This window comes from Eulemur rufifrons, chromosome 18 (assembly GCF_041146395.1).
Source record: "Eulemur rufifrons isolate Redbay chromosome 18, OSU_ERuf_1, whole genome shotgun sequence".
NCBI lineage: Eukaryota > Metazoa > Chordata > Mammalia > Primates > Lemuridae > Eulemur > Eulemur rufifrons.
In genome coordinates this window covers 9,765,325-9,837,413 of record NC_091000.1, presented here as the reverse complement: position 1 = coordinate 9,837,413, position 72,089 = coordinate 9,765,325, and positions in this window count along the sequence as shown.

The window sequence follows — 72,089 nt, the reverse complement described above, 5'->3', positions numbered from 1 at the left end:
TGTCATTGCTTTTAAGCTCAAATATGCCTCAAGTAAAACTTACCATCTTTTCCCTTAAAACAATCTCCCTCTCCATAGCATTAACCAAAAATTAAATATGTAAACCCTTTGGAGGCAAGAAATGATATCTCTTTGATAATCAATATCTAGCAAAGTATAGTATATGCTATAAAGTGAATATCTGTGATAAGTAAAATCTTATTTTAGAGGAGGATATTTCTGGTAGTAGGCTTATGAGTTTCTGAAATCATTCTTTTTACAAAATTCTTTCATTCTCTTGTCAAGATTATATTAACCAGGTTTCATACATCTAATGGGTAGAAATTCAGGTAGGTTCTTTTTTATTCTTCAGAACTTATACACAAGGAAACAACATAGGAATATTATACTATGTAGCTGAATATGGCTGGACTGTTTGTTTTATGTAGAAATACCCAGGAAATATGAGCTAACAAAAAAATCAGCCATCTAACAGATAAAATTATACTTTCAGATACCTCATAAGAGAATTTTGACCCTATTAATTTTTTTTTTTTTTTCAGAACTTGTTAGATACAGAAGATGATATAAATGAGTTGGCTCAGGGTACATCTTCACAGACTAAGGATAAAGACAGTCAGGCAAGTTGAGCCTAAAAATACATATTGATGAAAAGAGCAACTTTTAGCATAAACTAGGTAACTACCTTTCATCTGGTCATTTGCTATTATTGAGAGCCTCAAAAAATAATAAGGATAATTTAGCAAACAAACTGGATATATATATTAATAAAATACATATATATTTAATATATGATATATACATATAATATATATTTTTAATGAATATTCAAAATTTATAGTGATAAGATCTAATATCCTATAAGCAAATATATTTTGAAAAAAATTTTGTACTGTATTCATTAAAAGTAATATTATTTATACTTTAGAAAGAAGTTAAAACCTTTACACATAGCATTTCATTTCAAATATCATAAGGATTGTATGAAAAATATCTTTGTTGTATTAGCTGCTGGAGATGACAGAGAACTCACTACTTCCTGAGTATATGCATTCCAGTTTTATATAGTTGAAATTATTAGATTTACTCTTCAGTGTACTCTTCCTAAATCTGTCTACCTATACTATACCAATTTTGTTCTCTGTCCTGTGCTCCAGTGAAATGGTATTTTCTTAAGTTATAACCCATCACGTATTTTACCTGCCTTACTGGGTCATCCCAAAGCCTTCTGTTTTTGGTAAACGTTATGAGAGTCTTGATAGATTTAGATCTCTCACCATTCTGTTCACCCTCCACCACACACATTGTCATTCTGAACATTTCTTTGAAAAGATTGATCTAGGAAAGTAACATAATCCAGATAGTTCTAGCCAATTGAGTAAATGGAACCATTACTTCCTTTGTTTTGTTTTAATCCCAAAAGTGATAAAGACAAATGGTTCACTAAAAGCTTAAAATACATAAAAATCACAACATAAATCCCCCATATCATCAAGGAAAATGCTTTTTACTTAATCGGTTTAGGAAAAATGCCCTTCTAGAAAAATTTTAGCTGTTTATTTAAAATATTATACTAGCTCAATGGTTTGTAATTAAAGACATTTTACTTTGTACTGGGGTTTAAAAAGATGGTGTTTTGTGAAAAATGTTTCTTCCTCTTTTTCTTCCTTCTTATTAATTCATCTCAATACTGCTAGAAACACAGTTGCTGCCTCTGTCTTTGTCTTGATTTGTTTTTTTTTTGATTCTTAGATATCAAATTGAATTACTATCTCTAAACAAAGGGAGATAAAGGATGAATGTAGTTATTAAAAATTGGAAAAGAAATGCACCTTGACTATTGACCATATTTATTATTCTTGAACACTCTTACTCTTCTTAGCAAGGACAGATCTTTAAAAATATAAATAATTTGAACTTTTCTGTATAGGACAGATAGTTTGCCAACATCTATGCACTTTGGCCAGTCATAACATTTTTTTTCTTGTGATGGAAAGAAAAAAAAAATTAATAACATTAAAAAAGGAATGTTCCTCCGAGACTTCATTGTTAGGAAGTAGTACTGAATTTGCCATTTCAAATAGAAAATTTTGAATAAAGCATTTGCGTCCTCAGGATAATGAAATTCAATTCTGCAGAGGAAAGGAAAGCAGCTTTAAACAACAATAGTGCAGATATCAGAAATAAACCAATCCTTCCCTTCTCTTTAATCAATCTCAATACGATGATTAGATGAAGAAAATTGCCTTATAAAATATTCATACAATACAATTTAGAGGCAGCTTAATGAGGTACCTACAATTATGGCTGGGAAGAGTGACGAGAAATTCCCTTAAACTGCAAATAGAGAGTTGAATGGGGTGGGGCTGTATTACAGTTTTGCACAACAAACTTCTTCCTTCTTTTGACATTCCGCTGATTATTCCACACAAATACCAATTTTGTATTAACTCCACTCTCAGCTTTCTTTGATTCTATTCTTGGTCTGCCAAACTCTTTTGGAAAAACATAAATCGCCACACAACCCTAACCCATTGTAGATTTATTCCGCCCTGGGTGTTGCTCAGGAATCTCCACCAAACCGCCTTTGCTCCCCTAGAACTCCCTCCTGAGCAATAATTCTCCTAAGTCAGCATGCTCCTTACATGACTGCACTAGAGCAGTTCAGTTCAAGGACGCTTTATGGAGAACCAACACCAGACCAAGTGCTCAGTCCTGAATAAAGCAACGACTAAAAAGCACAATCCTCGTCTGTGAAGTGATTGCAGACTCACTGAGTGAACAAACGAAATGGTTTCATAAGTCATGAGTGTGTTCTTCCTCTCATCTTCACTTATCTTCATGTCAACAACCGTACCTATTTTCTCACGTGACAGTGCTGGGGAAGCGGAGAGGGCTACCTGTGAACAAACTGGAGACTCTCTGACTAATTGCCCCATGGAAATCAGTGAGGAAGACTTTCATTTGTGGGTATGTCTTTGTATTGTATAAATTTAACGTCTGTTCCAATCAATCAATTCATACAATAAGACAACTTAAAAATAAATTCTTTTGATACCTGTTTTTGCTTTTCCTTTGTAGCTTTTGTCTAATTTCTTCTGTTTTCATTGTCAGCTCAACTTTCCAAACAAGCAGCGATGCAGTGTGCTGATGCTCTTCTTTGTTATTTATCGGGGTAAAGCCATTACTCTTTCAGCTTTCTTCTAAGCTGGATATTTTTCTGTCACTCTGACTCCTCTGTTCCTCTTCTCTGAAATTGAATTTACTCTCCTCTTCCACTTCATTTCCTTTGCCACTGCCTGAGCCAGGACCTTATTACGCTCACACATGTTACTTAACATACACTGGTTGATAATCTTGCTTTCATGAAGTTCATTTTATAAGCACCCAACTGTGAGACTTTGCATATTAAAAAACTACTTTGGGCACATTACTCCACTGTCATCTTCTCTATGATACTTTTCCACTTCATCAAATCTAAATTTCATAATTAAAGATTTCTGTAACGATACCCCAGCAAACTGTCTTCTTATTCTCACTGTCTCCAAATACTGCCTTTTCCTAAGGTCATACTCATTTATTTACATTCTCTGAATCTAACATTCTAACTGCTGGCAGACATTAATGTTTTCATCAATGTCTGAAAATCCTCCCATCTATATAACATACTTCTCTCCACTCTGCAGATATCCAACAGTTACTTACAGGCCTGTTTACAGCTCCATTTCCTAGTATCTTTTTGATGACCCCAATATCCATCTCTTTTTGGTGCTTATTTCATATATTTATGTATATATGTCTATACACACACACACACACACACACACACCTGATTATACAATTATTATAATCAATAGTAACAATAGCAATGTAATAGTACCAATAATATTTTGCAGTATTTAAGATTTCCAAGTCACTGTTTCAAAAACCTTCCACATTTGACAAGTATAAGGATAAATAAAAATTTAAAATAAGTGGTTCATTCTATTGAAAATAAGGAAAGAATCTCCCCCTCAAGCTCTGTGCTTGTCTTCTTGTAGAGCATTTATTTTAGAAAACTTGTAAGTTTGCTCTCTGTCTCATTGCAATGTATGTAGATCTTTTATAGATAAATAAGCCTTATTCCAAATTTAGGATCCAGAATGCCATTTTCAAGGACTGGGGAACCATCTCTTTGAAATGTATTTATCAAGGAAGATAGCACCCCTATCTCCCAGTTTCTGTGGTAGGGCAGGAGCCTAACTTCAGTTGCAAAACTACTCCTTGTCATACAAATAAGAAGTTCATTTTTTCTTTAGAGAAAGCCAAATAACTAACACAGATGGTCATCACAATTACCAGGTAAAGTTAGGATGAGCTATGGTGTGACAAATGGTGCTGCCAAGTCCTTTTACTTGAGGATTAGGTATTATTCACCTTGAGAACATGTAAATAACAAATTATATCCACATGGGTATATAAAAGGGTAAAATTTCCATTCTTCTTTTCAATCTCTTTAACAGATTTCCTGTGATGCACATCACATCCTTTTTAAATGCTTATTTAATAATGAAACCTTTTCTTTGTTTTCTATCTTTGTGGAGATGATTTCTGATTGGCAGATTTTTAAAAATTGGATTTCCCGACAGAAGCTGTGATTATTATTATCCCCATTTTACAGATGATAAAACTGATAAGAGAGATATACTGCTACTAAGTGATAGAGCAAGAAATTAAATCCAGACAGCCTGGTTCTTGAGGCCCTCATCTTAGGTCCCTTGCTATCTAATGACATATGTCCTCTTATGTGTACAACCCTCTTGAACTTCCTGTGAACCAGCATCATACTTTAAACCCACCCTTTAAATTCCACATTGCTAGGGCAGTGCTGGTCCTATTGTGGGCATATAATGGCAAATTGATTATTAACTCATTTCTTTCTTTCATACAAAGTATTCAGTCTAGTAGGGTTTATGGTAAGAATGTGTTTCTTTTCACTAGCAGTACAACTCTATTCCAATTGCTCCATTTTTTCTCAAAAGAGTTTCTACTCATTTTCATTCGAAACTTTACACACATTCCTATCTGTGCCAAAGTTAAAATAAAGCAGCTGTGCTTATTCAGTGTCTATTCAAATCCAGTTGAAGGGAAACCCATCCTTCTACAAAGAAACAATAAATATGTCAAATCAAAATTCAAAGAAAACTAAACTTCACTTTTCTTCATTCTTACAATATTCAACTGTCATTGTCAGAGATAAATTCTGCCTACCATTTTTGTCATTAAGTCTTTCTGCACATTGAACTCTTGCATTCTTTCATTAGAGTCTGTTAAATTACAGTGTAGAAGTTAAAATATGGGCTCTGAAATACAAGAGATCTTAGTTCCAAGTTCCAACTCACTTCTTACCAACTCTATGATTTGGGGAGAGACCTTTAACCTCACTGCTGTTATTTCTAATATGAGTAGGGTTGTGACATTTTAGCAAATAAAAATACAGCCTTAAATATGAGGCTATGCACAGTTGAATGATGCATGTAAAGCATCTGTAGAATGCCAGGCACCTCGTAACCACTAGTAAACACTGACTATTATCATTACTATGTAATCTGAACACCCTTCTCATTATCTAAGCCAGGGCTTCTTCAAGTTTTCCTCCATTGCACTTGTGCAACTTGAGGTCCAGCATTAACAAAGAATTATATGGAATTAACTATGCAATCACAAAAATGTTCCTAAATCTTGACAGTTATAAAATGCATTATTTTAAATCATCTTTCAATAAATTCATGTTTAAGAATCTAAATAATAGGCTTCAAATACCTGTGCTAAACTTACGCAAGTCTGAAATAATATAAAAAATAAAGAAATGTTACAAACTATTCATATCTCACTGTTTGTATTTTTAAGTCTATTTGAAAGGGGTATTTTGCTTAGCAAATGCTTCACATCTGGTATTTGAACTAGACCAGCATTGTGTTTTCTGTGACATTTTCCATCTAAGCAGCACTGAAATTTTCAGGCTCAATTATGGTGAGTCAAGACTGTACAATTTTCCCCTATTTTCCAGAGGAAATTTTATTTTCCAATCTGGAATAAAAGCAAATGGGGCACAGGAATGACACGGCAATGACGACAGACCTCCTTACTTGTATTCTAAAAGTAACTCTTTTGTAAAAACTGTTCTCTTTGTTTTTCAGCTTATTCATGTTAATTCACTTTCCCCTCAGTTTATTTCCTTAATTATGTGCTCATTTTCTTGTCCCTCCTTGCCCTAAAAGACAGAGAGCTCCTTCTGTGGAGTCTTCGGCCAGGAATCCCCTTCAGTTGCAACCCAGGGTCACAAAGAGAGGGAAGTGAGTCTTGCACTTGCTTTCCCCCGGCTGAAGCCACTCTGTGGGGAATAAGGAACAAGTGTCCAACACACATGGTGCCATGTGAGAGAAGGAAAAAGCCTGGCAATGGAGCTCTTACCTAAAGGATAAATATCTATGAGCAGCATCTTTACTTTATCAAGTGGTCCTGTTGCTTAAGACAACTGTGATGCGAATGCTATGGACAGAAGGTGGATTTCGCTAAAGAAACCCTCTCCATGAAGTCTATAATTTCCTCATATGCCAGATATAGCTTATTAATTTTGTTCAAGCCAAAATCTGACAGTTTGGACTTTCATTTGGCTTTACAAGTTTTCATAATTGTTAACTATTTTATTCCCTCTGTGAATGACTAGTTTTCATTTTATTTTACTTTAAAATGACAAGTAAGCATATCTAAGAATAAAAATATCTTCATATTTCTCCATTTCCCCAATTCTCTCTGATGATTTATTTATCTCTTTTGATGCATATTTTATTTTTCTCAAGACCATGATCTACATTTGAGAGAGAAGGAGACAGAGTGCAGATGTGTGGGGAGGTTTTCTCCAAGAACGGTAAAATTCAGATTCTCTGGGAACTTTATCATTGATTCCTTAGGTCTGAGAATTACCTTCCACTATTTCATGTTCTATGTAAACAGTGCACCCCAAATACCTTTTTATTAATCCACTATGTTTCTGTCCCCATGAATATATTTAATTGCTTTTGGACATAATCTGACCAGAGTGTTCACTTCTTCCTACACACTACTTTTGGAAGAACCTTCCAAAAGCATCTCTTTCACCCTACCTCTGGCAGAACCTTTCCTAGATTTTTCATTGCCACTAAAAGAAAATACTTCTTCAATCTGCCTTTCAAATCATTTCACAGCATGAACAAAGCAGAGGACTATGAAGTCAGCAAATTCAGGTCTGTGCTTACTGGGTGTGTGTGTGTGTGTGTGTGTGTGTGTGTGTGTTTGAGCTATCCACCAACTCCTGGGGTACTAAATTTCTCATCTGGAAATTAGGTGATTCGAAGCAATGATTTCAAGAGCCCTTCCCTCTCGGCTATTCCAACTTCCAACTACCTACTTCCAGGGGGACCTGGTACTTACCAGCCCTGGCTACTCTTTACTCCACCAAATGTTGTCTGATCACTCTGCCCAAATTTAGTCTTTTCTACTTATTTATAGCCGACTCACATTTGAAATACCACCTTGAATATCACTCCCTCCAAAGAGCTCCTCCTCACTTCTCTAATAGGCAGGAATATTTCCCTCTTTTGAATTCCCATATTTGTATCTTAGGGCACTTCACCTATTCCCTCTTTATATTACAATCTCCTATAAATTGTCCAATCCAATTTACCAAATTTTGTGCTTCCTGACAAGCAGAATTGTTCTTCATTTACAAAGATAGATTTTATATATTGCAAACAGGTTACATGCATTATATTTCCAAATTCAAATTACATCTTCAGATTTTTAACTATGAACACATTTTAAGAGTTTTATTATAAAAACGAAAAATGTTCTAGAAAATATAATATGGAATATAGATTTGGGAGGCCAAATATGGTGGCTCACTCCTGTAATCCTAGCGCTTTGGGATGTCATGGAAAGAGGACTGTCTGAGGTCAGGAGTTTGAGACCAGCCTGGGCATCATAGCAAGACCTTATCTCTCTACAAAAAAATTTAAAAATCAGCTGGGTGTGGTGGCATCCATTTGTAGTCCTAGCTACTCGGAAGGCTGATATAGGAGGGTCAGTTGGGCCCAGGAGCTCAAGGCTACAATGAGCTATGATAGCCCCACTGCACTCCAGCCTGGGGGACAGAGAAAGACCCCTGTTTCAAAAAAGAAAAAAATATATGTATATATAGATTTGGGATATAGTTTGATATTTTCCTCTATTTCTTTTCTCCTTCTCATTTTATAACAGATTCTCCAAATTCAAGTTTTAAAAGAAGTTTGTAATTCTTTCATTTTTCTCAGGCTAGGTCATATCAATACTATGATTCATTCTATTTCAATGGGTATTGGCATTTTGATGACTGTCCACAACCATAAATACTGTCTCATTTAAGTTTGGTCTTCCCCAATAGAACAAAAATACATAATAAAAATTTTTCCATACAGGCTAGATCTAGTTTTATTATAAAGCATGTGCTACTTTCTATCATTTCTGACCAAAATTTAAGTATTAGAAGGGCACATGACTACTCAATCAGAATAATAGAGCCTTGTAAATGTAGGACGTTCCTTCGATGTTGTACCTCAAAAAATCTTAAAACTCTCCCTGAAGATCTCCTTTGTCACAGTGCCTTTTTAAAGAAGTTGGTTGAAAGACAAATAATCTGCTTATGTCATTTTCTGACTCAAAATCAAAACCATGATGTTAATTAAAGTAAAAGGCAAATCACCTTCTGTCCATTTCTCAAAACATATTCCTAAGTGTAACAGGAAAATGTCAAATTTGAAATTTTTTGTGTTCTACTACTTGATGAACCATTTTTAAAGGCTCAAGAGGTCCTTGGAATAAGATTTATGCTCGTCTTATTTAAGAACTTCAGAGAGTCAAGTCTATTTTCTGAAATTGAAGAAGCAAAACGAATGATTTTACTTTTCAGCTGTGTTGAAGTGTTCAAAGTTTAACTCTGAGTTAGCTCTGAGTTAGCACTTCCCTGTTGGGTTGAAATAACCTCTGTACTTTCCAGTAGCATACTCTGGCATTTAGCAGAGAAACTACATTCCCAACTGAAGCATATTTTTAAAGTATAGGAGATTAAGTAAAGCAAACCCTTTAAAACATTAAAGAAAAGAAAAGGTCTCAATATGGAATTTGCATTTTTTGAGTTTCGCTAAAATTAAAAAGATTTAACATGTTCTTACACTACAGAGTACAGTAAGTAAGTAAAATACTATAAAGTATAGTGTTTATAATGAGGACACGTTAATATGGCAAAAGCTTGCTGCAAGGCATATGCTCATATGTTGGGTTGGAATTTTGCCACCACCATGGTGGCTGTGGGCTTCTCTCTTTTTGGCCTCACATTTTACACACCCAGTACATGGCACATTCCCAACACAACACACAAACCCTGTTGTCTCTTACTGCTTAATTACGGCTCATATTCCCAGCATATGTTTCATATTGTCAACAAAAGAAAAAGCCTACTTCTATTTGGACCAAATGCAATGTCTTTAAAATATTCAAATACACTGTTTTATAGTAATATATGGCCATGGACAACGGTTTTCATTTTTTTCCTAATAGTATCCCTCTTAAGGGATAAATCATATATTCCAAGATTAAATTAAATGGGTCCTGCTGTTAGAGAAAAATGTTTTTGTGCTTCTGCTTGGCTTTCTATATTAGTGTTTATTAAATCTTTAAGAACTTAACCCTATGATAAAATTCAAGAATATGAAAAATTGCATGTGTTTATATTATAATGGATTTCAGTATGTTAAATAGTAACATTAAACCAAATAATTTAATAAACTAGAATAACAGGGCTAGGCTTTAGGTGATATCATATGGTGCACAATTGCATTATCAAAGTTCTTGGATTTGAAGTCACTTCCTGAATCCTTTTCCGTCCCCTTTTCTATCCTACCGGAAGACTAAGCTTGCTCATATGCATGCATGCAATCCTCTGAATAATGAAGAAAAACCATCTTTCTACTCTCTTATGTTACAACATTGTACATTTATATTTCATTTTCAATTTTTTAAAGCCCTTCCACAACTATGACCCCATAGCAATCTTGCAACAAGCTTCAGAGAGAAGTTGACCAGGTGTTATCATATGTTGTGGTTCTTGGTCTCTCTGTACTTAAAGTTTCCAATTGATACCTTCTGGAAATACAGAGTCTAAAATAGATTCACCCTTTTCATTCTCTCTCATGGCAGCAAGTTTATTTCCTTCGGGGCACCAATGGCAACTTGTAATGATATTATTTAAATATTCATATATGTATTTATTTTCCATCCCCCTTCACTAGAATGTAAGATCTATGAGGCCACTGTGTCCTCAGCTGTAGTCCCTGGCTGTATACATGAATGAATGCAGATAATATTCTTATCTTGTCCAAGGTCATGCAATGGACTCATCTTAAATAACAATGGGAAAAAGCAACCCTGTGGACTCCTGTCTGGCATATTCTTCTACCATGCCTTTTGTCTACATTAGCCTGAGAACAACTAAGAATTATCCAGCAGCTCCTAGGAGCTTACTGCCATACTAAAGACCACCTATAGAAAAATCATCTCAGGTGTAGTAATGATTTGCCAAAGACAGAATTAAAAATATCTTACTGTTTTATATAAAAACTTTCAAATATATGAACCTTTGCAACAGACGTGTTCTTTTTGTTTCACAATGATTCCTGTATGTTTCCACTGGCTTGCCACTTCATATTATAGTAAGTAGGAAACAAGAGTTGGAAGCTACCTTGAGAAGTCATTGTATCCTTTCCCTGCCCTATTATTAGTGTCCTGCTGTGCTGAAAAAGAACAAATTGGAAACAAACATTACATACTAGTCTATCTTTCTGCATATTTAAACATGAATTTCATCTCAATGCTATAGAATACATCATATACTATTTATGAAAAATTACTCTCTGCAGCAATTATGCCCTAAAGAATATCCTAGGGACTGAAGGAACAAAGATAACATCCTGAGCAAACATCTTACTTTTATATATTATCTTCCTTAGATAGTAAGGGAAGACTCTTGGAAGTCTTATACAATTTGCTTTAAAAATGCTAAATAATAGGTTGGCAGAAATGAAGTATTATCTATCTGTTTATTGTCAATGTTCCGTTTTATTTCAAATAAAATGATTTGCTATATTAATTGGATGGATAGTGGAATAATTATTATATTGCATGAATGTTTAAAGATTATATAAATTGGTGTTTTAATAGGATTATCTTGTAAATAAATGAAATCGAATCAAATTGCTCATTTTGAGAAACATCTTTTATGATTATTTAAAAAAATGATTTATATAATTAAACTCGCGTCATCAAAAAACAACTGTAATACCTAACAATACAGTAAAAGTTTTCTTTAATAATAAACATAAAATGCATCCCCTCCTTAAATAACTTATCCTCAATCTTCAAAGCCTCTGGTTAGAGGATAAATATGAATGTCATCTCTAAAAGTCAATTTTTTTTTCCCACGGAATCCAGATCAGTCCCCATCCTGTGCCTCCACCCCCACCCCTTCTGCTCCCAGACAGACAATTCCACTTCTTGTGGGTGAAGCCCATGAGAGGCAAGTGGGGGACAAAGCAGAAGTACAAAATGGGCATTATGGAATCCATTAAAGGTCTCACGTTCGTTTGTCACAAAGAATGAAATGTAAATCCTAAAGTGCTGGTGACCTCTGAGTACTGAGGACAACAGGATATGGGCTCTAATGCTTGGAAAATTATAGTCTCTGTGCATTTAGAGCCCTGGGATCCTGTCTGTTTGGCTAATAATTGCCATATTTCTCAACTACCGAAGCACAGAATGAGCAATGGGTAGCATCGTAAAGATGTTAAAAAAAATCCATTACGACCTGGCATTTGCTGACCCTGCTACTTGAGCTAACAGGACTATTTTTTCTTACTGTACTGTTCCCTTCTACTAAAAAGGGAAGGGAAAGATTTATGAGGACATTTCGCAAATAGTTTAAAGAAAAATGGCATTTAAACTAATTGATTTATGTAAAACTGTAGCTGTCACTTATACACAAGTTTGTGTGAAGTAAATAAACCTCACAAGCTCAGATGTCACTCTTGAGAAAGTCCTTCACTGTGTCTCTACCTTTTATGGCAAGGGAAGTATGGAACTTTAGTAAATTGTCCTTTCAGGCAGAAATCCCACTGATTTGCTACATACTCAAATGAAAAGAAACCTCTCCACTCTCGATTAAATACTTGAGTCTTAGCCTTACAGCTACTGTACCATTGATAAGCTTCCATGGTATCCAAGCTTACTTCTTACCTCCAGTTCATAGTTTTGCAATTACCAAGAATAATATTCCTGTAGCTCACTGTTACCTTTGATCTGAGAAAAAAGCTTCTGAAGAATTTATCAATGACTTTTCCACCCGGGGATTAGAAGAGCAAAGGCCTGAGATATTGCTAAACTCTTCATCTAATTGTATTGCCTCTAGCGACCCTATTTATTAGTTTGGGGTAAAGCAGCTCCTATTTACAGAGTACTTTGTGATGTTTAAAGCACAGATAACACAATCTGAATATCTGTTTCAAAAAATGCATGCCTTCAGTTTCTCTCTTAAGAGTACATGAATAAATTTTAGTGCTAAAAACAAGTAGCAATAGACCCCCGCCCCAACCACTCATATGTTCCTTTCTGTTCAGAGCACATACTGGGAGTCATATTTCTACTCTAGTAGCATTTCCAGAGCTTTGCAAAGCAGAAAGCGTCCCCTATGTTCCTTTCTACCCATACACCACTCCACTGGTGAACTTCTTTTCCTGCTATCTTCTGCCTTCTCCTTTAACGGCTTCCCTTCCCATGGCACTGGCTATATATCCCAAGTAACAACCAACCTACTGACTTAAACACAGATCCTTTTATGGGTGCTGATACTGATTAGAATTTCACAATATGGATATTTCCATTTTTTCACTTATTGTAAAGGAATAAGTAGAGTTGAGAGCCCTAAAGTAAAGAGATAAAAAGCTTAAGTTTTGGGATTTGACTGGATTTGAGTCCTGGTCCCCATGCATTACCAGCTATATGATTTTGGAAAAGTTCCTTCCTCAGGCAGTTTTAGCAATGATAATACTAGGAATAAATATGACTTTCATGCAGAGTGCTTGGCACCTACTTCATACATAGTAAGTACTTAATAAATATTAGCATTGTATTGTAAAATATATTTCATTAACGTGTAACCACCCAGGAGCAGTCCTATAACTAGCAAGTTCTGTAAACTTGAGAACTGAGTTGTTATTTTTTTCTCAGAGCTGAGATGCCCTTATTTCTAGCTGAAGATGATATAGAATGGAAAAAGATTGAATAATCTTTAAGATATCATCAATCTTCATTATTATAGAAAGTCTCAATAACTAAGATGGAAGACAGAATGCCTTCACCCTCTGTAGGGAAAATAACACCCTTTCTTTTTTTAAGGCTAATTATTTTTTCAACAATATGAAGCTTTCAAAGATGAGTGTGATCATTAGGCAACATGGTATGATCATTATAATAGAGTTCTCAAAAGTACTACAGAAACATAGAGAAGAAATTATTTCTCTCTATTACTTCTCCCCATTGTGTGGGAGACCTTCACAGAGGAAGTGGTGTTTGAGCTCAGTGTTGGTAAAAGGTGGGTGAGGGTGGGTATGTGGGGTGCGCTACAGAAGCAACAGTAAACACAGAGAAAAGGAGGTGAGAGAGAGAGAGAATGTATCTTAGAAAACACTACCAGTTATGGATATGACAAGGGTGTACATGGAAGAGAGGTATAAAGTGAAGGTGTAAAAGTAGACAGGGATTCGATTATAAAGACCTTCTATTTTGTGCTAAAGAATTTACTCACTAAAGTAAAGGTTTCTCTCAACAGCATTACCATTTTCCTTGCTTTCTTTGACAATGGTTTTAAAAAATCTCTGTCTCTTCCTCACATGCCCATCATGTACCATAGTCCATCATGCAGAGACAGGCAGTGTGGCAGAATGTTACAAAGATGCAGCCAGACTGCTGAGGGCACCTTGCTGTGGGGTACCGAAGGCAAGGTGCCTAATCTTTCTGTGACTGCATTTCCTTTTCTATACAATGGAGACAGGCATAGTACCTCCCTTATAGAGTTGTTATGAGGAGTAAATGAGCAACGGCACATAGCAAACCTTACATAGCTATTTTAAAAATTTTTTTTTAAAAATTACAGTACTTCTTTCCAGGGTCAACTTAAGATAACTCAATGAATTTTTCTAAGACTAACCTGAACCTACTATTTTTCATTTCTTCTGAATTTATTATTATAGTCTATAGGAAAGAATGTTATAGATGATCTATCCATGAGAGAAGTTTAAGTAAAGTTTGACTCAATAACTATGTATAAAATGATTCTGGCTCTCTCATCTAACCATTCACTCAACAAATGTTTGTTGAAAGTCTACTAAGTGCACATCCCTGAGACATGGGTATAAAGTGATAAAATGAAAAACACAGTCCCTGCCTTCACGTGGCTAAATCTCAAGGAAATGTTCTCTCAGTGTACAAAGAATCTCCTCCTGTATTTGCTAAATTGATATTTGCAAGGTCATAAAGTCAAAGGGGCTGTTATTATTATAGTTACATTACACAGATGAGGAAACTGAACCTTAAGAAGTAGTAATCTTCCTCAAGTTCACAAGTTGATCTAGAAATGTTGAGCTAAGATTAAAATCCAGGTTCTTCCACCTCTAATGCAAAACTCTTTCCACTATACCACATTAGGTGTCTTATTCCTACAGTAAATAGTTGCTACAGTTTAGACATCTGTCTCCTCCAATGCTCACATTGAAACTCAATCCCCACTGTGGCAGTATAGCAAGGTGGAACCCTTAAGAGGTGATTGGGTCATGAGGGCTCTGCCCTCATTAATAGATTAATCCATTCATGGATTAATGGAATAAGGGGTCATGAGAGTGGGACTGGTGGTTTTATAAGAAGAAAAAGAGAGACCTGAGCTGGCACGCTCTGCTCCCTCACCCTGGGATGCCCTGTGGCGCCTTGTGACTCTGCAGAGACTCCCCACCAGCAGAAGGGCTCACCAGCTATGGTCCCTCGACCTTGGACTTCTCAGCCTCCATATTGTTAAGAAATAAATTTCTTTTCATTATAAATTACCCAGTTTCAGGTATAGACAACAAAAAATGAACTAAAACAACAGTTTATTCCTTGGAATTAAAGAAATACCTTCCACTTTTTTATATACATAACATTCAACACAGTGCTGAGCCCATGTTGAGGATACATTATATGCACATTGAACAAATGCATTCTTGAATCTATTATGTAGAGCTTGGTATTCTACTTTCATCTCATTTTTTCTTTGTCCTACATTTTCATAGAACTTAAGATGACATGGCAGCAGGGCACTCAGTCTTCCTCCCTAAACATGAATGCTCTCTGAGATTACTGTTGGTGAGGATGAGAACATTGGGCAAGGAAGACACTTGAAATGATGGATATACACAAATGAACAGCAACAGTAACATAATCTATCTTAAATCAATATGTATTTACTGAAGACCCCAAATCTGCACCATATTACATTGCTTGCTAATTTACTGAAACAGCAGGACACCAGTATTTATGAACACATACTCTACTTAATATAAATTGATAATTACATAAAATCCCATTCATTACTCACCACAATCTTATGAGGTTGGAATTATTACCCCTATTTTCCTTGAGTGGACATGTAACTTGCCCAAGACCTTGTAGCTAGGTAGCAGGCTTCCACAGTACAACTCCACCCCGTTGAATTCATCTCGGTTAATAGCCATATTCATTAAAGGGGCATCAAGAAGTAAAAATATGCAGTCTACATACTGCAAAAATCCTAGGCTAAAGAAAAAAGGTAAAAACAACTGTTTTAAAAGTTATCTACTATAAACTACATTAATCAAATATGTTTCTTGAGTGCCACATATTTAGTACAGTTGTCATGACACATAAAGACATTTCCTTTGTTGTTAGCGTTATCATGACATTCATGGGAATACAGAAACCCTTCAAGTGTCGGTATGCATTTAAAGACTGTATCAGGTAATAAAACGAAGCAGTCACTGTAGCCTAGCAGATTTGCTCATCTGGACTTTAAGATCCCCAAATGCTTACTTTTTCTTGTATGGTAATCATGTTGACATTTGTTTCAGAGATTACAGGAAGAGAAATGGAAAACAGCATCTGAACCAGGAAAGGAACCTCAAGACAGCTGCTAGCCACTCAGCAGCTGTTGAACAAAGATCTGAAAGTATTGTTCGTCTCTGCCCCCACCAGCAGATGCCATTCCCTTAAATAGCAAGTAATACGCGAGCTGCAGAGGGTATGACAAATATCCTAGCAGTTGGACAAGACACATCACTACTAACAGGACGTGCATCTCAGAGAAAAGAGTAAAATAATACCAAGTGCCCTGACATGCATTTCAGTGTGGATATTTTAACTTTTTTTTTGGAAAGGTTGACAGCTATCTTTGGAAACAGTGGGCAATGAGGTAGATACTAATCTGATTTATATCCTAAAAGGATGGGCATATGCTACTTTTTTATTTGACCTGCACAAAAGCAGCTAGTGGTGCAATGAAGCTAATCACAGGAAACTAGTTTGGCTTTGTGTGAGGCTGCTAATTCGTTAGACTGCAAATTTTCCATAAAGCGTTATTTACATCTCACTAACCACTAGGTTCACACCTGGGGTTGGCAACACCTGGCAGTGTTCTTAATGAGTTCACCACTGTTTCCAAAGAAAATGCTGACATTAATAATTGTAATGTTACATTTATTGCAAGAAAAGTACAAACATAAATGCGGTGGATTAGTAAAGGTCATTGCAATCTAACTGCTTTTGGTGCTAATGTAGCTTGACAGTATTCGCAAGCCAGGAAGGAGACGGAGAAAAAGCCTCCTGTGATAACTAGATCTTTCGTGGCACTGCCTGATTGCATAAAGGCACCTGCTTAGGTGATTTTGCCCTCAACGATGCTTTTGGCATTTTCCAAAATGGCACCTGAGTTTCTGTCATATTCTATCCAGTCTGTCACTAAATTCAACTGATGCTTTTCTCCATATTTCTCAAGTCAGTCCCATAATTTCCATTTTCATGGTCTGCCAGAGTCCTGACCTGACCTGCCTGAATAAATTACTGCAACTGCCTCCAATATAGCTAAGTAAAGAAGCAAAAGTGCCTGTCTTCACATGATGTTGTGACTAATCCTGAAATTCACAAATAATTACTGCATGCCTGCTGGGTACCCAGTCCAGTGCTTGGTGCCTTGGGATCAGGCGGAGAAAGCAAGCAGTTTCTACTCTCAAAAAGCTTATGATTGAATTAAGGAGACGGAAAGTTAAATAATATTAATGAGGAAAGACAGTTCTTGGTAGGTACAAGATAAATAGGTTAGGTAATACATGAGATGTGAATCCAGAGGAGAGAGTGATCATTGCTGATCTTAAAAGGTTCATAGTCAAATCTTGAATTTCCTGAATTTCTTATTCTTCAATCTCTCAGCTTTTACTCCAAAAAAGCAAGCCTATTTTTCATTACCACAAATGAACCATTCTCTCATATTCTCGGACAATACTCCATGCTAAACATAACATGTCCATCCTTGAATATTTCACTTCACTATTGTCAATCTTCACTTTCTCTATCAATAGCTTTCATCTGCTTCTCCTGTCCATGGAGATGCTCACTCTTCCTTACCTGGTTGTGGTCTTTCAAATTCACTCCAATAACATGGTGTGTTTTATGTTGCTGCCATTCTCTATACTTAGGTCTATTTCTATATAGCTACTAAGCTTTTGAATTGTTTTTATTAATCTAATAAACACGAGCCTGCTGAGGCTGGGTTTGTGTGTGTCTTGGGGTCTTGAGTCGGCACAGCACTGCGGACAGGAAAGCCCTCGCTAACAACTGCCCACCACACCTCCCCCTTGCAGCGCAAAATCAGTATTTTCAGTTGCCTGAATCCTGATTCAATAGGATGAGTAAATGAGTGCCTGTAGCTATTTAAAGCTATCTTTTCAGGACTGCTTCCCACACTACTAATTGGCTGTTCCTGTTCCCTCCACACCCTCTTTTTATTGGAGCCACCTGCCCTTCAGTACAATAGCCCATGAACAAGGTCCTTTTTGAATAACCCAGATTAACATTGCTATGGATGGCTTCACAATTGTCCCCAGAATTCAGGTCCCTTTGACAAGATGATAGAGGCAGCAACTCTTTCACACTCTGCCCTCTGCGTTAGACCAATAACCACAGCCTTTCATCCTTAGACTAAACAAATGCACACATGCCGAGTCCTCAGAGAGGTCTCCTCTACAGCACCTCAGACTGGACATGAATTGAGAGGGTGGCGCCCCACTCCTCCTCCTTTTTTGAGCTGGTAGAACTCATATGACAGCTACATCTCTCTCCAAATAAATCTGCATTTTGATCTATCTCACACATCTTTGGTATCTGATATATCTTTGGTGCCTAAATTGAAACTTCCAATCTACAATCCTGGTGCCCTAAGTTAAAATGCACATTAGTTTAAACACCATTTTGAAATCAACAGAGAGCCACCGAGAAAAGTTAAGCAAGAGTATAACTTTATCAGATATGGGATTTAGATAAGGATATTGGATGGTTTACACAAAAATGCTGGATGAGTCTTATAAAGCATGATACACATATACAGTATAAATAACGTGGATTGTTTTGGGGGTGGCTACACTCATTTTATAAATCAGGCTAGTAATTTCGCTCCTCATTTTTCTGGAATGCAAGAGAGAAATGGTCGAGAGATCTGTAAGCCCAATGATTGCCCAGAGTTTATCCAACTAATCTACAAGAGCCCTCTTCTCTCACTCATTACTCTTCAGCTTCATTCATAAAATTCAATGAATTGGGTGATGATTCTGAATTAAAAATCATCTTAGGGATCCCTAGTTCTCTGCCATCCCCTTCACTTCCTATAGACAAGTACAGTTGGGAGACTGTATTTGAATTTAAAAGTAATTTCTTTAAAATAGTGATATCTCAGGACATAACCAATCAAAGTTTGGCAACTACTGATTGGGAGTTTAGGACAAAGGGAAACTGTATATTAGTGAATATGGTATTATGCAAAGGAAATGACTACTAGCACTGAATAAATACCATTAGCTATAATAGCCCAATAATTCCTACAAACTACTTAAAACCTTACATATTTGGCTGCAATTGGTTTTTAGAACGTATGTACGATGGTAATTCACTCTTTTAATATTTTTTTTCAAGCTATTATAGAATAACCATCACCAGTCGGTATAAATGTTTAACAAGGTATCTATAAGTCACCCATTTATCATTTATAACATGGATGGCAAAAGCGTTATCAAACATTTATTAAGCATTTATAAATAATTTTACCCTACTTCCAGCATGTGTTATAAATATATTATTAACTCTTTCTAAATTATTGAAAAGAAATCCTTGAAAGTGAATATGAGAGTAACATTTATTATGTAAATGATATTTGTCACCCTTGAAATCCCCACCCTAGGCCAACTATATGTACATCAGGGAAGCCATAGGCAGGGCTGAAGAAACAATATTTCTGGTGGAAAGATATAATATTTCAGTTGGCACTTGACAAGGTAGATGCATTTTGTGTAAATTTCATTAAAGCAGATTTCTCCAAAATGAAAATTCTATTAATTGACCAGGTACTTTGAATCCAGGTGACTGGATTCTTTCTGTCCACAGAGTAACGCTCAGTAGAGCAACAGAGCATAGTACAATGCACTATGGATTCCATCTACTTTGCTTATTTGCTACATATGCCATATACCCTCACAAGGGAAAATATCCATTGCACTAAATGGGATAATGATGCATGTTAAATTTTCTAAGCCATAGAAGCATTAATAATACATAAAAGAGTCAATACAGTTTTAGGACATTACCTGAAATACCTAAGCTGAAATACCTGAGGGAACTGACTCAACATTTCTTCTCTTTGACTATAGGTAAATACCATAATATCCACATTAAAATTTCCACACCTACTTTGATCCAAGTTAGTATGCCAAATGAGAATGTGAGATTGAAGATACATGGTCAACAAAATTTCCAAAAGCAAACTTCAGAGTCATTGAAATTGGAGTTAAAACAATTGAGTTCTAGGATGACTTTCATGGTGTTTTATCACTCGAACCATCTTTGAACTGCTTTTCCTTGCCTGAGTCCTACTACATTGACTTTAGAAGGCCATTCAGAGATTCAAAGTCAGGAAAGGTTGCCCTAATACCCAGAAACACAAGACAAATCAAGCCATCACCCTAACAATTTTAGAATCTTAAAACTGAAGGTTTACATCAGAGCAATAATGATCTATTAATCCATTAATGATGAAGGTTTATGTCACAGGAAAGCATGTCTTTTCATGCTTTTCATGCCCTTGAAAAAGTATGATTTCTCTGGAAATTTTAAAATTTGTTTTCCAGGCATTGTTGATTTATTTCTAGAAATAATAGACTTTACCTTCTCATTGTTGGTACTACCTTGTCTTCACCCACTTAAGAAAGAAGTTGTGAGAATAACTGGTAGGATGATCTGAAATCTTTGGGGCAAAGGTAATTAAAAAACTCACATGAGGATTGTAGGATATCACAATTAACCTTGAGACTACTCACTATGCAATAAAAAATGCCTGCAAAAGTTTAGAAATATAACTCCTTGAAAATATAACTTCACAAAAGTTAAGTTGCACTTTGCTTCCAGGCTGAATATTTGCAGTAAGATACTATCACAGTAGTCTTGCTTCTTAGCTTCTACCTAGTTTTAACTAGACTTCTAAGGGTTTTGGAAATCTTGGGGAGGGCTAAGAAGATAATGAATTACTAAAATCCATCCCTTCTTTTTCCTACTCTACATACATACAAGTCACTTCTCAGAATCACTATTGCATGCTGAATAGTAGATATTAATAGCATTTGAAAAGTAAACTAATATCACATAAAGAAGGTAGCAAACACTCATAGGTGTCTTTCGCCAATGCCTACAATATATGCTCAGTCATTCTAGCAATTAACCTTGAATTCATGAGGGTCACATTTAAGCAGTATAGTGAATGAAGTACTGTAACATTCTCAGCATCAGTGAGTTCTTGGTGCAGTTAGACCAGATTGGTGAATTGGAAATAAGACACAGTCTTCTGTTAAAGGGCCACCTTGCACTTTGGAAACAACCATGTGGAGAAAAACAAGAAGTGTTTGTTCTAGCTAGGTGGTGTTGGCCAAGTCTCTTAAACTCACTGACTTTCAGCTGCATTTTCTGTAAAACAGTGCTAACACAAACACTTGTCTGAACATAGTAATGTTCTTTGAAAGTTACCATAAGTAAGGCTAAATTAAGGTAAATTTGGGTAATTTCAGACTGAGAATAAAGATAGTGGGGAGTCCAAACAAGGGCATGATAAAAATAGCAGGAACCGGAGGAAATGGAAAAATTGAGGCAGAAATAAATACCTTCGAGTGTTCCACCTATGGTATATATTTTGGGAGGTTGCCTGACTTGGAAGCTATCATTAGTGTTTGCTTTCTTATTCTGGTCAATGGTAACATGGTAACTTACATGAAGATTGTCCTACCTGAGTTCTCTTCTCTCCACTATCATCAGTAACGCCACCCAAACCTCTGAGTGCTCAGTGCTCTCAGACCCACGGCTGCCCTCTCACATGCTCCCATTTCCTTCTGCCCGCTCAGGGTCACCAGCTCCTAGCAATATATTAATAACTCTTCTTTAAGTCCTATCAAAATGTTTCCATCCCATGTCCCAAATTCTTAGCCACACATTAAGTTACTAAATAAATATAAAAACAAGCCAATCCTGCTTTGGCATGATCAACAGCCCATTCTCAAAGCAGCAAAGCTGTTAGCAGGAAAACAAACTAACAAAACAAAGACAAGACTCTCAGGGAGCTTGAGGAGCTAAACTCTCCTTAAAGACAAAATTTTATGTCCAGAAATAGAAATTTTACATAGCATTTGATAGCATATGATATGATAAGTTAGAACCCAGCAAAGTGGACATGTTATTTTATATTTTAAGTAGCTTGTTACTGTGCATTTGATAAAACTCACCGGGTCTATAATGGATTAGTTTGCAGAGGACAGCAGTACTATAGTGCAAAGTTTTAACAGTGTCATGTGCAAAAGAAACAAGTAGATGTTTTGATTTTGTGATTCTAAAGTAGAATATGACTGTTATTCACAAGTAAAAATTGGATGTAATCATTACATTAAAAATAAAATAATAGCTTTATTTAAAGTGATGTGCTATTCTCCCATTATTGAAGTCTGATACCACATTCTTGAAGAGGAAGACATGGTCCTAGAGACCATGTATGTATGTAAAGTGGACTTCAAAGCCGAGTTTCACAGTTGCTTTAGATGAGCCTCCATACATGAGCATGGCAGGAAGTCATTCAGTTAGTGACTTTAGGAAAACTGTTTGGAAATTCATACATTAACATTTCCTTCAATTATCTTTACAAATCTCCTTAGATGTATTGCACTCTCACTTCCCAATTTCCTACATGAACGGATTGTATTAAGTACTCTTTCAGTATTTTAACTGTATTATTTTATAACACAATGAATATGCCTTATTATTCTTTCTTGTAAAGTCTGGAAATTTTGAGATAGCTCAAAACATAACTTTAGTGCTGTGAAACTTTGCAGTGAACTAAAACAAATTAAGGCCCTTCGAAGCTTTGTTATAGTATTTCTGCATTTCAGAGCCAGAAAAAAAATACAGAAAATTACTTTCATTCCAATCAACTTTGCATTGCATTATGGTCTTCACAAATTTTGCTATGTATTGTTTGCTGTGCAGTAACTGATGTTTACAATATTCTTAACATTATAAAAGCAAGCATTCTACCCTGATAGAAATGTATTAGTTTCATAAAATTAGTACATTTTTCATTAGGTTGCACAGTAAAGGTTAAACTCTGTATTTTATTAGGATAACACAGCCTTGAAATGAGTCAGAGCAGGTGCAAAAGAAAAGGGAGCAGGATTCATAAATATATGACAGGAGACCAATAATACTAATTAATTTGGGGAAGAATGCAGCCAGATTATACTTATGGAAGACTTAAATCTCTTAAAGGCTGGCAACCAGATGGCAAAGGTCATCCAATCAATGTAGATAAATAATGAAAGTCTTTAGAAAAAGCCAAAATGTGACAAGTGAGCAGGTGGTCATGTCATTCAATTTGGGGAATTTAAATATTGAAAAGTCAATTGTTTGGGCATTAAATTTAAATGACTAGAGTAATGAAATATGGAGATGAAAGAAAATCTATGTGCCCCTCTATGTTGCATGCCAGAATTCCCCAGGACTTAAACTGTTCTCTAGGGATAAATTATACATTCTGGTTTATATATTATGGTTAACACATGCCTTACAAACCCAGTAAGAACATCACCAAAAAGTAAGAGCTGTAGTGACGTTATTCAAGCACCCTTCTACTCGCCTCCCCTATGCCAGCAGGAGTCAGTGTGGTTGTGAACAGGGCAACAGCATGCTGTGTGTGTGTCAGGGGCTCTTGTGTCTTCCACGTTGTCTCTGCCTCCCTAAGATGTCTGATAATGCCTGATGCATGAGTTTAAGAATGAATCTTATTGTTTATAGAAATATAAAATATATTCTGATAAAACCTAACTCAAAAGTAATGAGATTAAAAAGGATTAAAATAGGGCATAATGCATACTAGCAGTAGAGCATTAGATTTCAGAGCACATTTGCGGTCTTTCTATTCTGCCACAAGAGGGCGCTGTGAGCGCAGGTGAAGCCACGTGCCCCCGATGACCAAATAGAGAAACTTCTGCAGGAATTTGAGATGCCTCCTTCCCTCCCTCATTACCACTCCTCACCTGCAAATAAAAGGAAATAAGTGTGTGTGTGTGTGTGTGTGTGTGTGTGTGGAGGGGGTGATGGGGATCCATAAAGCCTAAGAGATTGATGCTTTAAAGAGGGCAAACCAAGGAAAAGGGAACAACTTCAGTAACCTGTTAACGCCTATGTAGTCCTAAAAATATTCTAGTCAGCCCAAAATAAATACTAGTCTAGCTTTTCCCCATTGTCTTTCTCTATATGCCTGCCTTCCAACGGATTCTATCTTGTGGAACAGAACAGAACACTTCCCCAGACCTCACCAAAAGGCAGAATTCCCTTGTGAAAACGTATGTGAGGTGCAAGGAAAGGGTGGCAGACAAGGCGTGACTCCTACAGGAGAAACTGCAAACATTTGTTCCCTGTCCGGCTTGTGCAGCGGCAGGAGCAGTGAGTCTTTCTACCGCAGTGTTGTCTAGACCGGTTTCTCCAGAAAGTAACGCAAGACTCTATCGGAGGCCAAATAAAGAAAATTTGAATACGGATATGCAAAAAAGGTTGAGTCAGGTAATGTGTACCTACTGGAGCTTGGATTTTATTTTCCCTTCTTTTTAGTATAAGGAAAGTGATGAGAAGCGGGAAATAATTTTATCGATTGTGTGTGTGTGTGTCCAAATTGCGGACACTGCACTTTGCGTGTCAAAGAAGGTGATAAAGACATCCAGGAAGGTGGAAGTCTGCCAACAATATATGAAATAGGATACGACAAGGTTCTCTACCCAGGAATCCAAGAGACTACATCCATTCTTATGAAACTAGGATATTTCTAGAGAGGACTCTATAATGATCTGCATACATTATTCCAAACCATACTAAAATTCTAGCAGTAAAAAATGCATTCTTCTGAGCATAATTATTTCTGGAAAGTAATGAAGAAAATATTTGAAATAAATATATTAGATAATTCACATCGTGAGGCTCTTGATAATACTCTAAGATTGAATCATATATGCTCATTTACTCTTAAAAAATTCGAGACGGATTGAAGCTTTGTTTATTTTTGTGAGTTGAGAGTAATTTTTTAGACAACACCATCTCTCAAGTGTTTTTTTTTTTTCATGTTCTCATAAAAACATTTTCATATTGAGCATTTTAAGTAAAAATAGTTAAAGGACTGCATGGTACTTGTGATATTGTGTTGAAAATTTATTTGAGGTTTTCTTTGAAAATAAGAGCAAACGTAAGTGGAAATTCCACAGAGCTCGATGTACAGAGTATGTCATTTAAGTACAGATACACTTGCCCTTTGAATAAAGGAGACATGGATATTAGGATGCATGAGGTGCTTAGAAACCTAACACAGAAGTCAGAAGCCGTTGTATTTAGCAGATGAATAACTGTAAGTATGTGACTACACTGCCACCTAGTGGTATGAAGAATCAGTCTTCCAATAAAGACGGATGACTTACAAGTCAGTGGCAATTTTATAAACAAATTTTCTTTCATAAAAGTAAAAAAAAGAATTTTTCACCAAATGGCTGAAAGGGCCTCACAAAAGCAGTTATCTCTCCTCCATTTTATTAATATGTAATTTCTCCAAAGCTTCATGATTCTCATTGACAAAAACCTCAAGTGTCTGTAGAAAAGCTGTGCAAACTCAGCACCCAAGGTGGGTATAATAAAAACAAGCTTCAGGTGTCTTTGAATAAAAATATTGTTATTGGCTTGAAAGAGGTCTCTCTTTTATAATGTCTGCTTAGGATTTAAGTCTCAGTTTTCCTTTTCTAGTTGGAAACCAAAAACAAAACTAAACAAAAACCCTTAGAGAATGTTTCAAGTACATCTTTCTTGCCTTCAACTGCCAGCCTTCTTAGAAATGAAACCATCCCAACGTGAGATCATTCCAGGATGCAAACCGTGGAAAGGAGTGCCTTCTCATAGTGACATCTCTGTTAGAGGCAGCGACGATGCTGGATTATGGCTGAAGTTTAAGGCCATTTTAAAGGGCCTAGGAAAGTAGAAAAAATGCCTTGCAAGGGGTCAAATTCTTCTTTGATAGAGGGTTAAAAGAACCATTGTTTACACATTGTGGATTTGTTTTTGGTGGGCATAGTTATTACAGCAGGCATGAAACCACAGAGGGGAGAAAAGCCACAAAAAATTTGCAAGGGAAATAATGACAGTAAAAAATAAACAGCAGGTACAAACAAAGTTCACAAGGCCTGCTGTGAACTTAAGAACAAGTTCATACATTCTATTTTTTGAATATGTTTTAAGTAGACACAAAGGCCATTCTCCCTTCGACAGCTAATGAAATGATTTCCTTCAGCAGCATTGGCCACACTGACCAAGAATTTTACTTTAATATTTAAGTTCACAGAAAAGCTTTGCTAATGAGTCAATATTTAAGGGAAAAAGAAACATCTAATTAAGAACTTTTCAAAAAACTTCCCCTGAGTAGCAAAGTACATATTTTAATTATAATGTTTGAATGTTACTGGGCATTCATTTCACTCCATATAAATCCCCTTTAGTCTCCCAAGAAGAAACTCTGCTGGAAAGTCCATTTACAGTTATTAAATGTAATCCCTAATTTTACTGATGAGGTAACAAGACCACAGAAGAAAAGGTAGCATTGCCAGGCAGGGATGATCTAGAGTCCAATTCTCTAACTCCCTGGCAACTCTATTTTCACTGCATCCTATATGCTCTCTGTAGAAGTCAGACGTATTTTACAGTTTTCTAAGGAATGATTGATAAATAATCTCAACAGTCTGAAATTAAACTGCACAGCATATAGAAGAGGATGGTATTGCAATGTACTTGGACGCTTTCGTATTCGCTATTACACTACACTATTTTAATAAATATAAAAGCAATGTTTATTCACTTTAAAGTCATGACATCTATGAAGTTAAAGGTTTGCACAGCAATGAGCAATTAGTTAAATATCACACGGAAGCAAAACAACAATTTGTAGACTTCTGTTGCTCAGTGCCTTAATTACTTATATTGCAACTTGTTTCAGACCACTAAAGACAGGGCTATCGAAAAATCCCCAGGCAATTAAGGACAAAGCGTGCTCAAACATGAACAGCTCTTGAAGAAATAAATTGAAAGACCAGGTTTTATCTATAATGTTATTAGGTAGATAAATCACTGGGAAGAATAAACCAGTGGAAAAAAAATAGAGCACAAACTGAGATTAGTCCTTTAAAAATCTCCTTGGAGATTATGCAATTTTCCCCACGAAATCAATATCAGTTCAATTGAAGATAAATTACAAGAGAAATAAAAAACAGACACTTCATGAGCAAGTAATAATAGTATTGTTTCCTTCATTACATAGTAAGATCTGAGCACAAAGAAATGGCAGGGGAGGGGGACTTGTTTGTATTTGTTAGCTATTTTCTCACTAAATGACTCTTGGCTTTGGGGGATATTGCTGTCAGAATGCCACGTTAGCACTGGATTGAGGATTTTGTTTGTTTTTTAAAACAAATCTCCGAATTTCCTATAGCTAAAAAGAGAACTGGTATTTTGATCTGTTCTATTTTCTTCAGTTCAAATATTTATTGAACATTTATAGAACTTTTAAAAACTGTCAGTGGATGTCTAGAAAAATTATGAAAATTAAAAATATATTCTATTTCTTCTTCATTGTAAAAATATATCTTATTTAAAAATAAACCATCAAATAATCCACGACTCTACTACCAAACAATGAAATGGTCTCTATGCACATGAGTACATAAAATAACACTCCTATATAATAAATTTACTGCTTGTGACAAGAACCAATTTGGAAATGAATCAAAGTAAGATTTAGATGATGCAGACTTTAATAGGTTGTGATTATGATAAAACCACATTTTATAGTGTAACACTAGAATTAATTGGTCTCTGATACTATTTTTGACATTGTATAATATATAATATGTAATTGTTACAGCTTGTTAGATGTTAAATCCTTGCAAATAGATCTTATAAATACGGTGTTCTAAACTGTCAAAAGAAAATGACTACCAAGCAACTTTTGACATGAGCAGTGAAAAGTATTTATATAGCATTTAGTCTCATGTATTTTTCAAATATAAAAAATAAACCAAAGTTTTAGAGATGAGAAATCATGTCAAGAAATTTTTAAAGTATCTATGAAGATGGCATAATGATTGTATTTTTCCTATTTTCTTTTAATATGTGTAAAGTAAGATGATAGAAAAATATGTAGTGCCAGAAGTGGTCTTTGAGTATTTTTAATAATTCTTTATTTTATAAATGAGGAAATGGAGGCACAGGCAACATTTATAACATTTCTGCAGAAATTCAGACATGTCTAGCTTTACCCCTTGGCTTCAAAGTCTAGGACAAATTCTTCACCTGGATTGATCATGAATATGCAAAAGAAGGTCAAGATATAACATTTCTAAAACAATTTCTTAATTCTCTAGGGTTGGCAATTAGTCAGATCAACATTGCTAGAAAGTGTTAGATAAGGATTTGAGAGGACTCATCTAATCTATACTGTATGAACAGTTTTTGAAAATACAGACTAATCATTAGAGCCTTCTAAATAGAGACCAGAACATGCAAGTTCAGTGTTGGATGGAAAGAAAAATAGATTGAATATGTAGAGGACAGGACTTCTGGTTTTAGACCTTAAAAAAGTGATCCTGTTCTTTGAAGAGAACGAATCCTAAAAAGACAATACACTGAAGAGGAAATTGTCAGGCCATGCCAATTTTTTTTTTTTTTTTTTTTAATAGTGTGGAGGGCACCCAGTTCCTCTTTGTGGGTAACCTGCAGTTCAGAACCAATATGCTTGCTGGGTGACAAGAAGTATGTACATTTTGAATTGAATATCAATTAATACAAATTTTCTATCATTAGTACTATTGCATAATTTAAGCAATTACATGCTAATGTTTATGACCTGTTTATAATCTATATATGCTGGTATATCATTGCTTTATATACATAAGTCAGACACATAGATGATACATTTGAGGAATATAGTCTTACTATACATTGACATCAAAATATAAAAGTGAAAAAATGCAGAGCTTCACAGAGGGGATTCACGTATATGAGTGACAGGGTAAGAGCAAAGAATGACTAGTGGGCTTTCTGCAGGGTTAGCTTTGTTTAAGATCCTCGGCAGTACAAGAGAAACATCACCAAAAATATGTCTTCCTTTTATGAAAAGCAAAATATCGTACATCGAGTAATGGGGGAAAAAAGACTTAAAATTTAAGCATTGAAAGTCATATAAAATATACAGAATCGGGAAGTGGGAAATGACTTGTGGGGACAGAGGAATATATCTGGTGTTTATACCAGCGGGAATCGTGTTGAGTAAAGGTAGAAAAAGAAGATGCTCCATAAAGGAAGAAGAGGGAAGTAAAGTCTTTCGGTGACACTGAAGGCTGATATTCACTGAAAATTCAGGAAACAGAGAGAACTAGAGAGCTACGGGACACACTTTGACAAGAACTGCATCTTCCTTCCAAACACTATGCGTATGTATCTTGCATGAGGCATTCTGAAACTTCTGTCTGAGCTCAAGAATGCTTTTGCTCCTGTGAGGTCACTCAAATGGTAGTCTGGAATTTCTGAACTAATGAATTCCCCACATGGGAAATCTTAAGTGACTGCATTATAGTTGGGACCCTATTCGATCCTCTGATTTGAAAATACTTTCTGAATACTCCTGAGAAGACTACCGAGGCTGAGACACCAGGGACCATGTCCAGTTTTGTCGAGAAAATGTTAAGACTCTTCCATGGGGAAAATTTGCTGCCACCTAAGTACACCCAAAGCAGTCTCATTAAGGGTCACCACTCTGTTCCCTTGCTCAGGAATCAGGTTTTCACACTTACACGTTCTTTTGGGACCCTGATCCAATCAATTATTAATACTAAATCTTGCTAATTGTACCGTCTTGATATCTCTAGACTCTGTCCACTTGGTGCAAGGCCTTCACTTAATGTGTCAAGCCTTGCGTTGACTTTTATACCAGCCTTCTAACCAATTGTCTTGAATTGTCTCTAATCTAATCTTTATAGTCAGAATGATTTATTTAAAACACAAATCTTCTCATTCCCTTTCAGCCCTCTAAGATCATTTCCTTTTGTCCCTTAGGAAAAAACTCCTCTATCTGTCCTGCTAGATTTTGTCTGATCTGGCTCCTGCTTATCCACCTGGCAACATCGAAGTCAATTTTCCACTCCCTTTTCAACACTTCAAGCACATTGATCTTAGTTTTATTTCCTGAAACATCCCAAACACTTCCCTACCTCATGGATTTAGTTCTTGCTGTTCCTTTGCATTTCCTTTCCTTAAATGTTGATTTCTTTTCAAGCATTTCCCTCAATTTTCCCTAGAGAAGTCTTCCCTGACCCAAACAACTAGATCAGTTCCTCCAATCATCCAGAAAATGTCAGATTTTATACTTCTCCATTGTCTTTATAATGTTCGTAATTGTTCAAACCTATATCTTCTCCTTCCTTACAGAATCTTTTAAAAAAGAGCCCAAGACTGCGATGTTAACTTCTATATCCCTCACACATCCATCATATTTCCTGGTCCAGAGAAGGTGCTTAATAAATGGTTTTTACATAGACAAAAAAGTATTAATAATGCAATATGTAATATCGCTAAAATAAAACATTTTAAAGTGATGTTCATCTCTTTTCCACTTCCTTATAGGAGGCAACAAGTGACTGAAATACTAGGCATTGAAGTCTAAAGCATACAGACCTGGGCAGGAATACTTGCATAACTAGTTCTTTGGGATATTGACAATGCATGATAATATTGCTAACATTATGATAATTGACAACATGACAGTACAGGACAGCATTTATACTCTTAAGACAATATTACAATACATGATAGAGAATCAACACTGGCAGTTTCCACTGTTGCTAGATGACTCTAATGTCCACAACGATATTAATTTGCAGTGGGATTAATGACACAATGGATAGGAAAATCCTAATAAAACTATGAATCAGGGTTATTTGAGCCTCACATGTTGGAGAAGATCACTAAGCTATTAATCAAACCTAGTCAATACAGCAACCATCATCTCTATTCCAATCATAATTTGAGACTTCACAAGGGTGTCAGTAATCCTGTTTAAATACCAAGGACATATTGAACATTGGGGAAAGAGTTGAAAGGACTGATGTGAAAGAAACCCTCTCACACTATTATTCTATTTCCTTTCTTTGTTTTACATTTCCCCACATAGCATTTAATATTTGTTTATTTGCTTATTTTGTCAATTGCCAGAACGAAGGTAATTTCAATGAGAGCTTATTCAATTCTGTATCCCTAGCTCCTTGAAAAGTGCTTGGCACAAAGAGGTACTAAATAAATAAGTGCCAAAGATTGAATACATGAGTAGATGTTTAATAAATATGTTTAATTTAGGAAGAATCAGCAAAGCATATGTGCGTCCTCCATTCCTAAGTTGTTGGGAAAGTGGGCTCAGCTATTTGGAAGGATATTTTGAAAGCTGGTGCATGGCTGTAATTAGCAGGAAGAACTCAAGAGAGTGAGTATTGTAGAGTTCATGACACTGACACTCCTTCTATACCACTATCCTCTACATCACATGTGGATACTCCAGAGAACCAGACTGGCGATTTCACTGACACTATGGAAGCCTCTCCAATGATGAACATTGAGCCATATGGTAGAAGAATATAGAGGATTTGCATTTTTCTCTGGTAAGAAGTTAGAGCTATTTTTTATTCTCCAGTGGGACTAAAGTCAGGGTAAAGTAAGCGAAGCACTTGCCATGGACACAAAAAAATGCCCCCTTAAATTTTTCATCTCACTCACCTCACCCCAGTCTCTGTCCTGTGCTCCCGGAGTTGGTGAGCAGCAGATTGTAAAACACAACTTGGGTTGGAGGCCTCCCTCTACCTCCTAGAAAGGAATCTAGAATAGCATCCAAGGTCCAAGGACAGTAAGGAGCTCCTATCAGGGTCTAAGGCCATGCAAAATTTAGAATTCAGTCACTGTCTGTCTGAGTGCTCACTTTGGATTTATAATCTGGGGCCATAAGGCTGGTACAAGGATGTTCACTCGGAATAATCCAATGTGTGCGTGGAATTCGACATTAATTAAATGAAAGATTACAACTTGTAGCTCCAGTTTCATACCTTCATTTGTGAAGAAAGTGAACACCTAACATTTTCTTTGTGACAGCTGATACCTGTGGATGAACTCTGTATTGTTAAAGAATAGGCTCAGGTTAGCAAATGAATTATGGACTTTGTCATCTTCTTATTATAGTTTATTTTCTACAAATAAACTGAAATGTAAATATTTGCCTTCTCACTTGGTTTGGAGAAGTTAAATGTATAAAATGTATGGATTTGTCATGTGGTACACTTTCTTGTTTTCAAAAAAAAAAAAGAAAAAAAAAAGGACATGGTTATGGTTTTACCTTTTTGTAGACTTCTTTTAAAAACACCCTGCTTAGTCACATAGTCTACACATTGTTCTTTTCTTCCCAAAGAAATTACAGTAACAACTGTGTGACAGAACGTATGAACCTGGGAAAAACAAGATTGTGTATTGTATATTGTATATAAACTCTTCTTAGGTGCTCTTGGACTGAACTCAAGAACATAGCACCACAGCGGGCAGATGTATGCCAATGAAGCATGGTCACAGAAGATAATTGCTGTTAATAATTCATTAAGAACTATTCCTTTCTCTTTCAGAAAACTTATTCACCACTTCAGCCATTTTCATCAAGCTTTATAATTGGATGTGGAGAAAGGACACACATGATTTTATGAGCAATAACAACTAACATTTGTACAGCATTTTACAATTTGCAAAGCAGTTTTCATAAGCATAATTCACTCCTCACTGCCACAGTAGTAGTTAGATGTTATTAAGATCATCTACATTTTACCAATGAGGAATCTGAGTTGGCAAGATTATAAATCCGGCACATGGCTATATGAGTAAACCCAAATACGATGTCTTGAGTGCACAGAGATTTGTTGTTCACATAGTGAGTAGTTCAAAGTTAGGCAGTCGCTAGTGCTGGTTCATTCACCAGCTCAATGATGTCAGCACCAAAGTCTCAGAAATTCTTTCTTTTCATGGCTATGCAATGGCTGTATTCCAGTAAGAAGGGAGAGTGATGCTGTGTCAGAAAAGCCAAAGCCTGCCCGGAATTCCATGGTAGATCTTTGCCTTGTTTTATTTAACAGACTGCCATATGGTCACCCATCTGGAAGGTGGCAAGGGAAAGGGGACGTCTAATGGAGATTAGGTAAGCTGGCCACCATCTCTCCTACAATCGTACAAAGAAATTTTAATTTCTGTTCTCTTACTCCAGAGCTCATTCCCCTCTATCTACACCAGACAGCACATCAATAGGAAGAGTGTGTGTGTGTATGTAGTTTATGTTTGTACACATGCCTATGTGTTTACAAATAACTATGAAGCTTATGATATATAAAGGAGTTGAGGGCTTTCCCATGAGGTTGAAAATATCTAAATACGTGGTTCAAGAACAAATGAACCATTGCTTACATGTGGCCTACTTGTATTCTCTCTCAAGCACTCACATCTTTGAAGAACCCTTTGCACTCAAGAATTCCAATGCCATAGCTATATAGTTATCACTCAAGTAATATTTGTCTATCCTTGATTTTTTAACTATATTTGAATTCCACAATACCAACTGCTTGCAGAACATTTCCAAGTGAATGCTCACTGCCTCAAATTCAACATACCTGAAACTATCTCCCGTGCTATCTGTACAACTTCACTGCCAAACTTTCTTGAGGTCTTTCCATGATGCCATTGTTCTCATAGAACTGAATCAAAAAGTGAAGTCACATTTGTTTAATATTCAAGTAATATGCTCTTCTGCCAGTATGTTTATGGGTCACGTGCTGGGCATTGTGCTCGGTGCTGTAGCTACAATGGCAAGTAGACTTAACACATCATAGATGCATTATATTTTCCCTGTTAGGCCCTTATTATATTACAACTATATTATTGCAAAAAATTTTACTCTTTTTTTCCACCTCACATATTCATAATAGAATCAACTTTCTAAAACATTGCATCTATTATGCTTGTTTCAATTTCAATAAATTACAATATTTCTACAGCACCAGCTGCTTAGATTTTAAACTGCTATGCCATCCTGTTTAGTAAAGAATTAGCCTGACCTAGAGAGAATTCTGGCCTTTGTCCTTGGCACCCGGGAGGTGATCTCTAGGCCCCTGCAATGTCCTGCGTTGGTATGAGTGTCTTTGTTTGTTTGGGGGCTCTGGCCACAGGGCAGCCTAACACTGTGATTTACAATGGGGGCTTTGGGACACATCATATCAGTTCCAACCTCCAGGGGAACTGGAGGCTAAGAATTAGCTCAAACTTCCAGGAAGGGCTGGAAACTAAAGCTTTGTCATATGAGCAGTGTGTGGAAAAAGCCCCAGTAAAAACTGTGGACACTGATGGTGTGGTGAGCCTTCCTGAATCTCATTAAGCATATAGTCATGCATAATGCGTCCCGGCCAGGAGGAGCTAACGAGGTCCAAGACTTCATGGGGGAGGATGACTGGAAGCTCTGAGTTAGGACCCCACTTGATGCTGCCATATCAGTCTCTCCTTCTGCTGGTTCTAATTTGTATCCTTTTCCTGTAAGAAACATGACCATTCACATACAGTTAACCCTTGAACAACATGGGTCTGAGCTGCATGGGTCCACTTACACAAGGATGTTTTTCAATAAATACATTTGGCCCTTCCTATCTGAGGGTTCTCCATCTGTAACCAAATGCAGATCAAAAATACAGTATTTGGCCAGGTATGCCGGCTCATGCCTGTAATCCCAGCACTTTGGGAGGCCAAAGCAGGAGGATTTATTGGAGCCAGGAGTTCCAGACCAGCCTGGGCAACATAGTGAGATCCCATCTATACAGAAAATTAAAAAATTAACCAGGTATGGTGGTCCCAGCTACTTGGAAGGCTGCCGTTACAATGATTTATGATCTGGCCACTACATTCCAGCCTGGGTGACAGAGTGAGACCCTGTCTCTAAACAAACAAACATTTCAGTTGGGAAAAAACAGGAAAAAAAAAAAAAAGTAAGATAAAATGAGCAGCACAATCTTTTGGAACTGAACGATAATCCTTTTTTATGGTCTGTCATTCAAACCTCATAGTAATACTATTCACAATACATTGTTAAGTGGACAGAAGTTTTAAAATGTCACGTGTAAGCATTATCCCACTTTTTGCATATATCACTGCATATATATGTCTTCAAAGAAAAATTTCTTGAAAAATGTTAATAGTGATAGTCTCTTGGTACTGGAATTATAGGTACATTCCTCTTTCTTTTTTAATTCAGCATATTATGGGGGTACAAAAGTTTAGGTTACGCATATTGCCCTTGCCCCACTCCCCATCAGAGCTTCAAGTGTCCATCCCCTAGACAGTGTGCATAGCACTCATTATGTATGTATACACCTATCCCCCCCATATCTCCCCAACATCCGATTAATGTTATTCCTAAATGTGCTCTTAGGTGATGATCAGTGAAACCAATTTGATGGTGAGTACATACGGTGCTTATTTTTCCATTCTTGGGATACTTCATTTAGTAGAATGGTTTCCAGCTCTATCCAGGAAAATGCAAGAGGTGCTATCTCACCATCGTTTCTTAAAGCTGAGTAGTACTCCATGGTATACATATACCACATTTTATTAATCCACTCATGTATTGATGGGCACTTGGGTTGTTTCCACATCTTTGCAATTGTGAATTGTGCTGCTATAAACATTCTGGTGTAGATGTCTTTTTAATAGAATTTCTTTTGTTCTTTTGGGTATATGCCCAATAATGGAATTGCTGGTTCAAATGGTAGGTCTACTTGTATCTGTTTAAGGTATCTCCATATTGCTTTCCACAGAGCTTGCACTAGTTTACAGTCCCACCAGCAGTGTATGAGTGTTCCTATCTCTCCGCATCCACGCCAACATTTATTATTTTGGGACTTTTTGATAAAGGCCATTCTCACTGGAGGTAAGTGATATTTCATTGTGGTTTTGATAACTAGAATCTATTTAGAACTCAGGAAAATCAGCAAGAAAAAAATCAACCCTATCAAAAAGTCGGCAAAGGACATGGATAGACATTTTTCAAAAGACAACAGAAGTATGGCCAACAAGCATATGAAAAAATGCTCAACATCTCTAATCATCAGGGAAATGCAAATCAAAACCACATTCCTTTGTTTGTTTGTATTTTCTACACCAATTTTCTATAATTAAAATAGATTAACCAAAACCCAATTGTTACAGTTTTTATGTTATTGTAACAGATGAGCCCAAACTTAAATATATATAAATATACAAACTTTTGCAGTTTTACTTGAGAGACCTAAAAAAAGCAATGTTTTAAAACATGAACACATAAAATGCTATCTTTCTTAGAGGTCTTTAGAATTACTAGTAAATCGTTGCTTACAATGATCTCCACATTTAGCTATATAATGGGTATGGCAATATCAAAGTTTTAATAGTATCTTTAATGCACTATTCAAAGAGGAAAAAAATGCATTAGTATACTATACGCGAGGCCATTCAACATATTATATTTTTAAATGTTTCCATTAATCTATCTAAAAGTTGCTGTCTCTGTGCTGTCTTCTTTTGTTACCAAATTCATGAAAAGCAACAACAGAAAGATATAGAGTATATCTCTTCCGGAACATATTTTTCAAATACAAAAGGAGATAGAAGAAGCTTGGTAGATGCTGGCTTCAAACCAACCAACTATAAGTCAAAGTCATGCCTTTTACTCCTTTAGATTAGATATCTAATTACGTCTTACACTCAAATTAAATTCATGGTCAAGTTCCCCACATTAAAACCAAAATCAACATTAAAATAATTTTCTTTCACCTTGGAAATCCCATACCCTTTGCAATAAGGAAGTTTTGTTTGTTTGTTTGTTTGTTTATGGTATCTTCTTTAAAATTTTAATTTCAAAAATTTGTTACAGAGGTCTGTATTATTTGCTGCCCAGTAGTAATTAACTTATAATTTCACTTTTTTATGCAATAGAAAGGACCCAGTACCAAAAGATTATTTCAGTGCCCTAAAGAGGTGGCTTTCAAACAAAGGAAAATGTTTCTGAAGGGGAACTTCCATCTACTTCAAAACTGTGCCTGGATTTTGTTATACTTGACAGCCCGGTGGCATTGTGAACGTCTCAATTTGGTGGGGATACAGTTGGTGTCAAAATCCCACTTGGACATGCACAAATTCGTTTCTATGATTGACCCTCAGCCCAAAGCCAGGAATTTGTTTTCTACTGAGGGCTGCTGACACATGGGAGAAAGACAGATTGCAGAGCTTACGGAGACACAGACACTATTGACTCCTGAGAGAAAAAAGAGACGGAGGGGAAGAGTCACACACAGTGACAGGAAACGGAAACCAATATTCAAGGGAAAGCGCCTGTCTTGTGACCAATTCACTGACAGCTGCTGTAAACTTTTTGGTCTTGCTTTGGCAACAACACAGTTCTTATTAGAATATGTAACCTTTATTCAACAGATCGTCTACAGCTTAAATATTTTCACCATTCTAAAATATTTCAAAAATCTCAGTCTCAGTCTGTGATTCTGTGACTGCTATTGCTTTAGGTAGCATTTATTATTTTAATTCTAAAGAAGAGAAACCACGTACATTAGGGATTTTTTCTTTTGAAACATTTTACCAAACAAGGACAGTTTTGTTAAATAGTTATCATTACTGCTATTTAAACAGTATTGGTTATAAAAAATTTTTGACCTCCAAAATTATTTTGTCTGTTTACTCTGAAAGTATATTAAAAAAAAAAAAACAAAAAAAACTTTTTTACTTGGGAAGGAACACTTTTTGTAAAATGGTGGAGTTGGAGGACCAGAATAAACTGGACTGATAATCCTAACTCAATGAATTGCCACTACAGGCTGTCATATATTTATTTTTAATAAAATATTGAAGTATCACCTAGAATTTTAACATAATGGATATTATTCATAGCTTTTATGCTTAAAAAGCCTAAGTCCTCTGTTTCTGGATCTAAGAAATTATGTATAATTCCTGATTTAATTTTGAATTATTTGTGAATTCCTATAGAATTAACTGGATCGCAAAGCACAAGAAAAAGGAGAAAATGCATACATGATACACAAATACAATGTTTCTGTAACGATGACACAAGGGGCTGTCATTTACTCAGGCAGTGGGATATATTAACAAAATCCTAGGCTTTCTTCATTTTTTAAATCTTAAAAATTATCCTGAATGTTGACTTGGAAACTGTTCTACTGACTGACTGATATTTATCACCTGTTGTGCCATGTTGTTCCCTGTATACTTACTTGTTGTATCTGCATTATATACCATGGTTATCAGTGAAAACAACTTTTTCTTTTTTCTTTTTAAATTCAAGTTCTCGGGTATGGATAACAAATATTATAGATAATACTTAAAATTAATTATAATTTCAGTAACACTAACCAACATTTGAAAAATACTTTTGTAGCCTTATAAAGTCTTTTCACATACATTTCTACCTTCTCATCCCCATTTTATTGATGGGGAAGCTGCTGAATCCATGAAAGTTAGACTTCCCCTTTCTTAAAAAAAGACCTGACTTTAAAAAAAAAAAAGCCACAGTAGCTTGAGAATGCTAATATCATGTTCAATGTCCTCTACAAGACCCTCTGGAAAACAAGAAATATTCTCAGGCATATGGGAAAAGTATCAACAAATTTTACTTACAAGTGGAACTCCTTCAAACACAACACATTATTCTAACATTTAAATAGCAGTCATCAATTTATATTAAATAATATTTAAAGTCCAAGGAAAATGAAATTATTAAAATGGTTCTAATTAAGCTCATCTTGACTAATTCTTATAATATTAAAACTAATTTAGCTCCCAATTAAAATAGTAATTGCATTCTACAATGATTTCTCTTCAAAACAATTTATTCAATTTAGTAATAATTTGGAGAAACAGCAATATGCTGTACTTGAAAAAGGTATTAAAATGGAGGAATAGCTATTATTTTTGAGAGGAAAAAGGAACACTTATTGGTCATATACCTTTACCCCAAGGAGATAATTTTCCATTGCTTGATATGTTTTTTCAGAAATTATTTGTCTTGTTAATTTTATTATAATATACAAAGGCTTAATGTAAACTGTAAAAAGAAACAATTCCATAAGAACACTGACCTCCTTTTTCCTCTTTTCATCATAAACTGCTATTCGCCTCAACTAAATTAAAATTCTCTTGTGTTCACAAGTCAGTCTAGATGCTTCATTCTTTATGAAGAATGCCTAACTGCTACGTCGGTCCCCATAATTTGTTTGAAAAGGACTTTGCATAATAAATGAAAATGACTTCATTACTTGTGCTTTATTCAGTAGAGGCAATATTCAACTTAAATAATGTAATTAAAGGTGAGAAGAGACTAATTTTCTGCAAACTCTCTATGGTTCCTTTCTCAACAGGATTCTTAAACCTTCAAACACCTGCACAGTAGTAATGTGGACATTTATCACTCATGAGTCTTAAGATGGCATTTTTTCCCTTAGTAATCATTATGACTTAATCCAAGATCCTTCTAAATGCCACAGAGCTACAGGAGGGCTATGATTTACTTAAGATTTCATTTTAAAATGGAAAGACAAACCTGATAAGAAATAAAGTTAAAAGCAATATTTAATATTTGTGTATCAAATTATTTCTCATTTAGTGTGTATCTATAATTGAAAATTTGAGAAAAAAACTTAATTATGATTAATTAGTACTTGCTATTAGAAATATTTTATAGAAACAAATGAAGATACTATTGCAACGAATATTTGGGATTATATAGGTGATATCAAACAAAAAAGAATAAGCTAGGAACATGCTGTTTGATTTTATTAAAACTTAGCTTCAAACCAAATGGTTTTTAAATGGAGAGTCAATGATTCTTGTAATTTACATTCAAAAACAATGAATTATAAATGATAATAATGATATAGAACTGTCAAACAGCAAAGCCCTGCCTTTTTATTTAATGTAATTCCATTTTCTGAGCTTTCCAAAATAAAATGTACAAAACTCTGTTAGATGACTGAACACTCTAAGATGTACCAAAATACCCACGGTTGATTAAAGGCAAATTTTCTCTAATCATGTGCCTGCACTTATCAGCATGAAGTCTAAACAATATGCAATATACCTTGACCAGAAAACAAACATGAAAAGCTCTACTACACGCTGTGGCAGATGATGCTCTCTGAGTGGTAATTCTGATATTTGATGTATATTCTTTATTCTTTCTAAATAACTTTAATTCTGTGCCAGCCAAGATATAGCCCTGAAAAAAATACTTCAAAGCACTGAAATGCTGAAAGATTCTCCAGTGTCAAGTAGAAAAGAAAATTGCATCCATGTGCCTTACAAATAGTTTTTTTATTTTAAATCCATGAAAAACAAAGTCTGTATCATTATGCTTGTGAAATGTGCAGCTGTTTATTGGTGTTCCCTACTTTACACATAATGCTAATTGATAGCGTTTGATTCATTTTCAATACAATTTTTATGTTCAAATGGATTCTAAAGAAGTCATAGAAAGATCATCTGTCAGAATTTATGTTTTTCTTTTTTCACAATTTATTCAAATTAAAAAAAATCATTACATATTGCCAGTGAAAGAAAGAAGATATTTAGGAAAGAATATAGGCAAATAATTGCTTTGGTCTCATGTTAGAAACTGGTAAATTTTATTTATTTATTTTACTCTAAGAGGGACAGGAAATTGTTGAGAGAATTCAAAAATATATATATTTTTTACAGTAATTTAGTAGAATATCAAGAGTCTGAATTTTTTGAAAAGTATAACTCGCATTTTATACTTCCTTTGGCTCATACATGCTTGGTTTGAGACAAAACCTCATGTGAATTTTAAAACTTGAATTCTGGATGGTATATGTCATAATATGTATTATAATCTGGTATCAATTATCCCAGCATTTTAGAATGCTTGAATATATAATATGAAATTGTGCTTTAGATTGGACTTATCCTAATAATTTTAAAAAAATTTTCACTATACACATAAAGATGTAATCATGGCTATACAATCCGAACAACGTTACTAATAATCCCTAAAAAATAGCATGCTTTACTATAAAATACACATAAAAGGCACTTTTTTCTACACATTCTTGTGCTGTTTGGCCATAGGGTCAATGCTACAATCCCAGTAATACAGGACAGTTGGCCAAATACAATAACTCAGTGATACTATGAGTTGTTAACAATTTCAGCGTGGTTTATGTCATAGTATAAGATGAAACGACAAAAAATGTTGGTGCTTGGGGGAACTATTAGCTAAAAAAGGAAGAAAGGAAGAAAGGCCATTATTGGAGCCAGTTTCAACCTCTGCTTTTTCCTACACCAGCTGTGGCCTGAGTTGCTCCCTTTCCTCTGTTGCAGCTATCAACGGGAATGGCAAGTCCCACAGTGGAGTATTTTCATGTTTTGGGTCCACAGAAGAAACAAGGAGAGAATCTATGGCATAACGCAAGCACTGCTTGGCTTGTCAGTGTTACTGTACATCACTGCCTGCTCTATAGGCTCTATGATTTTCTCCTTGGAAAATGATAAGTGTAAAACAGAACTGTAGTTTCGAGGGGTCCTCATCAAATGATTTGGGATTTGTTTGGTTATCACTTGGTTCTGAATGGCAAATGGCTTATCTACACAGCCATTTGCCCCTTCAAATTTTTGAGCACCTTGTGGCTGCAATATTGAAACTTAATCCAAAGAAGAAGAGGACAAAATAAATCTAGGTGCTTTCTTTGGAAGAATAATGCCTGGAAACTATTCAAATCTGTATTGGTTTATTCAAGTTAAAGTGCCATTTTCAGCCTTATAAAATGTAGACTGTGCATGCTCTACCTTCTCTTCCCTCCTTATCTCACACTTATAAAAAGGAGAATGAGTTATGATAAAATAACTTAAAACGCGCAAAGTGCTTTTAGTACTTAGGTGCTAACCCAGTCTTCAAATAAACAGCAAATCCCACCCCCACCGCCCATTCCCGATTGACTTTTGGTGATAAACAAACCATTACAACACTTAGCTAATAAATTTTCAAATGTCATTAATTTATGGTAGGCTCTATGATGAAAGTAACCATTTGAAGCCATCTCCTCTAAAACAAATGGTGACACCAATTTTTGCTAATTCTTTGGATTTCTTTGTAAGGAAAACAACAGGGAATGTACAAAGAATACTTACAGGTGATTTATTAATCCAGGTGCTTACTTTCAAAAGGAGCAAAGTCAGCCAAAAAAGAAAAAGAGACTTTTCTTTGTGCCACTAATATATACTGACACAAGAAAAAAAAGCAAAATAATTTAACATAAACAGTATGAATATGTTTCTGAGATTTGTAGACTGCACCTATGTATAAACCATTTTATAATGTATTTTACACGTATGTTCAGGATTCTTTTACTAATTATTTAAAATAATCAAGTATTTGTAGTAATGATAGTTTAACTGATAATTTATAAGTTTTAAAAATAACTTAAAATATACTTTAACATCAGAAGCTAGAGAGTGGTTAAAGTGGTTCTAAAATAGTGTTTATATTTACTATTCTATGTTTATTTTTTATTGAGTTAAAATCCACATAGAAGTATTTCTAATAAAAATTCCTATGACTTGGAGTTCAGAATCTAGTCTTAATTTTACTTTATTCTAGTATTTCTACCTATGGAGTTATTTTTTCCACTTTTATTTTCTTCATTGCTGTACATACTATGCCATTACTGACCAACTATTTGTAAACAAAAAGATTTCACCCAATACATATCAGGGCATTTTCATCTTAAAATATAATAACAACAAAGAAATTGTGTGCAATCTTTCTCGAAAGGTGAAATCTTTAGAGGCTTTGGTTGCCAATCTTATGAATCAGACGGTGCAGATGGCTTACTAAATTCTCCTCAGATCTGGATAGGAAACAGCATACCACCTGAATTTTTGCAAACAACGTACATAAGTGAAAACAAAACCACTCTATTATTTTAGCTTTTGAATCCTTCTTATCAATGGTTATTTAGCAATATTAATCAATGTTATAAAAAACAAAATTATATTATTGGGATCAAACAAAACACTGCAATTATATGGCAGTTTTTTTGGAAGTAATTGTAGACTATCATTTTAGTTACAGAAATTGCATAAGTTTTTTAACTAAGATATGCCTTATATGTTCTCTAGAAATAATGAAGTTGAAATGTAATTCATTAAATTAATTGCTCGTACAGCCTAAAACATCCCAAATTTGTTTTAATAAATAATGTATCTATCTTAAGTTAAAAATACTTTATTTAGTGTCTGTCTTACTAAATATTTACCTCAATGGCCTGAATAGGTGTGGTGTCTAGGCAATAATAATAATAGAGTAGATTATTCCTTCTGACCTATATGGCATTTTAGTTTTTATCATTAACTGAATGGCATACATAAGATTATTCTGACTTTTGCAGCTAAAGTCAAGGTATCTTTTCCAAAACCTGGGGAAGTTTATTCATTAACAGAGGGATTGTTTCGATACAGGTTGATTAATTAGACAGAGTCTCTGCTAATTTTATATCATAGCTCCCATAAGTACATTCAACTGGCTGTCTACAGATGGGGTAAAAGTCCAGAGATTCCATTTGCTGTTTAGCACAATTTGAATATTTCTTCCTTAACATGGAACTTATGTATTCCATCAGTATAACACACTGAAATGATTTATTCAGGAGAATTGAATTATATCTTATACCTCAGAATTTTTCAGCAACTACTCATGTAAGCTTTAAGTATTTTAGAGAAATAAATTTTACTTTAAAACATAAATATCAAAAGTGAACTTTAGTATCCCTCTATTTTTTTTTAGATTTTGTGCATTCTAAGAACAGGGCATTAAGTTTTTTGTTTGTTCATTTTAAAGTGTGAATCAGAAAACCAGGAAATACAGATAATTTTTTTTAAAAAGCTGAAATTTATCAGAACATGTAGCTTTCTAAATTTACTTTTGCCTGAGACTAGCAATAGCTGTGTCCAAAATTAGCAAGTGGCAGAGAAATTAGATGGAAGACGATGCCAATGGGTAGGCAAAGTTAAAGTTTTACCTAAAATATCTTTTTGTGTGTGTGCTCCCCTGTAGCTGGTACTGCTTGGCTCACCCAGAGAGCCCATGTGCTGAGGCCAGTGTCTTCTACAGAGAGGACTAAATGTGCCTCTGGGAGAGAGGGGAAGCATAGAAAGAAAAACCCTAGACTAGAGGACAGCTGGAATTGGAAAATTTTACCACCAAATGATTGCCAGTTTTGACATAACCCGAAGCTTCTCCTCAGAAGGGAAAAACACTTTTTCTTAGGATGCTGTCCTTGTTCGATTCATTTCTGGAGCTCCTCTTTGGGAACTGGCTTCAGCGTCAATTTAGGACCCACATAAGAAAGATCTATCCTATTAAAGTCAAGCCTTATACACTGAATAAAGTGTAGCCTCCTGAGTCCTGTCAACTTTGACAATAAATGATACCCCACACATTTCAATCCCTTTAGCCCTGTTTATGCTGGTTAGAAATTAACACGTAAAACAACCATTAGTGATTGGTAAGCAAAAATCTTTTCTTCTATTTATATTAAAACTGCTAAATCTGTTCAAATTGGAAATGTGATTCTTATAACATTTTAAATTCATGGATATGTATTTTACAATCTTATGTATACTTTAAATCATGGTTTAAAAACCATGAGCATTATTTCCAATTTTAAATAATATATTATTACAATTAAGCAAGGAACTTCTCTCATATATTCTGATGTGAAAATTAGCAATAATTATTTGCAACTCCATATTCTCACCAAATGGTGGCACATGTAACATATTTTCTTTAGAGTGACAGTGTTTCATTCCCAGTATGAGGTGGCATTAGCTCTGGAGTGTGTTATAATATTCCCTTGCATTTATAAAATCATTTGAACTTCTCTAAAGTTTTCAGCATCAAATTTTATATGTTTTATTTATTAATCACTAGTTGTTATCTTTATTTGCATTTTATAACAAATTTTGAATTTTCCACAAGAGGATGTGTTCAGTATTAGCAAGGACACAATGACAGTCTTTTTGGCAGGTAAATAAACTTGAAAAATTACTACTTTTCTTTGTTGCAATGATATTGCATATCTCTTAATTTATTCATGAAATATTTACTGAGCACTTATAATGTGTCAGGCAGCTTACTAAGCATTTGCAATTAAACTGTAATCCTAGCACTCTGGGAGGCTCGAGGTGGGCAGATCACTTAAGGTCAGCAATTTGAGACCAGCCTGAGCAAGAGCAAGACTCCATCTTTCCTAAAAACAGAAAAAATTAGCCAGACATGGTGGTGCATGCCTGTAGTCCCAGCTACTCAGGAGACTGAGGCAGGAGGATCACTTGAGCCCAGCAGTTTGAGATTGCAGTGCGCTATGATGATGCCACTGCACTCTAGCTCAGGCAACAAAGTGAGACTCTGTCTCAAATACAAAAACAAACAAACGAACAAAAAACTGTAAGAAAACAGACATAGTCAGTGCTGCATGTAACTATAGGAAAAACAGACTGGGTAAGTAATGTCAAGTTCAAAAAGTACAAGAATGAGGAAACTGAGTCTTATAAAGTTTGTTATTTGCCTAAGGTCAAAGACTCCAATAAACCCAGGTATTATCAAAAGTTTTTCTTCTTATACTACATAAGTTACCGATAAGAGCTCACAAATGTTAAAAATTAAGCAAAATGTACTTTCAGCATATGCCAAAGGTCTAATATGTTCAAACATGGTAGTTGCAAATAGGTTGCAATAATTTATCTTTTCTTAATTCAATAATGGATGAGAAGCATCATTTACATACAATATGAGCAATCTGGTTACTGGTCATTTGAAATCCACTTTAAAAAATTATTTTTATTCTGTTGCTATTGCAACAGAGCGCTCCACTGGTTTGTGGCACCATGGATAGGGCAGAACATGCTGCAGTCACAGTCACCTGGCTCAGGGAGTGATGTGCTGGCACTTTTTTCTCTTTCCTGACCCCTTGGTAACCAAGAGAAACAGAATGGAGGAGAAAGGATGAAGCAATACTTGACTCCTACTCTTCCTACCGCCGCCTGCATTCTGTGAGTTAGGTCAAGCTCCTACCCCCTGGCTTCAGAACAGCCAGGAAGTTGAGAGGCAAGGTGTCGGGGTAAGTGACTTTGATTCCCTGAGCCAGAAAACTGAGATGAAGGGCTAATGTCCCAAACAACCATCTGCAGTTAGTATGAACTTTATGTTCCTTTTTATTTTAAGGAGAGAGGAAGGGGATTTGGGTTATAAGAGGTAACCAAGGACCGCAGATATCTTGGCCTCACTGAGGGTCTGAGGAGGTTGTAAAACTTCTTTGCTCTTGGTCAATTAACTTTGCATGATGAAGGTCAGGATGATCCTAAAAATCTTTAACATAGCACTGCCACTTGTATGCATACTGTTCTTACCTCCCTGAGAGTTAGCTTTGAAAAACAGACGATTAGCATCTTTCTTGTAGCCTAGGTGCAGAGCTTAGCAGAAACTTTTAACCTAAAGGATGTTACTGCAGGTTCAGAAGCAATGTGGAGCTAGTTATGTTAAGCTTTCCTTCCATTGTTAGAATTCTAATTGCCTTCATCTGATTTTCTTACTAATAATTTTGGATGAACTGACATGGATCCACTGCACAATGTAGTGGCTAAAAAAAAATCTCCATAAACCATTTTCAACATGTGAAGAATGAAGGCTGGAGTAGAGATGATAATAGTTTTGGAACCCCACATTTGGCTTTAGGGAAGTTATCTAAAGGATCAATTTCGGTATTCTCATTTGTATTTTATACATTCTATTATATTCCGTACAGTATTCTACTCTCTCAGTATCTCATAATGGTGTATAAGTTAAAATACTGAATGCAAACAACTATGGAAGGCTAGAACACACAGTTGGCACTCAATAAATGCTAGCTAAATAATTCCATAATGTCACTACTGGTCCCTTTCACCCCTTGCCCAGACCACTGAGTATCTAACTACTTGCTTTATTCAAGTTGAAAGTCACTTTGGAGCAAACTTCATTTGTGTATGGAAGAACTATTTGAGTGTCCCCTGTAGTAATGTAGACATGAAACAATTAGACTCTCAGCTTGTAGAAGCAGAGCTTAAGGAAGTTTGGGGGGGGTTGTTTGTTTGATTTTTGTTTTGTTTTGTTTTGTTTTGTTTTGTTTGGCTTAGTCCATGCCAGGAGCCCAGCTGGATGAGGTGGTCACACATCTTTTGTTCTCTTGCATCTTTGCCTTTGTCATAAAGGAAAGGATGGAGTCAAATTTGTCTGGGCATCAAAAGGTCTTCAGGGAGGAAAGGATTCTTAAACTCCTTCTCTTTGAATTCAAAATAATATTTCCCTTCATTAGAGAATGTCTCGACAGAAGTGAATTGTTAGTAAAAGACAAGACACCAAGGATCGGCATGTAGACAGATCATGTGTTTGAAGAGAACTGCTTCTGGAGACATTATGTACTCCGTCCAGAAAAGCCTTTGTCACTCAAGCGTGCCACAAAGAAATGAACTGGGGTGTGTTTCTGTGAAAGGTCTGCAGCTGGGTGCTGCAATATGGGCACCCAGGCTGCTGCCGTGGTACCAGGAGCTGTTGGAGAGCGGGGGAGGGGCCGTCAACAGATTCACCCAGCAGTCAGGTTTCTCTTTCAAATGACAGAAAATAGGATGGGAACCTTTGAACTGAACGTGTACTTTGGAGATTTCAGTGGAAATGGAACCTTGGCAAAAGGAAGTTAGTTTGGTGGCTTGGTGAATTGGTGGGCTAAGGATGATTGGGTTTTAACTAAGACATTAAAAGAAACTACCTAATATTACCTGTTGGTTGTCATTTTAAGTACTGGTTTTCTATTAAGGCTCTTACTTGTTTATGTCCATTTATAAAACATCAAAAACAAGAAGCTTATGTTAGTTATTGATAGAAAATCATCAAAAATATTTTTTAAATACTTTCAGTGCTTATAGGGTATCAAGAGACCTCGCTGCTTAATCTAGCCTTGAGGAAGTCTTCATTAGGAGACATCTGAGCATGTTCCAAGTAGATATATATACTTCATAAAGCAGTGATGCAAATAAAGATTTATACTTTTTGAGCAGAATCATTTTTAAAAACACAGATGCACTAGGAATGTAAGTGGTATTGACATTCACTTTCCACATATAATCATGTGAAGTTTTCTTCTGAGAACTAATATAATAGTGTCTGATATCGTCCAGTGTCTACCATAACTGAGAAAGTCTAATTACATTTTGAATCCTAAAGCATCTATTCTGCCATCACTTTTAATTATCCACACTATATTCAAATTATCGGCACAAAGATTGTTGATCTTTTTACCTAGGTGTATTTCTAGGTCAAACAATTGGCCTTTATGTCCAAAAATGTGCAGAAGCCAATAGGCAATTGATTTCTCTTGTATTAAACCAGTGAGTGGAGAAGGGAAAAATAAAACACAGTGCCCACTAGAGGGACAGATCCTGAAGCCTGTGGAGAATCTCAGGCTGACAGTGTTTCTTCCAAGAACATCCAGCTGTCTTTGAACCTCTTTGAATGCCCTGACCCCTTTCAGGCTCAGTCATCCTTACTCAAAGCAATCTCACACTCTTTCCTTTTTCTTTTGGCCCTGGTCTTACAAGGAGATAATGTTAATAGTAATAGTAATAGTTAACAGTAACTGCTGCAAGTGTATCCTGATATTGGCAGAAGGGACCATTGGGACCGGCAGTCCTTCCCACATTTTGAGTGAATTTAAATGTTGCACATTTTTAATAGCCATTGGCTGCCTTGACAAGTTCCAAAAGCCCTTTAAAAATGAATCAATAAACGGTGGCAGGAAGAGCCTGCGACCCCAGGCAGGTGGGGGTGCCCCTGAATGAATAGCTTGTGCTGCATGAAAAGGTGGTGGCAGGGAGTGGAGGGCTCAGCAAGAGAAGGGACAACAACCAGTTCACACCAGCCTCCTAGACAAGATGTATCACTGCGAGTGATACATAGTCTGCAAGCCTTGGACCAAGAATTGCTGAATCGGAACATATCTTCATCATATCTCTTTTTACTACCATCATAGCAATTTACCATCATCTAATTCTTTTGTAGCATTGGCATATTCAAGGTCTCATAGCCACTATATTTCTCATGACTTCCCTCAGTTCTGTCATTTTCCCTTTTCCAAGATCAAAGTTGATTTCTAGTTCTTTATATTAACCACTGTAGATCTTGGGAATACTCTCTCTGTCCTTGATTTAAACTATCCTTAGAAAAACCTCATCTGTTTGATTTATTTCTTTATATCATTAATAAATAAGTGAAATAAAGCTAGAATCCCTGCCATGTTTTGCATCCACCATTGGCCAATTTTTATGCAATTGAAATACGGTTTATATCTACGTCACTGGCAGAGCACTTCATGACTGAGGTCTTGGAAAAGTACCTAAAGTATTAAAATCCAGAAAAATTACATCAAGGGCTGCAAAAATAAAGTCTTTTCTAATATTGTTTGAAATGGCAAAGAAGTATTGAGCTCGAACGTAGCCTTCGTTTTCTCTCTTGACAAATTTTGGTGAGCTCACTGTTATGCCACGGAGAGCATTTTTTCTGAGCAGCTCAGCTGTCTCTGTTTCTAAATCATTTTGTATGTCAAGATAAGCTTATCTATATATCACAAAACTGCTCTGAAATATAGCTTACTCAGGAAAAAATGCTATCTTAATGTATTATGTTATAATTAATCACACACAGTTCGGGAAGGTAAAGATTCTTTTGCAAAACATGAAAAATAAAATAAAGGAGTTAAGATCCAATAATAAATCGGTACTCTAAAGGCATTTAGAGTCTTCGTTTTTGTGATGTTTCTTAATCTGGAAGCCTAGAGGATACTCTTGTAATCACTAGAGGAATTTTATTCTTCCTATTAGAGCTGTTTCTGCCGGCAAAACAATTAGGTTATTAAAGAGGTTTACACAGTGCATCACTGTGGTCTAATAAGGATTTGTGCTTGACATTACCAGTAAATGAAATTCACAGGGGAAAATCCGACTCATATGGGCTTTTATATAAAGCAAAACAATTAGTCAGTCAGTGGAGAGAAGGGAGGTTAGGGAAAGAACTAGTGCCAGACATTGAGAAGTAAATTATCCAGATGATCATTTTTTTTTTCCCAATGGTTCCTTGGCAAACACATACCCTATTGTCCAATAAATAAATATATAAATAAATAAACTTTAAAAACAGGCTTAAATCTGCTTTCTAACAGTCCTTCTTACCTCCTGGGGAATAGCAGTTTCCAGAAACAGAACCCACCATTGCAGAAACATATAAAATCTGAAACCCGGCAATTTTCAGGATAAGGACATATACTTTTCATGACTAAGATTTGATTAATACTTTATAGTCTTACAATGGTATGGATGTTAACTCATTCTACCTTTCCAAAAGTTAACAATTCCTTTCTTGTCATTAATATCATGTTTTTTTGTTTGTTTGTTTTTTCTACAATACAAAGGAAACATCTTGCTTGAATGTGGATGTGGATCCATATCTTCAAGCTGCCGTCTTCCTCTTAACTCTTGCAGACATTGCTCCAAAATACTATTCCATTATCGCTTGTAGATGCAACAGTCATTTTCATCTTATTTTTATATATAAAACCCTGGAAGGAAAGGCACCTGTAACCACTAGCTAGAACAGTCCTTTTAGATAAGAGGCACTTGAGTTTGTGGAAAAAAATGAATAAATAGTCTGATGATGTTTAATCAAAAGAGCAACAATTGCCTTTCCAGTTGTGAAAAGTTTTCATTTAGTTGTCATCATTGATAGACTGAAACCTACCCCTTAATTCTTTATATGTTGCATTATTTGTAAAAGCTTCACTTGTTAACAGGTTGTCATTCAACATGTGTATCCCAAAATATGCATTCTAAACTGTAAACTCTGATTTTAATTTCCAAGCACATAGCTTATTACCCAGAAGATATCATTTATGTTCATGGTTAATTGTAACTTGTAACCTAATGAACTGGTATCAAGCATGTACTATATCAATATGTTGAAAAGTAAAGAAGTTCTTAGTGCATTAACCAGTTACAAAAGTTAAAGGAGACTATGCGCTATTCAACAAATGAATGAAACTAACTTCCTGTATCATACTGATTCCACGTCAGGTGCAGGAGAGTTAGGCACGAGAAGTCCAGTAATGTTATAAAAGCTGCCCTTACAAGTTACAGGACCACCGAGGACAGTACTCCAACTGCGGAAACTTCTTAGAGTAGAAGCAGGGCTCATGGGGTCCTGCATTGTCGCACTGCCCCTGCAGTGCCTCAGATCTCTTGGTCTGATCCTGGAACACGAAACACGTGGGTCCAGCCAGGAGCAGAGAGCTATTCAAATGAGTCTGCTGGTGTGTGGCGGATCAGCGCTTGCATCTTTGAATTTTGCTCGGCCCACCAGCCTCCCGCAGAAGGCAGAGATCAGAGGCAGTGCACGGCCAGTGAAGAGCATCCCACGTTGGGGAAGTCAGTCTCCAGGAGGGTTTGTGGTGGGGTAGCCAGTTAAAGAAGGCAGACATGCTGGAGGGGAGAAAGCAAAAGTGTGAGGTGTCGAATCTTCTGTGTTGTTTACAGCGGAATTTGGTAACATAAAAATAGTTTGGAAAGTTTATAAATTGACCCAGTATTATTGAGGAAGCATTTGATAGGGGTCGCATGGCTGAATACTGACTGCCTACCTGGATTCAAATCCCAGCTCTGTCACTGGTGAGCGTGTCGCCAATGCAAGCGCAAGCTACCTCTCCACACGTTAGTTTCTTCATCGCAAAGTGCAAATCATGACAGTACCTGCCTCATAGAGCTGTTTGAGTATTAAATAAGTCAAGATTTCTAAATTACGTGGAACAATTATATATTTTCATTATCATTACCATCAACATCATTTTTATAGGAGCGATGAAAAAAGGCAATAAATGACAACGATAAATTATAGAAGTAAAACTTTACAGATAAATGAGCCTAAAGGGTAGCATACATTGCCAGGCTCCTAACATGTTACACAGATAGTCAACAGTATTCCTGGGGGTTATAAAGGCATAAGTTTGGACCTTCATCAAGCAATGTGACAAAAACTCCTAACACTGTACATTGCACCCCTACTATAGAGAAGAAAATGTTCCTTTGAGAGGGTTGGAAGAATAAACTGGGACATTGTTTCAGAAAGGATTCTGTTACATGAAAGGTTGAATCAAAAGGAACATACTTACTATGCACTTTTTTTAAAAGAGATTTTTAAATCATCATCAATGATTTCAAGCATACATAAAAGTAGAAAGATCAGTAATGAACCCCACGCACCCATCACCTAGCATGAATAATGATCGCTCGTGGCCAATCTTGTTTTCTTTCATATATATCCTCTTCTTTCCACTAAATTACTCGCAGAATGCATTCCTAAATGAAAGGCTCTTAAAAGTATAAATACACTACCATTAAAACACCTAAAGTTACTTCTTGTTCAACACTATCAAGTAATGAGAGACATTTTTAAAAACATTGTATATTTTACAAGTATTATATATATATGCATATATGTGAATATGTACATATATTTTAAAACCATATTTTTTAAATGAGAGATGTGAGGTACCCTCTAACCCTCTGCACGCTTACTCTTTATACTTTGGGTGTCCACTTTTTTAGCTTCCTGCTGTTTTCTAACATACTGAGGCTGATAGTAAGTATCCACATAAACTAACCTCTATGGAAGGAACAGAGGGTGCAGAGCTGAAATACAGCAGTTAAAAACAGCACAATCTCATTAGGGGACAGAGAAAGCAAGAGGAAGGACAAGCGGGACTGGCAGGAGGGCCACTACCTGTTGACCCAAGCAACCGGAATAAGTCTGGCTTTGGGAGAAATGACCAGCATTTGGCTAGGATACAATTAGTAAGAATTTTCTGGGCAAGAAGATAGGCAGTGTTCTTGTGGTTTTAGGGAGAACATGACTAAAAGTAACAAGATGTCACTACAAATTTGAAATCACATGATTTTTTTAGATTAGAGGAGTTATCAGGCAATAAAATGACATCACGTTAAATACGCAATGAAGACGGACAAGGTTATTAATGTGCCTACCATATACAAAAGTGTATAAATATATACACACATGTAGAATTACACAAACTTGGTTTTGAATTGTGGCTTCCCTAATGGCTATATAATCTTGAGCAAGTGATTTTCACAAATTGAGCCTCAGTTTCCTCAACTAAAAAATGGAGATAATAACAGATATTATACAAAGTGACTGTGAGACTTAGGCAAACTAAAAACATGCTAAGTGCTTACTTAGTAAAGTGCTTGGTCCAGATACTAAATAAAAGACATGTACTAGTCACCTGGCAGCAACAGTGTTAGAAGCAGAGGGGGTAGTTGTAGTTATAGTAGATTTCTCTACCTCGCAGACAGCTTCTCTATACCTGGATACCATTTCAGAGCAGAGAAACACAGGGAGAGGTCAGGGAAAGGGATAGTAAAAGTAATGACCAGATATTCCAAGAAGGTGATTGGAACCTGGGACAACCGTTTAGAAGAAGCAAAGGGATGGGACAATTGTATGGGTGTTGATCTTCAGTTGGTGATTAGCTTCACATTTTTAGGGAAAAAAAACTAAATAATGCTACCTAAAAGATGTTTTAAAAATGGAATTCCCCACAATTTAGATTTGGGGGAAGTAAAGACCAAAAAAAAAAAAAAAAAACCCTACAGAAATAAACTCTGTTGAAATCATCCTTTGCTAAAAGTAGGCTCCAAAAATGGAATTGAAAAAAAAATGTCACCAGGATATATGAATGAAAAATTTGTGGAGCATGCTTTTTATTTAGGCACATGGTAATTTAACTTCAAATAACTGAATTATATAAAATATTTTATTCCTTGAAACCAAAGTCTACAAGGCATCTTTATGGTGTATATATAGTTATTTTGCCAAAACTTATGAAAGATGGGACAGTGTGAGGCATTTATTACTTTAAGTAATTAGGACCACCTGATGCAGTCATTTTCTTTTTTGCTTATAATATTGTTCTTATTTAGAAAAAAAAGATTAATTTTGAAAGATCAGGACAACGGTCCTCGCAAAATGCATCATTTTGCAGAGGTTCCATTTAGAACCTGTTAAACTTTGAGAGAGACCCATTGAAAAGAAAATATCATGAATATGCCTTAATAGTTCATTAAAGCTCTGAGACTGGCTGAAAGATCTATTCATACTATAGTACTCATAATATCAAGCAGTGGAAGGGAAAAAATGCAATGACCTTGAAAAACCCTAAATAAATTGGATCTATAAACTTAGATGTCTCCCTCATGGAGATTGTGATTCTTTTCTGTCTTTCTTTCTTTCTTTTTAATATATGACCTGAGTTCCAAACAAAACATAAAATGGCTATTTTATCATGTTTTCGAAGGAAGAGAGATTGAATTCTTTGGTGGAAAAAGTTCGACATAGTGCACATAGACTAATATTAATGACTAATTTTATGCAAAATGACATGCCAAATTAATTACTGATGAGCTATTTTAGTGGAAATATGCCAGGATTCAGATTGTTTGGGGCAGAGTGGCTCTGTAATAAATATTTAACACACTGTGGGATATTCTGGTTGCCCTGGTCGGCCATTAATTTCTTTTGATCCCTGGAAACTAATTTTTGTTGCAGTCAACTGTAGCTGATTGCAGACAGCTTTTTTTTTCCCCTTTAAACCAGCCATCTAACATACATTTCCCCATTTTTCCCATTTGCTTTTCATCTGATTGTACCTCTCTCAGAGAAAGCAATAAAACATATTACCTGAGTTTGTTGCCAGCTGCAATCTGCTAATCATTTAATGTTTTAGATTTTAATCTAATCTGCCTGATGTTTCTAATAAAATATTTATATATAGTGAAAAACACTTTGAATCTAGTTTAAAAACAGTGAGTTACTATACTAACATTTTCCCTCATTAACAACTAAGTTGTTAAGTACAGTATTTTATAAACCAATAACATGATTGTTTTCTTGAAATTTTATCCTAATGTGTTTTCTTTTTTCACGCAAACACCTCGGATCTCAAAATAATAATATGAGCTGGATAAATTATGAATTTTATTCTGAATCAGAGTTTATCAGCATAATAATATATAGTTTAATATATTAATTATTCAAAATATGCATCTATGCCTAACATTTTAATTTTATCATGTCCATCATGGTTGGAATTTTAAAACAGCAGAATAATTAAGTTAGAGTAGCTTTTAAAACTGAATAGAAAATCATTGATTTTTCTTTTACAAAATACCATAGATTACAAAATTAAATCACATAGCCTTCTAAGCATAAATTCAAATTAATTTCTTAGATTCATTAATGCTCTTAAAAATGCATGCAAAATATTTAATTCTTATGATAAATGCAAATGGATAACTTTCAAAGACAGCTTTTATAGAATCTTTTAGACTTGCATTGTCCAGTGGCAGTTGCTAGCCACATTTGGCTACTCTTCTTAATTTAAAATAATTAAATTGAATTGAATTGAAAATTCAATCCTTCAATTGCACTAGTCACATTTAAGTCCCCAGTAGCCACAAGTCATAGTGGTGGTTGTATTGGATGATGTAGATTTGTAGAACATTTCCATCACTGCAGAAAGTTCTATAGGAGAGCAGTCTTCTGGTATTAAAACATTGTTTTGTTTTTCCAACAACTGAATTTTGATATTATGCTAATCTAAAAAAATATAACAACAAAGAAATGAAAGTTACCATTTATGAGGCCCCATATACTGAACATTATATTTGGTGATTATAATAATATAAATCCAAAGTTATGACCAATCTGACAAATTTGTTTGTTTAAAAACTGACATGTGAGGGCTATCTGGAAAGTATCCAGCCATTGTTAACATGATGAGAACATATTACATGGTTGAATATTTTCCGACAGCCCTAGTATATCAAAAGATCTTATTTTGAGAATTACAAATACTTTTTATTTAATAAATTTTCAAAATAATTTATTATTAAACAATAGAATTTTCAATATCTAAATATTCATGTTAAATCTACCCAAATATAAACAGATTATGATATTCCCTTATCTAACTATGGCCATACCACCCTGAATGTGCCGATCTCGTCTGATATTCCTTTATCCATGCATGTCCAAACACTAGTAAAAATTTCACAAATCTACAACTAGAGGGGAAAAAACCTAGACTAGATTAATAGTAAAATGAAATGAAGGGAATAAAATACTATTCAGGGATCCATTCATTTTATATACATTAATACATATATATATATATATATATATATATAAAGGATTGTGATTAGATTTTTATCTGCTCTACTTCAATTTGTGTTTTCACAACTGGCTTAGGCCTGTTTTTTGGTACTTGAGAATCATTGCATTATGTGTTCTTTCTCTTTCACATGTCTTCCTATCTTTTGTCTACATACCTCCTCATAAATAATAAATGACACATTAAATAGATTTTTAAGGCAACATTGCAAATTACACTAAATCTTAGACACTATTACTCAGAGTGTTACATTTAATATCTCACACTATTTAAAAAAAAATCCTAATTATGTTCAATTTATAAAAACTAATTTATTGGATAATGAAGTTAAAAAAATGTTTACTTGATTAGGGCCTCTGAGTTTGTGCAAGTTGTCACTGTATGACTTTATAGTTCCTGTGTATAGCACTTCCTGGAGGAGTGCAGGGCAGAATCAATACAGCTGCACACCTCTGTGCCCAGCCATGGAGAGTATGTCATCTTTTCCTTTGATTTTATTTGCTGAACATTTCTGAAGAATATATAGCACATCCTGTACCAAGGGACAAGAACAAACCTGTTCACTAATGAGATAATCCTAGCCTTTGATATTGGAGCTAATAGCCTTTGGCAAGTGTACTTCCATGCTTGGGATCTCACTGCACTTAACTGAAATTCTGCAATACCTAAGAGCAATTTTATTTATGCATTCATTAATTTACTCATTTAGAAAGTATACGTGAATATATCATATAACAGGCCTTGGTCTAGGAATCTAAAGAATAAAACAGTCCTTGAATGAGAGTTTTTAAAGTAGAAGAAAACCGAGATAGGGAAGAAATAATTACAATATGTTATAACTGCAACCAAATGGACATGCACAAGCTATTTTGAAAGTACAGTGGGTGATTGCCTATGCCATAGTTGGGTATCAATGAATATTTCTTAGGGAAATATTACCTTAGAGAAATTCTAAGGTATGAACAGGAATTAGCCAGGTAAAGTAGAGCTAAAGAAAAGTACTCTAAATAGATTTCTAAGAATGGACACAGAAGAGGAACACAGCAGCGTATTTCAAGGTTATTCTAGACCACAATAAATTACGGTAATTATTAATAATAGTTTCCCTTACATGGCAGAAAGTTTTACTGTCTCATCAATATTGATTTTTCTCCTTCTTTGTTTAAAAATGGAATCCCAGAATTTTAGCTGAGAACTTGGTTGACCATCTAAGGACTGCATTTCTCAGGCTGCCTTGCAATTAGGCATGAACATATATTAAGTTCTGGCCAGTGGTATATCAGCAGAAGTGAATTTGTCATTTCCAAACCCTTCCAAAGGGAAGGGGAATGACTTCTATTCCCTTCTATCTTTAATGGTATCTGGAATGTAGATGGATGGTAATAACTAGAGCAGCAATATGAGAATCATGAGATTAAAACTGCATTTTGAGGATGGCTGAGCAACAATGCAGAAGGAACCTGGGTCCCTGACACCATAGAGCCACTACGGAAGCACCCAACTGTTTATATTTGAACTGTCATGTGAGAGAAAAAATAAATTTCAAACTTGTTTAAGTCACTATTATTTTGAGATCTTTGATCTAGCAGCCATCTTTGATTCTTAATTGATGCAAGGTTTTAAAGAAAATTTTAAATAATATTTCACATTTTTCTTTACATTATCCTTGTTATTAAACTAAAACTCTTTATGTGCCTCTGGAATAGACTCTCTAGTGACAGGCACATTATTCTGGGATTTGTGAGGAGACTCTAAATAAGTTTTTGGTTTTTGAGAAATCCATGTTAGCTATCTGATACACTTCTGAACAAAGACTTATGTCCAGAGATTCTGGGACATAATACAGTTAATTCCATGGATCTTTTAAAAGTGATGTGGCAGTGTAAAAACTCACTTAGCGACTTAATCCAGCCACATTTTTTATTACTTATTTTTAACCTATTTGCATGTATGATCTTGAAATATACTGAGATATTTTTGTGACGGTACAATGTGATACACTTTTTTTCTCTGTGTACATAAAAAACATACATATTATCTGCTATTCTTAGAAATGAAAAAAATGCAGATAAAGCATGCTATAATAAAAGTAGAAATAATGACTATTTGCAAAGTAACCACATAATGTATTCTTAATTAGGAAGGCAATGCATTTTAATGACATAAATGCCACATTTTATTGTTTCAAATACAATTGCGTTTGATTTATTACTAATTTTGTCTGAAGAAATTAAGAGAGCAAACTTTATGACTCTGTGTGCAAAATTATGCTGAACACTATATAATATCAAACTAATTCAGTCTATACTATGAACAAATAATAGTTCTTTAGTAGAAGCTGAAATTTCACTAGTCAGGATGCAAAAGAGATTATGTAACTATCTGCTTTTAAAGACTGTGTACCCTTCACCTCAAGCAATATAAACTAAAGCACTGTTTTGGATTCTCAACTATTATGTATCCCCTATCAATCCAAAAACACTATACTTCACTAAACATTACTTTTAATACCAACATATTGTCTTATTTTGAAATGATAATAGTACTACTAAAAATAATTGATGACAAAATAATTGTGTTTGCTCTTTTGATATATAAGTAGTAATTATATACTACTTATACACATAATATAATTTTTTTTCTTAGAAACCATTTAATATTCTGATATTTCCACTGACCTGACCTCAATCATAGAAATAAAATTAGATACTGTTTGATAAAATGTCATCAAACTATAATAAGAGATATTGCCCACTCTTTTATGAATTGGCCATAGTCTAATGTTAATGAGACATCCCTTTCTAGACCAAATTGAAATCCTGGATGATAAGATTTTTGTCTAAATTTTACATTATAAATGTAAATGTTACTCTATCTCAGGGATTCTGTGATGAGATAAAGGGAGAGAGGGCACAAAGCTGATGAGGCTGGAAAGGACCTAGACAGCCTTACATGGAGGCTGAAATGAAAGGTATTTTCTAACCAAGCACAGCACAGTGAGCTAAACAATACGCTAAATTTACTCCTTAAAAGAACTTTCCAGCCACTCAAGCATACAAAGCCCTATTCTTTCTCCCAGGGAGTTACTTCTATTCAGATCTTCTTCCTAAGATTGAATAATATTCACAACATCTTTATTTGTATTTCCATACCTGAGGAAATATAGGTCTATTGTGCCAACAAATGTAAATTCAGGACTTGCCAAATACATTCTATGTGGCTCATTGGATTTTTTAAAAAACAGCATCATATCTAAGGTAAATTCAACATCAAATGACAAGCCAGAATGATCAACGCCTGCTCATAACAAATCCACTCTTCCAGCCCTTAAGCGTTATGTGCTACCACACAGAAGCTTTGCAGTCAATGTATTTGAACTAGAGAGGAGAGTATAATACCTAAGCAAGCATTCTGGGGCGAGCTGAGGGATGATTGTAAACAGAGTAGGCACCAGAAATGCTATAAAGTACAAACTCAAATATGACATGGCAGAGCTATGAAGTGCTAGCAATCAACAGCGGCAGTCAGCCTCCTGCTCTCCCAATTGGGGTGGAAGTCTCTCAGAGTCACAGATGTTTATCGGATTTGAAACTTTGGCTGTAGTTGCAATAAGCAGTCTTTACATAAAGGAGGAGCGGAGAGAACTGTAAGACACATTAGGTCAGCATAACAACGTTTTCAGAAACAGAACTTACAAACCAGCAGTCAGAAGAAAAAGATATTTGATTTTATATGTGAAGGTTAAAGGATCACCTTTGCTTCTATCAACTACCCATATAGTCAATGTGAATCATTTGTTGCGACTTGGAAATATGATGCACTGAGAGGACCCTGTTTGAAATAAATTAAACACTCATTCCAGATCATACCCTCAGGTCACTATACAAAGACACTATTTATTGAAAATCCCCCTCAGCTTGTTTCTTTAAAGAAAAATAGATTGAAAAATACTAATGTATATATCCTACAGTGAAGGAATGTTAAATCCTTAGGTAACTTCATAGCATCAATTAGTTTGACCGTTAAAATGTAATTTATTCAATGGAATTGGAGTAATAGAATTTATATTTTAAATAGTGATGAAACCCTTGATTCAGATTTTATAAACTAAATTAAGAAATGTCAGTTTAGCACCCTTAATTTAGTTCAGTAAACATTTATTGAACCTATAGTATGTGCCGGGCACTGCACTAGACAATGTGGGTTTGAAGATAAACTGCTCATTGTGTTAGTTTATTTTAAAATTTTTCTAAATAGCATAACACATACTTTATTTCAGCATAAGCCCTCCCAAAAATATATTGAGATATTCAACACTTCAATCAAGCCAAAGCTAAATTATTTACAAACATATGGGTACAGGTGCATATTCATAGTTGTGTGTGTGTATGTTTACCTGGTTATAGTCACAGTGCTTTGCAGAAAGCATGAACAGGTATAAAGGTCAGCCTGTCATTAGAATCAAGATGTTTTTCCCATTTCATTTACTTTAACCAATGTTTTCTATATCTGAATTTTTAAAGAATTGTCAGAAGTGATTCCTGGGTCCCTAGTGTTGCAAACATGAAGAACTTTCTTAATCCTAGTTGTGAGATGGGGTGTTTTAGAAAAACCAAAATGGAGAGTAAACATGTCGGGAGGAAATAAAGAAAACACCAGAAGTTCTAAGGTAAAACTGGTCCATTCGGGTATTGCAACCCCGAGTCTCTTATCTTCCCTGTGCCCATCCCCTCTCTGGCTAAGTTAGTTCTATCTGGGGCCAGAGACACCAGGATTTGAATCTTGCTCAATCCTTTACTATTAGCATGACCATGGACAATTACCTACTTAACCATCCAACTTTAGGTTTTCTTATCTTATTACCATCTATGTCATTTCCTCATATTGATATTGTCATTAAATGCACACTACTCTCATTGTCAGCTACTTTGCTTGCTTTTGTATTTACTATTTATACATTTATTTCAGGCAAACCATGATGAGATATTCTTTTGCCAAATGAGTAAATTAAATCGATGAAAAAAAAATGCCTATGAGATGCCAACAAGCTATTTTCTTCAAAGGCCATCATACGTTTTTCAGAAAAGCAACAAGAAGGTTAGAATGCAGCACAGACACCTGCCTTGGTCTTGCCAGCTCATGCTATAACGATTGATGGATTAAAAACAAAAACAATGTTTCTGGGGAAGCAAAGAAGATAATTTTGAAGTAAAAACATTATGATCTTCTAAAACGTCTGAGCTAACTTAGCTCCTGACAGAGCCAAATTGTTTTATATGTTTTATTCCTTACATTCACATAGTTAATGCCTCTGACATTTTATAAAGCAGAGTTGTCCTTTTGTTTGGGTTCCTATGGCTTTCTATAATAGTAAAATAACCAGAGTCCTTATTTAGGTATACTATTCTCCTGCTGTTATTTAATACAGGAAATATTTTCCTAACACATCATTGAAAATATTATCATGCTACACTACAGTTAATTTTATTTCCCCAGGGTTAGAAATATAGACTATGAGGTGCTCTACCACCTGCTAATAATACACTAAGGTTATTTTCTTTTGGCCACCCATTGTGACACAAGGAAAAGATTTAAAACTTCAGAATAAAAGCACAAGATAAAGTAATTTAAAAGTAAACAAATATAAAAGACACTGATTAAAAATTGCCAGAATATACTTGTAAATATGAAAATAAAAAGTTTATTGCTTTATTTATAAGTATTTGCCTATGATTTTCTCACCTAATAGACTGTGACCCACTTGAGAACAAGAGCTATGTCTTCTTCATTTCTTACCACCGGCACCCAACACAGTCTGTAGTACAGTTCCAATAATAAATTTGTTGTATAAATAAATGAATGAAAAAAGACACATATTTAATGATAAAATAAAAAGTAACGATGATAATCCAAAGACATATTCAGACTATCTTCAGATGAGACTGAGTGTTTGTTCTATGACATGCCTATTTCCCATCTTCCATATAATCTTTGAATTGACCACATTAATCATGCTTTTGGGATAAGGAATCAAAGGCATATATTAAATGAGATCTGATGGCAAATTGGATATGGTGGTGGTAACAAGCAAAGTATCATTAACTGTAGAATTTTAATCCTTTTAGTCAAATGAATGGATGTTAGAATGGACAACTGATCATAAAAGAATGTTCCCGGCAGCACTGTATCATTAAGTAATTACTTACATGGCTTATACTAATTCTAGAGAAATTGATATTGCTATAGAATGAATTGTGACTCCCACCAAAATTCATATGTTGAAGCTCTAATCTCCAATGTGGTGTCATATTTGAAGAGGGGGCCTTTTGGGGATAATTAGGTCATGAAAGAGGATCTCTTATGTTGGGATTAGAGCCCTTCAAGAAGAGAGATGAGATTTATTCTCTTTCTCTCTCTCTTTCAGCTGTATGAGGACACAGAAAGAAAATTGCTATCTGCAAGTCAGCAAAGGGCCTTCACCAGGAACTGAATCTACCAGCACCTTGCTCTTGGACTCCCTAGCCTATAGAACTGTGAGAAATAAATGTCTTTTATTTAAGCCATCCAGTCTATGGTATTTTGTTATGGCGGATCAAACAGACTAAAACAGATACCTAGCAGAACTCAGAGAGAATGATTAATTTTGTTGAGGATGCAGTTAGTTAGGTGACATCTGGATCTAGGCACATGCTTGGGAGGAATGGTTGGGGATTTTAGGAATTGTCATGGTTGGTCCTGAGCATGCCACAATGAAAGAATCACATGGAGAAATAAAGAGAGCGCCCCATCATAAAAAAAAATACAGATACAGATATAGATATAGATATCCATCCTTTGATTTTAGGAAATAATCAATTTTTGGTTTGACTATTTTGGTGTTTTAAAATTTACATTTTCCCATGTATGAATAACATTAGCTGTCTATACAGATGTTGTAAAAATGGACTTGTTTCAAGATGATTGACCCCTCCTAGTACATGAGGCTTCTTGGGGTCCTGAAAACAAATTCTGAGCATTAAGGAGGCTTTTGCTTTTTTTTTTTTTTTTTTAATCTGCAAAATTAATACAGCAATAGGAAAGAGATCAAAGAAAAATAACTTCTAAAGAAAAGTGATTATAATGGTGGGAGTGGGAATGTCATATTACAGAAATGTATTGTTAATTGCTAAAATATGAAGTTCATTTTCTTTTTTTCTTTTACCAAATGATGTAAGGCAGGTAACTCTAATTTTGTCTTTCAGAATAGCTGGGCTATATATGTAGGTAAATAGAGATGGAGGCAGATCGAGCAACTTAGGGAAATGTCATTTTCACTTGGTTTGACTAATGTTCCTAGTCAAGCTAGAGAAGCATTAATATTAAACTATCACTATTAAAAAGATAATGTGACAATGAGAAAATAACATTTGTTTCCACAGTCTCTTTGGAAGTGCTTTTGTAATATAGAAGGCAAGTGTGAATTTAATCTAAAGACATTAAATCTCAATGGGCAATGGTAAAATATTATGTTTTGAATTTGATGAAAATAATATATTTTGCCCCATATAAGTATATGCATATTTTTTAACATGGGAATTGGGGAAGAGTTTTTGCAAATGATCAGTGGTAAAACTATCCTTGGGAAGGAAAAAAAAATCAGGACATGTATAAATATTTCAGATAAAACTTGAACTATTTCACACACACATACGGGTATTATCAATACAATGTGATGTTTGTTCCCAAAATTATTCATAAGTGCAGAGTCAAAATAGTTGTATATGATGTTCCTCTTTCTTTTCTAGATATTCAACATAACCGTATAGGAAGACAACATAGTCATTAGATGTTTACCTTGGTTTCTTCAATAAATTCAATTTCTTCATTTCATTACTTAATATTTATTGAAAAAAGTATAAATTCTGAACCATTAACTTATATAATTTGCATTATTAGAAATATTGATGAAAAATTATAGATAATCCTGTGAATCTCTTAAAGATAGCTGACTTCTGTCCATACTTCAATCCTTTCAGTTTGAAGTCTTGCCTTACCAGGGACACATTCTAGCCTTCTATAAGGTACTATTTTGATCACTGTTTACCCAAATCCTTAAAAAGTGAGCATTTTTTTTTTCAGGATTAGCTGGGTTCTCCTCTGATATATATAGTCCCTTGTAGTGAGCTATGATGCCTTTTTGATTAATATGCCATCTCTAGTCTAAATCCTCTGCAAATATATTCAAAGAAGCACTACTGTTGTTCTTCTATTCATTAAGCAGATATTTACTCAATATTGCAGGGAATGCAAGGATGCATGCAATAGTGTCTTAGTATGAGGGAGCACACAGTAGAGTGTGGACATCTTAGGTTACACATTACACCAATGGTAGTGATGATAAGTACTTTCAGCTTTATTCATTTAAAAAATTTGCAATGATGTCATAATAACTATAAAGTTCATTCTCTTTAGTATATCATTCATAGTCCTCAATCAGTCATGCTACTAAAGTGATTTTCACCCACATGTACAATGTAATTCTTTTTTGGGGGGGGGTGGTATGATCACTTTATTTTCCAAATCTCTACAAATACTGCTTCCCTTGTCAGGGTGCCCTTATCACATCTCATGGCTTCTTACAATATCATCATTTTTAAATCCAGTTCTATTCCCCCTAGCATCAAAACGTCTTTCTTGACCTTTCCAGTTACCAGTTATAGTTCCTACTGTAAATCCACAAGTTATATTTTTGACCAATTAGTGACATTTCCTATATTTTAGCTGTGTCTTATATCTTAATTTTCAAATATGTTTGTCCTGCATCATCTCCTGAAATCTCTGACACAAATATGATGCACACAGTATGTTGAGAAAATACCTGATGAATAAACTAACAAATGGATGTGTTAACCATATTATTATCTGTCTATCAGGGATAAATCAAACCAGGGAACACCTGGCCTTGGAAGGCTAAGACTCAAATTTAAATGTGAAAGAAAAAATAAAGCTTTTCTTTTTTTTTTTTTTTTTTTAATTCTAGGAAATGCAGAGAACTGAAATTGAAGACTGGAGTAAAACAAACCAATTCCCAAAGGAAAAAGGATAAGTTTGATAGGAATATCATTAGCCCCAAATTAATTTGAGTACCAAATCCAGCATCTATGGAAAAAAAGTGGGTGGACTTGGTGAGAGATATTAAAAGTATGGGTGATTATTCGTCATCCAAGAAGACAGGAAGTTGGTTTAACACACTGACTGCCACATTAGAAAAAAAAAAAAATTCCCTGGGGCCATGGTGTTTTATTAAAACAAAATGATCCTTTCTAATTTGTTATTTTTTATTGTTTCTGTGCATGAATTGTATATAATGCAATCCACGTTGTTAGAATTAAATTGTCAATATTAATTGTAACAATAAGAACATTAGCAAGTAAAATTTTCACAAACTAACTGCAGGGTTTTGCTTCACGAGGCCCCAGGCTCAACTCAGATGGCAGTCAATGTGTTAAAGCCGGTTTCACAGTCGGTACTAAAATGTCAGTGCAGAGATACTAATCCTGGTACTGAAGAATGAATAGGAAATCTTTTCATGGAAGTCTCTAGTTGGGGGACAAAATGGGAACCCTTCCTTAAGGAAGCAAAGATTAGGGCAAGGGGCTTCTTCATAGAAGGCTTTGCTGAAGTGAGTTAGTCATGTCAGAGGAGGACCAAGAATTATACCTGTTGAGCATCTCTGTAGTGATCTGTGTGGTCCTACTTGTCCAGCATTGCTTCCAAGTGGCAGAATTTAGTCCACAGGAAAGGAGAGGACGGTGAGAAACTTTCACCAAAGGCTTACATGCTATTACGTATTTGTGTATGTCCCTTAATGAGATACGATGTGATAGCATCCGCCTATTTTAATTTTACAGTTCAGAGAATTGAATAAAATATTAAGGATTATAATGGCCATGGCTATTAAAGTGACTATGCCCCAATTTGAATGTAGATTCCACAGACTCTTTCCATATCATTAATCTTTTCTCATTTTAAAAGAACTGTGAACCCCTTTTACAGTAACAATACTCTTCTGTGGCCTATTAGAATTTTAAAATAATTATCCTATGAAGTTTCCAAAGAGGAAGATAAACAACTAAGAAATATGAAAGTCTATCAGATCAGTCTACTATAAAATTATATTATACATTTAATTTTAAATAAATACTCAATACCATTTATAATCTTTGTATATAATACCAAATTTAATTCTTCTCATGTAATATATAAGACGTATAGTGTAATATTATTTGTACCAGTTTCATGGAAGGTGAGGAGGAAGCATGATTTTTTAAACACAACTCCAAAAAGTGACATGTTGGAAATATTGTTTAACTACATGTTATTTATTAAACAAAAGATGACTTTATATGCTATATATTAAAGGTACTAGATAAATATAACTGACAAATTTCGTGAGAATCATTCTGAGGTAAATTTGTAGAATTTTGAAGAATTAGAATTTTTATACTTCCTTTTAACTTGTTCTTTTTCTTCGTATCGTTATTCAATATTCTAATATGCATATAAATTAAACCATGTAAGCCTTAGAACTGAATAACTTTCTAAACTACAACACTAAGTAAAATCCCACTTAGTGATAAACTAAGTGACAGGATCAAAACTAGCATGGTACTTCTTAGGCTCTAAAAGTATTGCATCTTAAAAGTAAACACATTTAAATGATTATTTTCTGTACTATGAATACTTTTTAAAGAGTGGAAATTGACACACATTTAAGAATGTGAACCTTCAAAACTCCTTTGTGAACTGCTGGAACTTCTGAAACTGTCAGGGAGCAGTTTCTCAAACTCATCTACAAGAGAGTGTTCAGGAGGGCCAGGTGTGGAGGGCAGAGGAGCCAGACTAGCCATTGCCATCACACTTGGACAGCCAGCACACAGAGAAGTTCAGTTCTGACTTTTAGTTTATATCATTAATTCAATGTGTGAGTTTTTTGCTGACTCAGTAACGCAGCTATGTTGACACATCAAAGATGGGACAGACTCACATTGTATTGGGTCCAGAGGTGACAACAGAGCTTATAGGCTTTATTATTTATCTATTTTTATTGATGCATAATAGATGTGTATATTTTGGGGGTTTATGTGATCATTGGATTCATTCATATTAATCCAATCAGGGTAATTGGGATTTCCATCACCTTAAATATTTACCTTTTCTTTACTTATAGGCTTTACTGATGTGAGTCCCATGACTAAAAAAGATTAGATTCATTTAGCCACAAGAATTTAGCAGTGGGAATCTAACATTTGAAACATTAACATGGGTGAACTTATAATTAAAGAATAATTTACAGGAAGTCCGCCTAAATGATAAACTATGCATTATCATTCACGGTCAGAATATCCAAGTATAAAATTCCATGCATAGAACATTTTATTCTTAAGCCCTGTCTCCCCATTACATACAGGAAATACGTTCCACTTCCATAAAAATAATTGGAAACACTTTGCAAATTTAAAACCACCTCTTTCAGGCATAGGACTGAATGTCACTCATGCTATTCCTCTCTGTAGTATTGGTCCTCTAAACTGTTTTCATTGGTTGTGGGGTTTCAATCTATTTAACAGAGCTTTCAGAGTGCAACAAAGTAAAACATCAGATGGGCAGAATTAATTTTTTGAATTCCTCAGTGAAGTGGAAACTGATGTTAATGAACTAGGTGGAGAACAAGATAATGTAAACTTTAAAAAAAAGAAAAAAGAAAGATAGGAACCTCATTATAAAAGTCATGAAATTGTTTGTAATTCCCTTACAATTTTGTTCTTGATAAACTCTTAAGTTATTTCAAAGTACAAAGTGCATTCTCTCTCTGTCTCTCTCTCTCTCTCTCTCTCTCTCACACACACAAACTGTTGTGCTTTTCAAAACAGAACATGGGGTCACTATATAAGATTTACATTAGCTGAGACCCCAGTAAGGGGCAGGTGAAATATTACCTTCCTTCAGGCCTGAGGGCGGGCTGGAAATACTCTTAGAAATGAGTTGTCTGTATCTGCCGAGATAATTGGAGCAGTTGATCCTTGTTTTCTCTACAGGAGAACTGAGTTTTGAAAAAAGGATTACATTTATGTGGAATACTTTCAATCAGCTACACTGGAAGTACATAAATAGATTAAAAACATCTTTTATGCCTTAAATCTCAGGTTTTTTTATTCAACCATTCTGCATTCTCATTTTGAAGTGTGTGCTGTTTTAATGCCAACTCATTGTGTCCTAGAAAAACTCCACTTCATCATTTCCTCTTTCTTTCCTTTTTTAATGATAATGTGCCTGAAGACAAGAAAGATTTCTTTTAACAATATTTAATGACAGTAAGTTCTCAACCCTTAGCTATTCTCAGAAGAGAGGGTAACATCATGCCTTTTCAAGAATGAAATAACAACCATAATTGCAACAGTAAAAAGATCTTTCCTGTGTAATATACTAATGAAAATGAAGATTGAATTTAACAAACTCATGCACTAGAAGAGATAAAAGACATGGCATAACAAGCAGATCTAACAAATGTAGAAACATCCTGACTGTGTCCCCATGCCTACATACCGACTTGCCAAGTTTCAAGAAGAGAAAGAGAGCCCTAACCCTACTCTAATATTTAAGGATACTGGGGCTGTAGTGATTCAACGTAGCAGGTTGCCATAATTCCTGTATTTTTAATAGGTAGTACATTTTTTTCTATGCCCGGTCATGGAAGAGTAAATGCACAACTATTCCACTCAGATCTAGAATATCTGCTGAAATCCCTGTCTCTCCTGGGCTGGGGATTGTCCAAGTGAGTATCTGGCTTTAGAGCCTTTAGTGAGATCGCACAAGATCAGATCTCCTTGTATACACACTCTTACTAACAGCTGACATTTACTGAGTATTTACTGTGTGCCAGGGAATGTTCTAAGCACCTACATATAATTAACTCATTTAACACTACGACAACTCCATGATAAAGGTATACTCTTTATCATTTTACAGATAAGGAAACAGAAGCAGAAAAAATAAGTGAAAAGGCCCTGCTCAACCAGCTAGTCAATGGCAGAGCAAAAATGCAAACTCAGCCATCTGGCCTTTGCTTTTCTCCTTCAGCTCTGCTCAGCTCAGCTCACTAGACCAGAGGCTGCTTCTTTTGGAATTTTAGAGTCATTTAATCCACCTGCAGTGGATGGAGTGCAGGGATTATTAACAAGGTTTTTGGGTGATTCTGTATTAATTTTAATTGCCCCTTTGTTATGATGGATGGGGAGCCAGGTTTTCATTACTAAATATCTTAACAAAGATTGGCCCTCCTGCCAATCATAACCCCTTCCCCCAATTTAAGATGTATTACTTTCTGATTTGGCCTCTGATTTGGCTGATATGGGGAAGAAAACCCAGATTATTTTATTTTTATTTGCTTCCTTAATTGGCATAATTCAATCTAAAAAATACACACATGTATCTACTTTATTTAGCTCTCTGTTTTTCCTTTAAAATTATATTAATGGCTAAAAGCAATATTTGAGGAAGAGATAAATTGATATGTTCTGTAATTGCATATAGTTTTAGTTTCTAAATGTGAAAACTAGTGTGCTCATCAAACTGTTTATACCTGTTGAATGTTGCTTTTCTATAAAACTTCCACATTTGTTTGTTTTTGTTTATTTATTTATTTTTGAACAGAGAGAACATTCAGTTGAAAAGGGAAAGAAAGGATTTAATTTTACTGAATGTTAAGTGTCTGAATACTAACCTAGTTTTGTTCATTTCAGACATCTTCTCCACATGTATCTACTACACCTATATCTATGCAGGGCAAAATGTCTGAAGGCAAATGAAACAGCTCAATTCAGGCACAGTTATATTGTCAAGACATAGCTCCAATAGCAATTAAAATATATTACCCTGAAAATGATGTTTTATCTACAGGCATGATTGAATTGACTGCTATGATAGTCAGTGGAACTTTTTAAAAAATAAGAAAACAGATACACTTTTTTTAAACTCACTATACCACCATGACACCTGCCTAGCTAAGTACATAGATAAGATTTATAAGGACAGTGATTTACAGGGCATATCTTGCTATTATTCCTATATGATTTAATTTTGCTGCTGCTTTTTACTTTGATTCAATATTAGGTAACTAAAGTTAAAATAAATAAGAAGTTCTTAGAGGATAACCCCTTCAGCAAATCTATGAGAATAATACTGATGATGATGATAATAGCAGACATTTACTGAGTTTTACTATAGTTAAATGCTATACAGACATTACGTCATTCAATCTTTCTAACAACCTTACGGATTAGATATTATTGTATTATCTCTTTTCATAGATAATGAAAATCAAGCTTAAAGGAGTAAAGTCAGTTACCAAAGATGGCCCAGTAATAGAGTGGTTGAATCAAGATTTAAACCCAGATTTTTATGACTCTAAAGCCCTTGCTTTTACTACCACAAACTACTGTCCATAATTTATAATTCATGATGTTAATTTTTCCAGAATAAAAAAAATAAAAAGAGGACCACTGCAAACTGTAATGAAAGATTTTAAGCTGTAATGGACACCATCCCACCATACATTCAAACAGGGAAACAAGTTCCCACGATTTAATCTCATTGGGTTCCACAATACATTTCTAATACTAAATAAACTTTTTAATGAATTACAATAGCAAACATGTTTATAAGGTCTTCCTGGGATATTTTGTACTGAACAGTGTGGTACAAATATTGCAGTCAAACTGCATTTTGTCTTTCTATTATATATACAATACAGAACCTGTAAATTTGTAAATACGATAGATTGAAATGTTTTCAAAACTTGAATGTCTTCCAAATGCAAAGTATTATGGCTACAAAACAAAACCTGGAGGGACATTCTCTTACTTTCCTATATCTTTTTTCCTTGAAATCAATTGCTATGGATACTCATAGTTAATGTTTGAATCAATCATATCATTAAGATTTTATATCACTTATTAAAAATTCATTTGCATTGCTCATGAACAATATATTTTTTGCAATGTAATTTTTCTTTTCAACAAATATAGTGGGATGTAATTGGAAGTTCTGTCTCATTTGGTGCCTTCAGAAGGACTTCTACCTGCCTCTGTAGAACACTGCTGTTAGTTGGCCAAAGGTTTTACCAGAGCTTAAGATATTAGAATTTAAGTTTGCTGAATTTTTTAGCTGCTGGCTGTGGACCATATACGTTTTTGCAACTCTTTCAATTCTTTTCCCCCGCAAGGCATATATAGACAAAAATATTCTAATAAATCCAAGGACTATGCAGAAAGAGGGCAATGTCAATTTAATCAGAGCCATGTCAATTTTAGCATGCAAATATGCATAATTAATGTGAAAGGGGGAAGTGAATTGGCAAAAAAAAATTGGACATTGGTTTCATCTTTTAGGGGCAGATGGGACTATTTTCAATGACTGTATAGTGCTTTAAAAAGAAAATATAAAATGAAAAGTAATACGATAGAAATTTTAGTAATCACGAAAAAGTAGTAACTTTGACTAGTGTTTTCTGGTTCTAAAAATCATTCGTTCAAAAAAATTTCCAACAAAGTTGTG